General features: G+C 38.1%; 1 protein-coding gene and 1 pseudogene across 2 annotated transcripts; one reads left to right on the forward strand and one right to left on the reverse strand.

Annotated features, from left to right (window-relative positions):
- The first annotated feature begins 14,646 nt into the window (after positions 1–14,646).
- On the forward strand, positions 14,647–16,462 carry LOC148818522 (UDP-glucuronosyltransferase 2A2 pseudogene; annotated as a pseudogene).
- A 388-nt stretch (positions 16,463–16,850) lies between these two features.
- On the reverse strand, positions 16,851–60,641 carry smurf1 (SMAD specific E3 ubiquitin protein ligase 1). 2 transcript variants are annotated; one of them, XM_088936586.1, is made up of 18 exons: positions 60,394–60,641; positions 37,903–37,941; positions 35,436–35,544; positions 34,523–34,656; positions 34,005–34,070; positions 32,056–32,131; positions 30,501–30,739; positions 29,524–29,608; positions 29,134–29,280; positions 28,681–28,882; positions 27,672–27,775; positions 27,334–27,448; positions 26,924–27,102; positions 26,555–26,692; positions 25,394–25,514; positions 20,985–21,186; positions 19,787–19,862; positions 16,851–19,286 (listed from the first exon to the last, which is right to left on the reverse strand). In XM_088936586.1, the coding sequence occupies exons 1-18, from the start codon at positions 60,446–60,448 to the stop codon at positions 19,187–19,189; spliced, it is 2,187 nt and encodes a 728-aa protein (XP_088792712.1). In that variant the 5' UTR covers positions 60,449–60,641; the 3' UTR covers positions 16,851–19,186. The 2 variants fall into 2 exon arrangements, with proteins under 2 accessions (XP_088792712.1, XP_088792711.1); XM_088936585.1 differs by having other exon boundaries at positions 19,787–19,871.
- Positions 60,642–60,948: the final 307 nt, after the last annotated feature.

Genomic DNA, 60,948 nt, shown 5'->3' on the forward strand with positions numbered 1-60,948 from the left:
GTGTGGTGAGCATACAGGCGCACTAGGGCTGCCGTCGCATCAGCCAGGTGGGGCTACACACTGGTGGTGGTAGTGCTGTGAGTGGTGTGTCCAGAAAAGCGCTATATAAGTGTAAGATATTATTAATTAATTATTATTATATTGATTAATAGAATGATCCACCAGTAAATATCCTTGTTCAGCGTGTCACATTGAATTTTATTAATTTTGGCCTATTCTTCCTTACAGTCTTTTGAGGATTTGCTTGCATTAACAGCTCACTTCAGATCCTGGAATAATATTTAAATGGGTTTAGGTCCAGCCAATTCAAAATATGAAATTTCTTCCTCAGCCATTCTATTGCAGATTTGCTTGTTTATTTAGGACCAATCTTGCTACAGTACATTACCAACTTGTAACTCATTTTCAGCTCACGAATGATTGGCCCATCATTCTCCTTCAGAATTTGCCGATATTAATTCTAATACAAATGGTTTTGAGTTGTTTTGGGGATCAGCTCCGATCAATGTAAAATCCACAAATTAACACACTTAACTATTATTAAATAGTAAGAAAAGAGCCAGTTTTAACCAGTAAAGAATACATTTGCTATTGTACATTACCTTATTTAAATATTTATCATCTACAATATGTAATCTTTGTTTTGACTATTTAACTGTTTTCTTTTTTACAAGGATAACAGCATCTTATTTGCCAAATATTCACAGTGCTAATATTCTCACATACTGCAAGAACTTAAACTGTTTGGCATGTGAACAATAGAATAAAATGCCTCTATCAACAAAACGTGTATCATGTGATACAAAAGAGGTTTATCAACAAATACAATAATCTCAATCAAAAAGAGTGCAGTTGTACATGTTAAAAGCTAACTCTTTTGAACTCTGTTATATTCTTACTAATAAAACCAACCTACTATGCAAGCGATTGTAACTGCTGTTGAGAGTTTGAATTGCGAAACATCTAAAATAAATTTACCAACAAAACCTAAAATAAAAAGCTTAGACGTTTAACCAATGTTTCAACAATAGCCTTCTCTAAATAAAATTAATCTCTCATCATGTTATCAAATCATATTTCTGTTACTGCACTGAAGTTATTATAGTTGAAGAGTGTTCCTCTAGCTAATGAAAGCTGATCTCCTCTCGCCTAACACTTCCCTTCATTTTAAATGTGTGATCATAGACACTAAGTGATACTAATTAATCTCCTTCAGATCTGGTGCCTTTAGATGTTAATGTTCTTTGCCAGGAATTCAGAAGAAAATTTTAATAATCAAATATACAGTATGTTCTTGAGCATCACCAAAGGAATATTTTTTTTAATTAACTGAATACAGTAAATACATACTGTACAGTATATATATATATTTCCCAAGCTGTACTTAGAAAACAAATCTTACTAAAAAGGAAAAAAAACGCTAATTTCTGTACATGTTGAAAAGATAGAACATGTCACTGGAAGAAATCTGGGATAATGCACATAATCTCTTAACCTACTTTCAAACTTCAAATATTTGGACAAAAACATTAGATTTTCTTTGAATTGCCTGTGTTTCTTTGAACTGTGTTTTTTTATGAATTTGTTTATTTAAGCATAAAAGTTATTTCAGGCAGCAAACTTAAATTTTTAATTTGTTTATGATTCATACAGTATATAAGCATTTTAATATTTCATTTATCTACTCCCTGTAGTGATGGCAACCCAACATTTCTGACTGTATTTAACGTACCTGTTTTTACATTGTAATAAACACTGTAAAAGGGTATTTTTTCAAAGGCAAAAGTCATTACAAATTATGACTGTTTTGTTTCATGGAAAATTCCATCCATTACAGGGAGCCTGTGAATCTGTGATATAGTGCATAATGAATTGCAATGCACATAATGCGGCATGTTCATTAAACATAATGAATTACAAGTACATTGACTGGACTGCTTCCAAAATCTAAAATAGTTTACGCGGGCCTTTGTTTCTGAATACATTTGGCTTTAAAACATTTCCGAGTCAAAGTTATTTGATTAGCTTATCAAATGCCTGAATAGTCATATTCTGGATGACTAGATTACTATACATCAGCAATATTTCTATAGAGGTGATAATCTAGATTAATTCTTACCATTGTTTCCTTTAATATTATAACCTTACATATAATAAAGTCAGGTAATTGATCATCAAACTGAAAAATTGACACACATACAGTAGAGCCAAAAACATAAGATAGCACAAAATCCTGGGCAAAATACGTTTTCTCATAAGCGTTGTTCAATGGTCTGCGACGTTTGGACCATTCTGCTTTGTTGCAGAAGTTTTGTTCATTTTGGTGCTTCATTTTTGTATTTTTAACTATATGTTAAAACATAGTTGATAGACAGTTGTAATGAAATTGTGTTTGCTCATTCATAATGTATCTATTTTGATTCCACTACATTTCTCCATTGTTTGATATTTGTGGAAACAATACCAAAGTTTGGGAAGGGAATTCATGACTCTTCCCAAACAAGATCAATATGGAAAGAACAATACTTAATTTACAAGATAACCTTCAGTTGTCTTGGTAACCAATTGATTTCAGGTTAATGTTGATTAAAATCTCATTTATCTTTCAACAACAAAACTATTTTTTCTTCATTCATACTGTAGCATAGAAACAAAGGACATCAAGAGCACACAAAACAACCTCAATATACTGTATACTACCATGGGACATTTATCAGCAACAACAACAACAACAATATATATATATATTTAAAGCCTATACTTTAATTATATTGATCCTATTATTATAATAGGAACTTTATTAGGCACATTAATAAGGGCAGTTTTCCTGGGATACATTTCTTAGGTTTCTCAGAGTCTTCTGGCTGCATATCTTATTAAAAAAGTTAATTTAGAAAAAAGAAACAATGAGTTGTGAAGGAAAACTAATGAGGAAACTGGTGACACTATGTTCTAACCTTGCATCCTGTGTAGAACCTAGTAATGGAAAGAGGAAGGAGTTGCTTTTGAAAACTAGCAACATTTTACAAAATGACACCCAAGCTTTTATTAGCCTCAGTGAAGCAATAGTAGTTTCAGTGTTTTTGAAATATAGTAGTTTGAGGTATTAGCAGTCCTAACTGTGACTCTGCAACGTTTTGAGACAGTGCTAGATTTTATACTGAAAGAAATTAATGTGTGAATTAAGCAGCAAATTTTCAAAGTATTGCTTAGACACAATTCGGTACTTAAAGACCAGGTGCAAGAAACTGCTAATAATGATCAAGGAGTACAGTAGTTAGCTGTTCACTATTCCCCCCATTAATCAGACCTAGAGAACAGCTGATCAATTTTACCATTTTGTTCATGGAAATCATTGTGAATGAAGTCGCAGTTATTCCAACACAATTATTAGCAAAAGCTAAATACTGTAGTCACTGTAGTGACCATATTGTAACTACAAACAGCAACAACATAAAAAATAAACAAATATTTACCATTAGAATATTGTGGTTAAATGAGCAGTTTAAGTGGGGTCTCAAGAAGTTGTGGGGAAACTAAAACAGCCCTCTAAGATTTAGATACAGTGTGTGAAAATAAAGAACCTAATGACACAAATGAGAGTTTTAAGAAAAGATCACTTTTTGACTACAACTAGAAGCCTGTACAGGGGAGCCCTATTTTACAGGTTTCCTAAAGAGGAAGCGAAAGACTAGATAAAGGATGTCTTGTGAGGAAAAAAGGATGCCAAAGCTTCTGCCACTTGAGACCGACCCACTATTTCTAGACAGCAGCACCCCCTCACACTGTCTTGTACATGCTGGTACCCACATAACCTGCCTGCACACATCTTGGTCTTGATGAATACAAAATCATTAAACTGTCCTCACCGAGTGTCCCCGTCGGGCAGCCCTGCTCCCTTCACACAACTCCAGCCAGGATCATTGAGAGAAGCACAGATGCAACCACAAGCCTCCATTATACACAAACATCAGCTACATCTTCCAGAGCTGATCCTAAGGGATACGGGACACTTCAATGCTTTGTGCTCTGCAGCTCATTATGCAGGTGTTCTTGTTTTGGCATGTATTTCCATAAATCAGCACCTGTACTATCTTGTACATGTTAGCCCCAGCACAAATCCTAGATTTGCTACATGACTGTTCTGATTATTTTTACTGTTGTTTCTTTGTAAGGTACGTAGGCAGCAGTATGCAAATTGCAAACAGAATGCAATTGCAAAATACAAAAATGCAATATTTAATTTCAAAGTTAAGATAATTCCATTCCTAGACAACTGTAAAATTCTATGCTGTCTAGAATAGTGCACTGCTTATAAGTGTTGGCCAGGATTCCACAAAAGAACAGACCTCTGGACGCCTTTAATACTCTTTAATAAAAACAGCTGGGCTTAGGCAATCAGTTATTTACAGCCTCTTAACTGCAATACCTCTAAAGCTAAAGTGGCAACTAAATTACCTCATCTTCTTTGGAAAGATAAAATTCAGCATAATTGTGATAATTGAGACTTTTGAATTAATAAATTCAAATTTTGAAAAACAAATTCAAGGAGCTAGTGAAAATGGCTGAAGACATTATAAAGAGGCACAGTGGAAAGAAAGTGGTGATTTCATACATTGCTGATTGAAAAAATAAGGCATTCAATGAACTACTGTAGATGTTTTTATATTGCAAATTAAAAATATGAATGGCTCCTATTGCCCAACACTGCCCCCCACAGGAAACAGCAAAAATTTGAAATAAACTACACTCATACACACTATCTATACAGTAAGTACAGTTTCCATGATCAATTTTCATTTTCTACAGCATCTACATTTTGTATTTCAGACTGCCTTAGAATGATTACCACGACAGTCACTGTACAGAGGAGTCAAAGGACTGAGAGATCTGCTGATTTTTTAATAGAACTAGTAAGAACTTTAGCAGTGGCAGGGAATGTCTTGTCAAAAACAAGGATGGGGGCATCTTGAACTCTAACACCAGAAACCTCTCATTTGTTATTCCTAGCAAATTTGACAATGCCCAGGATCAAAGCGTGATGAACTATTATGGAGCGGATATTGGCTTAACCTGCTTGGCTGAGGGCTGACCTCCTGGCCATAGGACAAGGAGGCCAGGACCCCCAAAAAGAACCAAGCAGGACCCCAAACCACCAATGCAGAATTTGGAAGTGCCTGAAGAAGGCGAGAAGGTGTGATCTGTGACGCATGGGTTGTTGCAGCAGTAGGGCAGTCCAAGTGCTTGTTCTCATTCTGTATAGGTTTACTGTAGGGAAGTCGGCTTCCGTTGGCCTAGGCAAGTTGCTTATTATAGGTATGCATTGAGGTGTTGATGGAATGGAATTCAAAGGAACACGGGGTCTAAATGATGAGAAACCAGATTAGGACGTAGGCTCTTCGGAGACGGGAAAGAAAATCACTGCTTTATTGAATTGGGTTAGTGGTGGTGATGTTACCTGAATGGATACAGGGCTAGGTTCGCGATTGTGTCCCCCCCCCAAAGCAGCAATGGAAATTGGAGACTCCTGCATTTGATAGGGGATAGGGAAAATGAGACACAGGACGACTACTGACTGGGCCGGAGGTAGGATACCAGACAGACCGGGGGCCAAGAGATGGCCACAGTAGCAACGGAGACAAGATGAAGGAACCCAGGGCTGAATTGAACACCGGGGATAAGGATTTTTTTTAACTAAACACCAGGGGATCAAGACACAAGGAGACGAGGACATGAGACATACTGTAAGAGCTGAATTTGACAGAAACGCAAATAAGACAGGGACACAAAACACGGGACAATTGCTGCCTGGGCCAGAGGTAGGACGCCGGACAGACCTGGGGCCAAGGAAGTGGCCGCAGTAGCAGTAGAGACGGGAACCCGGGGTTACACTGAACGCCGGGTACGGGCACATGAGACGGAACAACTGGTGTCTGGGCCGGAAGTAGGACGCCGGATAGACCCATGGCCCAAGGAGATGGCCGCAGTAGCAGGGGAAATGGGAGGAATGAGCCCGGGGCTAAGTTGAACGCCAGGTATGGAGACACGAGACAACTGCTGGCTAGGCCGGAGGCAGGATGCCGGACAGACTTCGGGCCGGGGAGATGGCTGCAGTAGCAGCGGAGACGGGAGGAATGAGCCCGGGGCTAAGTTGAACGTCAGGGATAGGGACGTGAGACGGCTGCTGGCTGGGCTGGAGGTAGGACGGCAGACAGATCTGGGGCGGAGGAGATGGCTGCAGTAGCGGCAGAAAAAGGAACCTGGGGCTGAATTGAATGCCGGGGATTTGCAAACGTGGCGGCGAATGTGCATTTGCCGAGAGCAGCCCATTTTGTTTTAACAGGAGAAGCAACTGGATAGGAGTTTCGGATGGATAGGTTGGGATGGCAGGTCCTGGTCTTGGGAAGGGCGTGACATGCAGATGAAGAGTCAGATCGGTGTCTAGCTGGTACTATCTGCAGTTTCTGGCAGGGATCGACTGTGCAAAGGAGCAGCAAACGGGAATATTGATTGAATGGTGTAGGCAGCGTCTTAGTACCATCTATGTAGGGCGCGCGAGGCAATAGGGATACAAGACACACGACTGTTGACTGGAGGAAGAGCAGAGGGGGCTACCGAGTTGTCTTAGATGCCAGGAGGCGAGGAAGGGTGCAGGCTGGCTGGCTGTGCTGGAGGTAGTTTGCTGGCTGGACTGGGGGCTGTAGGGAGGGCAGCAGGAGCAGTGAGGGCCAAAAGAGGAAACCGGGGCCGAACGCCCCAAGCAAGTGGAACTTGGGCCACATAGGACGCCGGAGGGAGACGGAGGAGAGCGCAGAAATGAAAATAGAGAGGGAGGGGGTGGGGTTGTGGGCTTTGGCCTTAGACTCAATGGCACAGGGTTTAGAGAAGGAGGCTGGGTATAGAGCAGCATGCAGTTGCCCGGTGAAAGCGAGTTGGATGAAGATGTAGCAGGACAAGACAACGGAAGACGAAGGGCAAAGGCATGGGCAGCCTGGCTTCTTTTTCTCTTTCTGTTCTTGCGTATTCACGTTTCAGTCTTTTTTCCCCCCATATTTTCCTCTTTTTCTTTTTTGTATGCCCAAACGATGCTTCTCCTTCGTTGTGCGGGCATGTGACGACGTGAGGGGGCACCGCAGTCGGCAGGATTCGGAGCTGAGCGGGGGGGACCCGAGGTCCACTACTGCAACGCGAGAGTCCTTGCATAGGCTGGTGAACAGCGGCACGGGTGACGTCACCAGAGGGCGCCGGAAAATGCTGAAGGACTGAAGTTGCTTTTGTAGACAGCGAATAGATGGAGTGAAGACAGGACTTTTTGGAAGCGTTTCTTTAAACCGGATGCCGTGATCTGAAGGCTTGCCACAGTCCAGGCTAGAATCGTGGGAGACGATCCAGGGAAAGGAGGAGCGGATATACGAAACTGCGGTGGGAAGGCTTACGTATGAGGCAGGGGCTGCTTGGAGAATTCGCCGCGGAGGAAGGAGAGCTGGGTTTGTAATGAGGCAGGGACGATAATTGCAGAATGTAAACTTCGGCGAGGAGCTGAATCCTGTGAGAGCTGGCCGGAGATGAGCGCTGCTGGTAGGGAGGCAGGGGATAGAGGCGACAAGACACTGGAATGAAAAGCAGGAGGAACGGGCTGGTCGAGGAGTGTAGGGGAATCCTGTGCTGCCAGAGGTTCTTCGTCGGAGCAGGAAATTTACAGATCCGTAGGCAATCGAAACGCGAGAGTAAATCGCACGGGCTTGTGCAATACAAAAACGCACCCGAACGTGCAAATGTCGCACGCGAGGGACAGTAGGAAATCACATTGGTATTTATAGCGTTTGGTGGACGAAGAATGACGGGAGCGATTGCTAATTACTGACATCTGAGTACGATTGAGCGTGGTTGTCATCCCTCCCGATCTTTCATTATAAACTCCATTTAATAGGCCTTCAGAATGTTTCCAGTTCTTCTGTCCTTGAGGGCTCTGTGCTTTTTTCTTCAGAAGTGTAGTAAAAACACGTACTGTAGGAGTTCTTGGCATTGAGAGTGTAATAAAACATACACTGCTTCAAGCAGCACGGTCAGTAAGAAATTGGGTAACTTCTTCACCCTCTTGAATTCCACCTTTGAAATGAGCAAGTCTTTTCTTCCTTTGCGGTATTTATTTTAATAAAACTAAACTACACAGAGAAAAATACCACTGCACATATTCAAGATGACATGATCTTAGGTTCATATTGTACATTATTCCAAAAGTATTCACCCCCTTCCAATGTAAATATTTAAAATGAAATATTTTAATAAAAACTTGAATGCTCAAACTGGACACCTCCATGACTGAAAGACATTAATTGGCAGCAAAGGGTTTAAGAAACAATCTCAAACTGAAATATGTGGGTTAAAAAACAATAAATATTCAGTGCCTTTGCAGTAGTAGCCTCTTACACATTTCTACAGAGATGTTCCGAGGCCAGAAGAGGGTTGTTAGTGATAGGGTTAGTTGCACAACTAATATTGTGACAGGATATGAAGAAAAACGGTACATAGCCTTTTCAATAGAACTTACCAGTCACTTAGCCAGTTAATAAAATGTTATTCTCAGATTTAGTCTTATATGAAGCTTGTTTTCCTAATATGGCCCGACAAATTGTTTTCCTAAGCAAAGCTCTACTCCATATTGGGATCCTAACTACACTTTTTGACATTTTCCCTTACTATAAATAAGGCTGGATGAATTAAAAACAACTTTTTAACATTTTATTTTATTTATAATTTTTTAAAAACTTTTTAACACATCTCTCTTTCCTTTCCCCTAAGGCAAACTTGCTTTTGTTCTTTCTTCTGGTTTATATCAGCTGATTTCAGTTAACTTTGCCTGCACTTGTAATTCATTGAGGGCTGCCAATCTCCACTTCACTGAGTGACTACTTACCATTCCCTACGAAAGCCAGATTGACTCCTCCCTAAATGAGCTCTTTGCTGGCTTACTTGGACTTAATTTAAATTGAACAATTTCACTTCTCTTCAGGTGTCAGTACTTTTTAAGGATACTAAGAAAAGCTGCAGACACATCAGACACTCAGGACCAGGACGGGAAACACATGGCTGAGATTAATAATGAGACCCCTGTTCTTAACCTAGGAATCTGAATTGCAAGACTTATCTCCATGTTATTTTGCTTTCTATTATTAATCTGATATATTAGTTTTTAATATGATAGTTTCTTGATATTCTCAGTATCAGTATAAGTGAATACTCTTTGTCCTATATACAGTAATCAGCCTCTCAGAACCCATGATTATACTGATCGTGTGTGAAAGCAGTACTCAAAACTGTATTTTCCATCTAAATAGCACAAAATCTCAGAAACATTTACAGAAAAAATACTGTTTACTTCCTTACAAATCTACAACACAGAAAAAAGGTAGCTTCTTCAAAATACAGACATTATTGGTCCCTGATAATTAAGCTTTGGAAAAAGTATTATTTTTGTATTTCCTTAGCTGTAAAACATTAAGCCATTTACTTAATTACCTTTGCCAAATGCATGAAAAAGCTGAAAACCAAAAGTCCTTGACAGCAAAACACTGCACCATCTCAGGTGCTCAGAACAAATATACTGAAGATAAAAAGACATTCACTTTTGAAACAAATTCACCAAATTCTAATTAGGAAAATGACAATATCTTTTTTTGTAGTAGGTGCACTGAGGTTTTAATAAAGAGACCTGTAAGGTAAATTCTTTTAGCTGATTAACATTTTTCATCAATAGGGTTGATCAAGAATGAATGTTACAGGCTAGAATAATGTGGGGCTATTGGAAAAAAAATGTAAGCTGTGACATCTGTGAAGCATACATTGCACCAGGTAATAAATGCTGTCTTTGGATGTTCTGTCCATTCTCCTCATAGAGCCTGGATAGCCCTGTGCCTGTTCACTTGTCTCTGATCTTTAGATATTACATGTGTATATGATTGTTCCAAAAATGTGCATATATAACTAGTGTGATATGTTTATGCTCAGTACACATTGTGTCTGAAGAAATGTTAGTTAAATGCTGAGCACAACCTTGGAGTAGACACATCATGCTGAAAAATTTAAACTTAAGCCTGCATGATTCATTCACTTTTAAATGTAAATGTCATACTCTTTAAGATCATAAAATGCATGTCAGCTTCTTTTTCCACACTGCACTGGGATGGCAAGACTGCCAAAAATCATTCAATTCAGATACACACAGCAGGAATCTTTGTTTTTGTGGATCAGCTTACAGCCTGGCTTCACTGGGTAATTTACCCCAAGAACCTCAGGTCCCATGCAACTTGCCTTAATAAAGTCAATCCAGGCATCTGCAACAAGCCCAGATACTGCCTGGCTACAGTACACTGACAGTGTCCCCATGATCATAATTTCTCAGTAATTGAGATGTAACATTTGTCTGTGGCAGAATAAATATGCCAGCTGTTTCCTCTTGTCTTTCTAAAAACATGAAAGGTGGCAATAATATGAAATGTGTTCACCCATATGTTCTGTATATTATGAGAAATTAGTGTTGCAGTTTAATTTGAAATTATGAACTTGTAGAGGGAGACAGCATCTTTTCTGCCTTTCTGGGGAGATACTGACCTTGTTTTTTTTTAAACGAAGTGTGTGGTGGCCAACTCTTATGATGAATACAAAAGGAAAGCAATGAATACAGATTTTGTGTGGGCTGAAAATAAGTATGAGAGCAACTGAATCATCAACCAGATCTGATCACAGTCTTGTTCATGTTATTCCTTTTGCTTCCCAAGGTCTGTCATAACATTCTAGTGGTGAAAGACCGCTGTAATCACATTGGACAGAGAATACAATGTATGACCCTTGATACAAAACACCCAAACACACATTTCTCCATCACCATTGAAATAACGTTCAAAAAACAATTGTTTCAATGCTTAAATGCTTTTAAGACAGAGTGACGTCTGAATGATAGATTTCAGCTCAGGAGTTTTGTATTTTCAACTTACTGTATGTAGAAAAACATAAGAGAAACAAAAGCTGCTGATGTACATGCAAGCTTCCTGCCTGGTCCCGTTTTTGTTCTTATTTCAAAGTTCAAAATAAATGTGAATATTTGGGAGGAACAAAGTATTGGATAAAGTGCAGTACTGGAGAAATATTATTGAAATTCATGACAACCCATCATTCACATACAAATGGAAAAGGCATATTGTACAATTCTAGGACTGATTGCATATTTCTTCTTTCAGTGGAATCCTCCCAAAACAGAAATCACTTTATGCTCTAAATATTTAGTAAGAAACTGAAACACTTCACTCAGATTCAGACTTTTTCAGTCTTTTTAATCTCTATATTAATATATATTACGACAAAAATAGCTAGGTTTCTGTAATAGGCCTGGTTTTCATGTTTATTGTGAACAATTTTATTTTCATCCATTAGTTTTGTAAATAGAAGTCTGTGTCTTTTACGTTGTTGCCCGTTCTTTTACTAAGCAATTACACTATGCCAGCAACAAAGAAGTCGCATGACCAAACTAGACATGACCTATTCTCCAATTAATAATAATAATCATTGCTTACACTTATATAGCGCTTTTCTGGACACTCCACTCAAAGCGCTTTACAGGTAATGGGGACTCCCCTCCACCTCCAGCAGTGTGCAGCCCCACCTGGATGATGCGACGGCAGCCATAGTGCGCCAGAACGCTCCCCACACACCAGCTATCAGTGGGGAGGAGAGCAGAGTAATGAAGCCAATTCAGAGATGGGGATTATTAGGAGGCCATGATTGGTAAGGGCCAATGGGAAATTTGGCCAGGACGCCGGGGTTACACCCCTACTCTTTTCAAGAAACGCCCTGGGATTTTTAATGACCACAGAGAGTCAGGACCTCTGAAGGACGGCGCCTGTTTACAGTATAGTGTCCCCGTCACTATACTGGGCCATTAGGACCCACATAGACCACAGGGTGAGCGCCCCCTGCTGGCCCCACTAACACCTCTTCCAGCGGCAACCTTAGTTTTTCCCAGGAGGTCTCCCATCCAGGTACTGACCAGGCTCACACCTGGTCTAGGGGTGTTTTATTATTTGACCTTGATGTCACAGTGTCAATTTATATCTTCTATCAATGACAACTGGTATTAGAGCTCAATTGAATTCCACGCGAGTGCCCCCCCCCCCTTCCAGTTTGTGATAATATCTTAATTATTTGCACCATCATTTTTACTTCATGACTTTCCCTAACTTTACTCCATTCATGTGTGACACTTACAAATACAGCCTGGATCCCTAAGTGCTGTGACACATGGACACTGGAGAGAGAAAACTCTCTGAAAGCAGACATCAGGATTCTACTCGTCTCCGATGGCCTCCTTTGTCTTTGTTTACAATGAGACTGTAAACATGGCTGTCCCCTCTGGGGCTGTTGTCAGCATTCCAGCTTTCCAACAACTCCCAGACAGCCGATTCTCAACGTAAGAGGCCTGATCTATTCTACTTGGCTCTCTGCCCTGTCTGCCTTTCAGCAGCTCGACATTGCTGAATTGACAAAACTTGTACCGTGGGGTCGTCCTTTTCTTGTGCCAAAGGCTCCCGGAAGCTGCAAAGCTGTTCCTCTCGGATCTGTGCCATTTTCCTCGGGATTTTCAACGCTTGTGTTAGAGACGACCAACAGGCTTTGCAGCACGCTGACAGCTGCAAAGTAGATACAGACTCAGTAGTGCTGCCAAAAAAATTAGCCTTAAATATTTAACTTCTGGCAGTTACTACAACCTCAAGCATTCCTTCAAAACGCCATGCTATTATTATGTTTAGTTGAAACGTATTCATTTTGTAATGCTAAGTTGTTTACAAAAGGCTCCAATTTTGTGTGATTTTGGGAAGTGTTCGACCGGGATGTCCAGTTTCTGTGTAATCCTAATCTCTATTTAACACACGACTGTGTGATATGTTCCGAGCAATGTAAGGAAGCATTCCTATGTTAATAAGCTTCACCCAACAGGGTGGGGTGATGGAGTGGAAATTTAATAAATCATATCTTTACACTCATTTTTATACAGAAAACCCCTGTAGAAATACTCCATGGAAAGCCTGTGTGTTGAATTGTTTCCTCTCCTGCATTGCTTTCACAGAAATTCTGGATTTTTCAACTCTGGTGCTGTCAACAGCACTCAGTGCCACTTCCACACGGTTACAGATTTCCAAGTAAATATGCGAGCAGCCTGCTTATTCAAGAGGCTTCACCAGAAGAACGTGGTCTGTTTTTCTAACCTTGAAAGTTTTGATGGCTTGGGAGTTGGTAGCAGAAACACGTGTCGATGCAGGAGCAAGGGAGGGGGTTAAGGATTCCAGTTCGGTTTGTTGTAATTGTTTTTCCCACCTCTGTCACTCTGCTGCATCCTTTGAAATTAGCCTTAGAATCGTGTTCCCCTGAAGTTTTAATGATTTAAAATGATTAAGACAATTTTAGTTTATTCTGTTTTATTTGACATATAAGTTCTAATGATCTGAATTTGTACCTGTTTTTTTTTTTCTTGGTTGAGATATCACTGCAATTCAATATTTTTTAAAGGGAGTATATATTTGAACATAGTTCCCTTTCCAGGGAATATGGTTTTGAGGTTTCAATTGGAAACAAGAGTCTTTGCTCAAAGTGAGGATTAAAAAATAACATCAGAAAACAGTTATGTAAGGAATTACTTTCCTCTTTCTTGCAGCTGTTCATCAATTTTAATTGGTAATGACCACGATCTTCTGAATAATACTGTCTTGGAGCTCTGCAGTAATTACTATGAGATTTCAACCTGTGAAACTTTCTTCCTCGTGTTCAAAAGGTACGTGCATTTCATTGTCACTTTCGACGTCAGGTTTAGCTGTTCACGATGCTTTGATACATTTATTTTTAACAAACTTTGTCTAGATACTGTAAAAATACATACTTCTGAAAAGGGGAGATAAGGGAATGTTGTCAGCATTGTGAGAGGACACTTAATCTAAGATAAAAAAAGGAAGGAGTGATCTTAAACTATAATGCAGCCCCTTCCAAGTACATTTCCTGTTTGCAGGACAGATTAGCTGCTTTTGGTGAATAGTTTTTAGCTTGACTAACAACAAGCTGAACAGAGAGTAGTACTCTCTGTAAACATCCAAGGAGAAAAGAAGAAAGAAATGAGACAGGAAAAATGCATTAACAGACTTTAGTATGCTAGCAGACTTCATCAAAACCAAACCAAAATTAAGTTAACAAATGATTGTAGCTCAATGTGGAGCTTCTACCTGTAATCAGCTACATAGACTTGCAGAGAAAACTCATTTAAAGTTTATTAAACTCCATTTACATGCTTTTTTTCTTTTTCATAATGTACAGTTTTATCCTGTAATCAATGGAAGACAAGGACACATATTGACTGCTGAAAAAAAACCTCAAATGCAGTACTCTCTATACTAGGTGTGGTTTTGGAAACAACACATCTTTGACTCAGAATTTATAAATCAATTGTCAAGACAGATTGCTGAAAAACTGAAACCATGTGCAACTGAACATGATAATTCTGTTTACACACTAGCCACGTGAGCGATAAGCGAACAGAAAAAAAAGGACTTCCTGGACTGAAAAGCAGACACGCAAAGAAAACATGATGCATTAGGACTGCAGGACTTGTACGAGGCAGTGCTGTTCCGTGCTCAAGCAAGAAAATCCAAACTTGGGACTTAGGTCATACCTAACAAAAGGAATGGCACAAAACGCTTTCTCATTGCTCATCTGCTGTTGCTTTTGCACTGTTTTTATTTTAAATAATAGACCTGTGGATGCAGGTAAAATATTGGTAGTGCCTGTGGATGGGAGTCACTGGAATGCCGTTAAAGTTCTGATAATGGAGCTCGTGGGGAGACGCCATGAAGTAACAGTGTTAAGATCCTCCAACGCGATGTACGCAGAAGACAAGTCCCCAGATTTTCGAATCATCACAGTTGAGCTCCCAGGACAGAAAGCTAGGACCACAGAAGAAAGGGAAAAAACAGCTCTCTCCTGGATACTTCACAATGCTTTCAACAAAGAAAGCCAGTCTCTTTCAGCATTTTGGGATCTTTTCATCTCAATCAGGAGAGTTAGTCAGGACTACAAGATTGCCATTGAAACTGTTTTTGAGAACCACACACTCCTAAAGCAACTTAAAGATGCTAGTTTTGACCTTGTCCTAGCAGACCCATTTTACCCAGGGGGGCTGATGATAGCACGCCATCTAAAATTACCGATGGTACTTTTTGGGCGGTGGATGCCAACTGAAGACATACACTTTGCCATTGCTCCATCACCTCTCTCCTACATCCCCGTGCTGCACTCCAGGTTAACGGACAGAATGACATTTTTTGAAAGACTTAAAAATGTTCTCATGTACAGTTTTGGAAACCTTCTAAACCATATCTTTATATATTCAACTTACGATGCACTGTGTCGGCGCTATCTAGAAACAGATGAAAGCATATACGAACTTTATAAAAAAGCTGACATCTATCTGATGAAAGTGGACTTTGCTTTTGAATTTATGAAGCCAATCATGCCCAACTCTATTTATATAGGGGGATTTCAGTGTAGATCTCCAAAACCCCTGCCTCCAGACCTTCAAGCCTTCATGGATAATGCTGGCAAAGATGGCATTGTTGTTTTCTCTCTAGGAACCATAATCAAAACCTTGCCCGAACATGTGGCCACAGAAATAGCATCTGGCTTAGCACAAGTCCCACAGAAAGTTATCTGGAGATACACTGGACCTCCAATTTCTACTTTAGGAAACAACACCAAGGTTCTGAGCTGGCTGCCCCAAAATGATCTCCTAAGCCACCCTAACACCAAGGCCTTCATAGGACATGGAGGAGAAAACGGAATTTATGAAGCAATCTATCATGGAATTCCAGTAATTGGATTCCCACTTTTTGCCGACAACTACGAAAATCTTCTGCGACTTAAAGTTAAAGGGGCAGCCATTATACTAGAAAATCTTAACCAGCTGACAAGGCATGACATCTACAAAGCTGTTCGGACTATTACAGAAGACCCATCTTATTGGACAAATATGAAAAAGCTGTCTCAGGTCCACAGGGACACACCAGTGCCCCCCAAAGAACTCGCTGTGTTTTGGATCGAGTATGTAATGCGTTACAAAGGTGCTAGCCACCTTAGAGCAGCCGGACATGATCTGCCTTTCTACCAGTACTACCTGCTGGATGTCATAACATTCCTGTTAATTGGGTCAGTATTATTTTCTTTTGTATTTTGGACTTTATTACAACTTCTTTGTAGGAAATGTTCAGGCATTACAAAGACAAAGCAAGAGTAACACAAAAGCTTTTCTTCACAGTGAAAACAAGTTAGGGTCGATCAGCTCAAGACATTTTAAATCTTTTGTGGATAAACACTTAGAACAATTCCACATTCTTCAACCGTGCCTCTTCTTTTTTTGATTGACTTTTTTACCCCCTCTACTTGTAGAAAATGTTTAAGAAATGAAGATTATAAATCTAACAGTCCATGCTGAGATGTACAGATTTACTTAAAAACAAATTAATGAATGTGAATCAAAAACACTTTTTAATAAATTTGAAATGACAAAATGTACATTTTTAATTTTATTTTATTTAACTCAATTGGTTTGTCATAAGTGCATGTTCATGTTATATGTATTTATTTAGCTTTGTTGACTAGTTTTTGTGCGTGCTCTTTGAGTGAGCTGGCAGCTGATCTTGTGATACATTCTGTATTAGTGCTAGCATTTTGTAAACGGAATAAAAAATGCTACCTGATCAACTCCAAGCATATTAATGTAAAATAAATGACATGATGACCCAAAAACAAGTATATAAAGTTGTCAGTTTTTATTGCATATATCACAAACATGAACGTGACCTCCGGGGTCTAGCCTCAATCACTGCTAACTCCATTTGTCTGTCTTCTACTGTTTTATCTAAATTCATAATAGCAGCAGTTTTAAATACTTTGATTTGTACATAAAATAAAGAGATTAGTGTACAGCTTTCACAAACAATCAGCTTTTTTTAAAAAAGGGAATAATAATGATAGCAGCAATACTTAAAAAAGGACATTACATAGTAATAAATAATTAGTAAAAAAAATCAAGTGGTTGCAGAACACTTAAAACAATGAAGTTGGCTCATTTATTTTCAATATAAAAAGGAAAGCATGGTGTCATGCACTTCAAGCACTGCACATTGAAATCTTAGACCTCCTTTAGTCTGTCTTTCTGGTTTTACCAGTTTCAGTCATGTATGTTCCAGAGAATCCAGGCTCTTTGCTCCAGTTTACAATGTCATTATCATAAACAATGAGGGAGTAAACTCCTCTCTCCTTTTGTTTACCACACACACAAAAAAACTGAAGATGTCTTTTAAGACTCCAAAACCTAAGATTTATTTTTGGTTTTAAATTTGTTAAAACAGACTGCCAAAAATTAAAAGAGTTGGGTGAATATGTACTAACGAACTAGTCAAAAGTGAAAAGGGGCTTAGTAAGTTCACTGTATCCAACTCACTGTGCTGCCACCATTTAATTTCTTAACACTGTCTCACTGAACAACTCTAAAATCGAAGCTCGAAGAATACACATCCTGATAGTTGATTCTGATCTGGAAGCGGTAATGTTAAAACTGAACACACAGTATTACAATGTTCAGAAGACTTATAAAATATCTACAAAACCTTAATTAAATTTGAGAATATAGAAAACGATCTTTCTAGGCTGCCCTCATGAGCCTGCTGTGGTGGAGTGAGTACATCTAGCAAACCACTTACACAGCTCACTTTTACCAGTTGCTGTGTATGCGGTTACATTAACGGACACTTTTTACTTAATTGCATCTGAGGTTACTAATCACTTTACTACTGCGCTTCTCAATATAACTAACATTAGTTTTAGAAAATATTTCACTGTCAAGTCAGTTCAGAAGAGGTATTGGTCTCTTCAGTAGTTTTGTTCCATTGGTATCTTCATTCTTCCTTTTACAAAATCAGATGTTGTGTGGAAAGTATTGTTCATATTTCTTGCCACCCAGTCCAACTTTGCAATTATTGTAACACACTGGGGAAAACATTAAAACATAATTCCCAGTAGACCTGTTTAATATGACTATTCCTATGTGCAAATCATCATATAAAGTTCCAAGCTTAAACCTTGAAAAGGAGAGTAAAGGAGTATGAAAAAGCTGCCCCTTCTAATCTACATTTTCACCTACTGTATCTGATACCTGCAAAGACCTGCATTGTTCCTCGTTCAAGTGCCACTATAGTAATAGGATCTGGATTTTCCAACTTCCAACCAAACTGCTGGGAGAAATTAGGGGCTGCCTAGGCATTTGTGTCCATAGGTCACTAAGGAGGTCTAAAACTGACCTATATTAGCCTCAATCATGACATAATTAGTTCTCTTAGTAATTAAAAATATACCTTTTTCTTTTATACATTTCACGCAACACGCAATTAAGTGTGAAAATAACAGTGATTTTTAAAAAAAACAAACATGAGTAACGAAAGAAATGGATACCTGGTCTTAAGCCTAAAATGTACAAAGCCATCTTCCAGTACTTAAACTAGATATATAAAAATATCATGAATTAGACACAAAGAAAAACATACACAAGTAGACATGTCATACACGATGAAATTCCCAATTCATATGTTAAGTATTTAGACTATGTACTTTAGCAAGTATTTGCTTTAGGTAGATTGGCTTTGTTATCAGATAGGTCTACAAGTAAGTATGTTTGTCCTTACAGATAATCTCAGTTCTCATGTGGACAAAAAATGTGGGGTTCTGTTTACTGCAGGTGTGCAGCCCAAATTTGCTAAAGCAAAGCTTTGGGACTAGAAACCCCAAGATTCCAATTACTTAGTCGGCACAAATCTGTAAATTCGGAAAAGGGATGTTGTTAGTGAAACCTTTCATGTTAAATCTGCCCCCCAAACACACAAAGAATATATACCTGTAAAATTCTTAGTGTTAATGTTCGTAACCCTTGGCATTGCCTCTCTTGCTCACACTGTTGCCCTTAAGGGCCATGCTTCTAGGCCTAACGGTCCTTGTCGTCTTACTCCACACTGCTCAGCAGGAAGCCCACAGGGAAGTCCTCTCCTGGCTGATTTGGCAACTGCTCATCACTAAGCAGCCCATACTGAAGAGGAGCTCCTCACTCCACTGCAAAGCCACAGGTCTCCTCCACCGCAGTCAGGAGCTTCTCAAACAGCTTCTCGTACGATTCATAAGGTGGAATGTCAATCCGGTTAAAGCTGGGGAAACAAAACCTGGGTATTTAGGTCTCAGCACTCAACACAAGTAACCTCACAGCAAGAATGCGCCAAAGGAAATGCATCCTTAAATCTAAAAACAAGCAGCAATTACTCATATTTTAAACAATTCCAAAACCACCAAAAAGAAAAACGGACCTGCTATGTTCCTCGCACAAAGTGAAAAAGTTCACAAATTCTGGATTGAGGTACAGTATGCATGCAGATGCGTGGTAAACAATTTATTCCATTTAAAGCACACTCGATGACAAGTTTTTGAAAAGATAAAACTCGAAAACCTCTTTAAAATTAACTCCAGCTTGTATGTGTCAACAACAAGAAAATGAAAAAAAAAACGTACTGATACCTAGTCTCCTAAACTGACTCCCTTGCAAGAACATCCTCCCTCGCATAGTTTAAATATTTGAAGCTCCATGTTCTTGAAGTATTTCCTTCACTCAATAAAGAATGCATCATTACAGATGAGGAAGAGTTTATCTTACCATGTGTGGGCTTTAGGCAGATTGTCTGTGTTGGCATCTATCAAGTGGATAGTGAACAGTCTTGGTCCTGCAGAACCTGTAGAACCTTACCAACACACATTCTAGTTAACACTGATCCAGGACTACTTGCACTTAAAATACAGCAGCAAAAAAATTCTGGAAAGTCTTTTGCTCATAATTATGCACAAACATAATGTACAATATGTCTGGACTTATTTTAGAACAAGTTCAAACAATGAATGGCATGGTATATTACAATAAATGTGCTTTCAATACAAATAAAAATAAAGGTTTAGTTTAAACAATCCTTCTAAAAAAGTGTGAAGAACCACTCCTGGAATTGAATGCAGGCTATTATAGCCATGTTACAAAACAGACAAGTTATCACAGCACTCCAACCCACTCCCTCATGATGGAAACACTGATGTCTTCTACAATTGTTGTCCCCTACAGAGGGACCACAATAAGACGTTTTTTATTTACGGTCATCAAAACCAACATTTTCAATTTGACCTCACTGAGTTTTCAAAAGATTTGAGGCAAATTCAAATGAAGTGTCAACAGTGCTAAAAAACCTAAAACACATGAAAAATTTTGGATTTTAGACCTTTCAGGAAGATCATCATCACATGTGTATATAATCTGTCACAAAGTTGAGAGCTAAGTTACAATGTGTTTGCCCACTTTTCAACCCTGTAGAGTAAAGCAAGAATGATGACTGAGATATATGAAATTATATACGATACAATGACCTCCCACACCTGCTTCCTGGGCCAGTCAAAGGCTTCACTGGCACATTTCAGACAACGCTGGATTTCTCCATCACACTATCTTATGTGAAAGATAACTCCTTAAGCAGGGGGAATGCTCTCCATTCTTCAGACACTCATTGTAAATCCCAATCAATGGCGTCTGCCATTATTTGTCAATCAAATCAGCGAATGGACTTACTATCAGGTGCTGCTCATCATTTACATTCCCCTACACATTCATGAAGTTCAAAGACTGCTTTTTTGTATTCCAGAACACAGGTCTGTCAGGATTAACTGTTATCTTAAAAATGGCTAAACGGCTACATTTTCAGTAGAAGATGAAGCATGACGAAGGCAAAACATTGAGTGAAAAGAGTAGAAGGATGAAAAATACATAATCAGACTATATATATACACAAATGGAGCTCAGCTTATGCGATAACCACCTTGCAGTGCCTTAAACCCTTGCAGAGGCACGCGGGTAGAGCCCGTAACAAACTGGAGAAGCCTCCCTCTCCTCTCTTCATCAAACGACTCCACTGCCTGCCAAAACCACTTGACGATGTTGCTGTCTGCCACGCAGTGTTTCAGTCGTGTGTTGGCCTTCCAGTCATTGAGGTCAATCTTCCCCAGGCCTCCAATTATCAGCTGCAATTCCAAGAAAATTACACCGTGAACAAGCTACAGTGTTTAAATACGACACTCTTTAACACAGTCAACGTGTAACTATAGTCAAATACAATCATTTACCCTAGAAGAAAGTGAAGCTCTGGTACTGAAGATTACAGATGTAATTTATATTTCCTTCAGAGAGCACACTGACATTGTTTCGCCTTAGTTGCTCGTGGTTTTGCTAAAGTGAATTTGAAACTGAGACCCTGCAGCAGGGGCGTCTGGGAGTCTTAGCTGGTGTGTCTGCAGGTGTTCCAGATCCTTTTAAATCAGCAGCATCTGAAGAGCTGGTAGAAGCTGTTAAATTGGTCCAGTTAAGCCAGTAACCAGTTTAAGGTTAAGGGAGGTTAAGAGCCAAGCTGGAATGAAAATATGCAGACGTACAGATGCAGGCAGTCAAAACGAGCAGGATACGCTGCGATACAACGTGGTGGGTGTGTTGCAATATACCGCAATATACCGTATGCAAATCAGATTATGTTAATAGTATCCGGAATCACCTTGTAAAACAGGCAGGTGTAGCTAATAAAGCTTAACCTCTCCTGTACAGCATTTGAGCTGTCACCAGAAAACACCCAATTTCGAATCCCGATCACTGCTGAGGGACAATCTTTATTCAATTAAGAATTTAAGTTGTATACTCTTTAGACTTTTAAATTTAAACTGTGTACTACAGCATGTTAATCATTATACATTAAAAAGTTGGTATATCTTATGAAAGCAAGATTGCTCAGTTGGACAAAAGTACACAACCTACCACCTTTATCCTAAATATTTTAAGTATGCAGAAGTATTTTATGCATCAAAGTCTTTACCGAAGATATTACTAATAGTATTAATAATGAATGACCTTGGACAAGCTGTAAACTCAAAGTATTACCCTGGTCCACAATTTTTGTAACCGTCTTTGTAAACGAAAATACTTTATTTTTTCATTGACAAAAAGTAACACCACAGCATTTCGTTGATCCGATCACGCATTCGTTTCCAATCATACAAAGTATGCCTTTCACATGCTCATAAAATATATTTAATTTAGGAACATAAACATATTACTGTATGTTAACTGTACTGTATATGGCTGGTCTTGGTAGTTTAAAGAAAAAATACACACCAGTATTCCATTTCTCCCTAAGCATTTTAAGCATCAAAGTCTTACATGTGGTTATTTCGGAAACGTTTTTACGTGCTCCTTCTGACCATATTACTGTACGTTTATATACTTTGTGAAAATTGATCGTTTTAACCTTTTCTGCGAATACGCTCGTTATCGGAGTAGACAAAAGCATACTTTTAGAATTTGATTAATAGGGAATATAATATGGAATCGCGTATCTGAAGAAATTAATAACGATATAATTATATTCAGGTACTGTAGCACAAACAGTAGTATAAAACGTTCCATTGATATGTGTATTGCTATTTCAGTGCATATCACATGACTGGATCGGTAGCGTGACAGCTTAAGTGACTGACTTATTAGCGTGAGGTCGGGTGAACAGATCCAGTAATCGCTATGAGTTTTCTTTTAACAAATAAACATTTCTTTGAAAAACTAAAATAGCAAATATTATAGACACTACAGTATACTGACATTTTTTTATATTTCTAAATATCACAACATGTTCGTACTGTATGTACACAGCGGTACCGCAGGGTGTAAGGCGCAAACCCGCAAGCCCTACATTAATGTTGCGCATTCTCCTGGCGCTGCGGCCGAAGAGCACCCGGCTGGGGTACGCGGCGAGGGGCAGGACAGGAGTGGTAGTGATCAGGGCGAGGATTAGGAAAGCCGCTGACCAGTGCAGCTGACCCACTTTGAAACGGGGGTACAGTCTGGGGAGATCGCCCGGTTTTTGCACCCCTGTGTCTGGTCTGGTCTGGTCTACTCTGCTCTCTCTCTTGGGGGTGCTGGCTGTGCCGAATTTCACTCCACAAAGTCTGAGTCTCTGTGTTACATTGTTTGTAAACAAACCGGTTTCACAAGTGTTTCCTCAGCTTCTTCATTTTCAAATAGAATAGGCAAGTCTTCCAATGAAAGACAGTCCAACTTCCCCCCACAGGCAGACTGACACGTTTTCTTAGAAAAACAGATTCACACCGCGAACCTGCGTCAGTCTTCTGTGTAAAAAAAATCGGCTTGAACACCGTGGGTGCTGTTTTTAATAAGCTGCTGAGTAAAGAATAGGAATTTTCAGCAGTATTGTGCAAACAGTTTTATGTACAGGCTGTGAAAAGTTTCATAAGTAGAGGTCTTAAAAATTAGGCTGGGCAAACAATTTTTTTAATTCTTAAAAAATAAATAAAAAACGAGATATAATGATGTGTTCCTTCTTAGACATTTCACGACTTTAAAAGCTATAAAAACAGGCTTCGATAGTTAATAACCACAACAGCATCCAAATCATATCAGCTACTGTATATAAAATAAAGTAATATATTTCCAGTAATGTAAAGTATATATTTAAAGTAATAATTGAACAATATATGTAAATGTTTTATGATATGTCTTTGTTGTAAATGTCTGTAATATGTCTGTAGATTGTATCTTATTTTTCATTTTTGTTTTGTTTCATGTTAATTTTATAAGGGAGAGTGTCATAGAGAGACCCCCTTACCCCCATCTTGATTAAAATCGCAAATGTGTGTTCCATAAAATACTTTTTATTTTTCACAATCTGACAATGCAAGACAGAATTCACATTCACTGCGCCCAACTTTTTAATGGAAAATCACGCTCAGCTTTGGGCTTGCTTGACGTCACTGTCTTTCATCTGAAATCCTGATTGAATCCTGCTAAACTAAAAATTAGACACAAGAAGAGAAGAGGATCTAGTGAAATTTCTCTGTGAACTGAAGAGTTAAAGTGTAAAGTGTCTTCTCCTTTTAAACTTGTTAATGTGACATGGAAGATTTTACTGTATTAATGATGTAGCGTTTTCGGCTCACGTGGGTTTGCGCCCTACACCCTGCGGTACTGCTGTGTACATACAATACGAACATGTGATATTTAGAAATATAAAAAATGTCAATATACTGTAGTGTCCATAATATTTGCTATTTTAGTTTTTCAAAGAAATGTTTATTTGCGATTGCTGGATTTGAACACCCAACCTCACGCTTATAAGTCAGTCACTTAAGCTATCATGGTACCGATCCAGTCATGTGACATGCACTGAAACAGCAATACACATATCAATGGAAAGTTTTATACTACTGTATATGCTACAGTACCTGAATATAATTATATTGTTATTAATTTCTTTTCCATATTATATTCCCTATTAATCAAATTCTAAACATATGCTTTTGTTTACTGCGATAACGAGCGTATTCGCAGATAAGGTTAAAACGATCAATTTTCACAAAGTCAATCAACAGCTCAGAAAGACACAATATAAGACCAGATCAGGAAAAGGAAAAGAGAGAGAGGAGTCAGGAGGACGTGGAACTTAAAACTTGCGTCAGTAGAGAGCCTCTACTTTATGATCATCCAGACAAAACCCGTTTGGAACTAAGTATATGAACCTTGGTAGAGACAGTTTGCTATTCTGTGTTTTTAGTCAATAATATGTCAGTTAAAAAGGTCTTTCCTGCTTCAGGATGTATTGCATTCTGTTTTATTTAGAAGGCAGCTTTTCTCTTCTTTGGCCTCCAAGTCAAATACTTGGTAGCAGTCTGGGTTTTTCTGGGTGATTAGAACATTAGGCCCCTATAAATTTATAAATGCAGAAACATGTGTGTTGTTTTTGTTGTGTGTAGTGTTTCTGTTGTCATATTTAATACATATTTATTTAACCAAGTGTGCCTGGATTATTACTCTTTTCACCAAAGCTATGCAAGGGAACAAAGCATTCATTAGCCTCTAATTATACCAACCGCTCAGGTGTGTTCTGGAGAAATCACTTACAAGTTGGGGGTCATGAATAATTATTTTACTTATTGACTAAACTGCTCGGTCAATTCTTGATATTCACCAATTTTGTAAACCCCCCATTTGTAACATTACATAACTTATTTGAATACTTGAAATAAGAGAATAATTATTAACATAATAAAAATCTTCTTAAAACAATTTTAAAACCCTTTTTAACTAATGTAAATGTAAATGTAGTATTTACATCATCTCCACATTAAACAGACTGTCACAAAATGTGTCTTGTTTTCTGTAAAATGGTATTACCTCTAACTCCTTGTTATCAAAAGGCTTTAACAGATGCTGAGGAATCAACTCATTAAAGCCCTTCTGCAAGGCAAGAAACTGAGCTTCAATCCCTCTCATAAACCTCCAGTTCACATAGAGCCTGAAAAAAAAGCACATTGTTTCATAAATCAAAATTCAAATTAAGTACTAGAAACCATATGTAACCATGTCTTGATTTCTACACTCAGTGCATCCGGATAGTTTGCAAAATCCAGACTAGGCTTCCGACCCACCATATTTCAAAACCCTCAGGGACTTGTTTTGAAAAGCAATTTTTGTGCAACTTCACCAGAAGAACATTCAGTGGGGCAAGTATGTAGTCATTTATGGCAAAACAAGGAAGTTCTTAAACATCATTGAGGGCAAAGATAGTAATGCATTCCAGTTATCTAGCTCAGGTTTACTTACAGGTAATGTAACATTTTCCCTTACAGATTAAAGACACCCAGTCGGTACACAGAGTGACAGAATCAAACAGTAAGAAAAAAGTATAATTTAAAATGAGGATCACCCAGAAAGCAACACCCCATTTTTGTTTCTGTAACAAAAATGGGGAAAGGGAAATCTCATAGACCAAATGTTCCATCACTTTCATCAAGTGAATTTAGGCAACACTTATAAATTGTGGGACAGTACTTCCTGGGTGACGCTCATCCAGTTGAGGTTGCACTAGAGGGGCTCATGCGTGGCCTTCCCAGTGAACATGCGCTTGGTGGGGGGGCTATATTGCCATTGGGGCAAGCCTTGTCATGTCATTAGCCAGGATTCTGGCGGATGGCTAGATCAGTGAAACCACAGTCATCTGGGCTTTAGCCAGCCAGGGCTGCCTCAGCTGCAACAGCGATTTCTGGGATCAGCCAGCACTTGCAAACTTGCACTGATACCAATAAGAGACATCACTTCTCCAGACAGTGCTAGTTCTCCTAATAAAGCAGTGAGGAGTTCACAAAGTGTCAAACAGTGAACAGTTCTGACACGCCTTTTGGCACGCTGGAGGAGTGCATGCACAGGATCTTATATTCTGTTACCTGGCATTTCCCATCGAGATGGTAGAAAACAAAGCAGTGGGAATTATACATTTAAAAGAAGAAGTCGCACTAGACAACAATCTATTAAAATTCACTGCACTTACATACTCACCTTACATACTCCTTTTTGTTCTCCTCCGTTACTGGAATGTTTCTACCATTTGGTTTGAGCTCGTGCTGGAGAAATTTGCCAAATGCGTTATGCTCTACACAAAATGTATGATCCAGAACAGGGGTGATGTCATTCTCACTATAAAAAAAAACAATTTTATTAGATTGTATTTATAAGTCTAAATAGGTCAAGACTGAGAAATGAATCCCATTTTCATGCTGTTTAACCCCAAGCTATTGAGGACTTTTTCGGGTCATCATTCACAGTAGTGTTTTACTGATGTTTTCTACCTCATACAAAACTCACCAAACCTCAAGCGCTTAAGACTTATTAACTCACAAAATATGAAAAAAGTGTGTCCTGACTTACAGAATCCATACTAGGCTCTTGTGCAGCTCAGGATCCACGGTTTCCAGGTCTGACAGCTGAATGGGCTTTCCCAACAGTTGCTTATAGAAAGGCAGTGTAAATCCACCATTAATGTAATGTCCATGGAAAACTGCCAAGCCCATTATTCGGCCAACAAAGTGGAAATAAGACAAATGGTCCTGCAACACACCAAGAGTTTTTGTTATTAGGGCTGGAATAGCTATATAGCAAGAAAGAACACACCACACAGGGAAATACTGAGAGATCTCACATGGTTAGCAGTACCCTTATTTTGTTCAGTACTGAACTATGTTTTCCAAAAAATACAGTAAGGAAGTTTATGCTGTTGATGACTCCAAATGATAAACTAAGTCAAATGTCTATCCCACGAGAGCAAACATTTCACTCACAGGATTGATTGAAGAGTCAGGATTTATCTGCAGAGTGTAGATATTATCTGTAGAGTACTGGAAGAGCCCATAGTATGGATTTAACATCTCATGGCACAGGAGATACAACCACTCCCTAAACAGAGAAAAGAATGATGGAATTGCATAGGATCACTGCAGCTGGTGACATTAGTATAGGTCCTGTCAGCTGATGAATAATAGGAAACATGAAGAAAACTAAATTTACTGTACAAATTATTTCATTAATTACAATTTTAAATGTATTACTTCACTATAAAACAACTCCAAATAGGGAAGACATTTGACATCCCCAGTCATAGTCTCATTGACACACTCACCGAGCCACACCACCATAGTCCAACCCTTCTTCACCACGAAATTTCACCATCAGCCGTTTCTTCAGGTCTTTAGGCCTCATTTTCATGATCTGCCTGTAAGACTCCTAGAAGAACAATAGGCTAATAAAATATTACGGACAAAATATTGCAGATTAAATCTGCAACACACATAGAAACAGACAGTACACTGAGTAAAAAAAAAACACAATTTAATTTATTTTGACCTCAATTATTTATATTCTCATGACACAAAACAATATTAATAAGAGGAAGAGCTGTTGTGCTGAACTGAGAGTGCCTCAGGTTTGTCATTCACCCACAGCACAGAATATCCTTAAATTTAGAATCTCGGAATCCTGACCTGTTCCTCAGCAGACGTGTGTAACCATGTCTGCAAAGATACACTGACATCTGCTGGTGGCACTCACACAAAATACAAAGATATCATCAGGAATATGAAACTTCAGTTTTAAAAAAAATTACATTGCAGTTTGAGTAGGCTTTCTAGGTCAATTCATAACAACCGCCCTTAAGAGCTGGAGAAGCTCATTGGACCAGTGAGGCCAGAAATGAGCTGATATAGGTTATTCTGAACTGAGCTGGAACTAATTTAAACAATCTCCAATCCTAGTCCTGGAGAGTCCAATCCAGTCTTTTAGGTCATCCAAAAGGTTAGGAAATACCTGTGGTTTATTAATCAATTAGAGTAACAAGTATTCTGGTCAGTTAGAACTGTAGTATCTATAAATTATCTATACATTTATTATCTATAAATTTATCTAAAAATTATAACCCAAATTATCTATAAATTACTTCGATTAACCAATCACCAACTTAAACCTAGAAATAGGCTACTCAATGGTGATTTATAACACCTGTTATATGGTGGCTCTCTAGGAGAAAAGTAAAATTTCCAGCTGATGTTCTCCTCAAGAGCCAAAAACAACGTATCACTCCCGGACGTTAAGCAAGCCAAGCCTACACACGCAGCGCAGTTCTGAGACCTCACCTCAAATATCTCCTCCCGGGAAACTTCGATCCGACAGTGCCCGGCCTGGGGCTGCTGCAGGGATAGCTCGTGCCGGAGCACTTTGAGTTTCTGCACCAGGTCCCTCTCGTAGCGCACGGGCACCTCGCCCTCCCCCTCCTCCACCGACACCTCGGTCTGCGTGGGCAGAGTCTGGCTGGACTCCTTCACCTGAGACTGCTGGCTGTGGCACCACAACAAACACGCTCTTCAGACACAGATTCACGGACTTATACCGTACTGATCAGACCTCCTAATACCGGCAGGGCCACAAGCACAGAAATAGATGGGAATAACTAACAGTTCAACTGAAACACAGTCAAAAAAATATATTAGAATTAGAGTGCATATGCAAACCTGTGAATATGAATTGTAATTTAAATAACATTTTAGATACATAATGCAAATGTTTTTATGAAACACTAAAGTGTTTACCTCATTATATGGTGTAACCTAGGGTCAGTGAATTGTGTTGTTCTGTTGTTGTGGTCAACAAAATATATTCTTCCTGACACTGTACTTCTGACTTCCCACCCAGGGGGCAGAGGCCCTAGATCTTCACAGCTCACACTGTTGAGGTCTCTGCAGGAGGAATGACATAGAGACGTGCTTTAATATTTCACTCACATAAACTGTGGACACACAAAGATGTAGGGCGTGCACACCAGAGGAAATGTCCAACTATCCCATGTTACTGCTAATGGAATTGACTATTTAAAAGTTTTTAAAAAAACATTTTTACATTTTTTCCTCGTCAGGTAAAAACAACTTGGTAAAGCCACTCAGAAACTTTAATTATATGACACTAATCGGTTCTTAACCTACCTTGGTATTCGTGGGTCATGCCAAGTACTTACACCAGTCTGTGTATGCAGAAAATAAACCTGGCCTTGTACTGTTGTCCTTTGCTCTGTGGGAAAATAATTTCTGATCAATTTACCAGCTTAATAATTCTAAAATGTGGAGTTAAAATCACATGTGAATAATTTAATAGTGAAATGTTTATTTGAAACCGTTCACCCTTTAAATCCAAAAAGTTAAAGTACAGAGTTTGTTAGTGCTGTGCAATGTAATTCTTGTTCCATAAAGAACTCACTGGAAGGGTATATAACCACTTTAAAAATTAATTGCCATCCATTCAGACAACTAAACAGAGCTTATCTCTTTCTACAAATGTAAGCTCTTAAAGCCAAAAACAAATAAAAACTATGCATTGTAGTTTAGCAAAAAAGGAACCCTTCTGTGAAACAAAACTGAAAGGAGTAGGATATCCAGTAAATCCTTCATAATTTCTTCTAACAATACACAATTGGTTTTTCAAACTGAATAATTCAGAATCACTGTTTTTCACAACTTCCGAATTTGGAGTCACCACAGGATGAGTGAGAATATGTACTCTTTCTCCCCAACAAGTGGGCTGGCAGACTCCTTCTGCATGTTTCATGCCGGCAGGCCTACGGTGACATTCCCCACAAAGGAGTGAGCTGTCAGCGTGGTGACGTGACACCTTGCTCACTGACAACACTGTAAATGTATAGATGTCTTTTAGTACAGGTATCGTAAATGTTCAAAGACGAATTAAAGCCCAGTCACAAGATAAGGGTGCCCTTCAAATCCCAGCCTCAAAAGGCTAATGGCATAGGACGGATATGAACAGATCACAGCCTGCTCTTATAACAGGTGACTTTCCTGGTTTAGCCACTTGAGAGCTGCCTTCTTGTCCATCATATAATACGTATAGCCCCTCCCAGAGATAAAGAGTGCTACCAGCTTCCTTTGAGAATAACGCAGAAATGGCTCACCGTAACCCTCAGGGAGCTCAGGTGACTGATGCCCATGTGGTCGGTTTTGAGGAGTGTGTGCGTGACCTCTGGGCTCCTGATTTCTGATCCGTTGTGCCTGAAGCCTTTGTTCTTGACTGGGCGATTCCAGAAAGCGGCAGCTGCCCCCTCCTGCAGCTCCTGTGCTGTCGGTGTATGGCAGAGGCTCCTCCATGAAGCAGCTTAGTGGCCTTCCTGGTCCCGAATCTTCATACACTGGTCTAGGAAAATCCAAAGCACATCTCCATCAGATGGCACGCACTACGTTCCGTAATTTAAACCGCTCCTTTTTTAATTAATGTGCTCCAAGTGATGTTTCAAAACTTCCCACGTGTGATTAAATGGCAAGATGTGTGATTTCAAACTTTACCCGTTAAGCTTGAAGACCCTGCTCACAAATATGGGATCTTCACATATACATTTTTATACAACTCATATTCATGTGGACCTGCTGGTGACTTATGCTAATCCTTGAATGTATATATCCTGTAATATATATATATAATTTTAAACTTATTTAGCAATGAAAAGATTTACAAACAGACCAAGTCCAAAACGGCAAAATAAACGTTTGCTTTCATCTTTCATTTTTGTTACATTATGTTCATACATACTTATAAAATAAACTATTTACATTATGCCAGCAGATATGGGGGGTTATACAAGAAAATACAATTGTTTCATGAGAAAAAGAACAAACAACAAAATAGTCCACACAGAAATATTACTGTATATTCTCTCATAAACTGAAATCAGGTCTCAGTGGGGAGATAAAATGAATCCATTAAAATGGTATGTTCAAATTTACTACATTGTTAAGGGTTGCACGTATAGATTTCTAGTATTGTTGTATTTTTGGGCATGACCAGAATATGTGTGAATGAGTCACAACTTGCTCTCCACACAACCTCCAACACTGTGAACTGCTGCCTTTTTGTTTGGCTTGAATTTTAGGGCTGATCAAAAAACGGATCTTCCAACAGAAGTTTCTCCAGGTCTGTGATCGAGAAGAGCCTTGTTGAATCTGTAATTCCACTGATCTACAGAAATTATTGTATCGATTTCTTTTTCCCATTTTATTTTAATATATTCTGTTGAGTCTTTTTTCATATATTCGATACTATTGTACATCTCTGATATTATTTTTCTCAAGTTACCCTGCTGATAAGCAGCTATAAAATTATCAAGCAGTTTATTGCCTTCCTTTATATATAGTTGCTTTTTCCAGCTGTTTATATAATGCCTGATTTGTAGATATCTGTAAAAATCTTTTTTCCAGATTGTATTGTTGTGATAGATCTTCAAAGTTTTTCAAATGATCCCGTTTCATCATAGAAGGGAAATCTGAATCGAAAACTATCCACTATATTTTTTTCATAACTGAATATTATTTCAATAAATCACCAACCAGAACAATCACCGAATACAAACCTATGAACATGTTACATATTTGACCAGTAGGTGGCAGTACTCAATCAAAGAAGCTTAATATTCCACTGGAAAAAATAAAACATTCCTTTTTTTTTACATTATTTACCCTTCATTTTCTAAAAGTCCTCTGCAATCCACCACTGGCCCTCCACTACCTATCCGGTCCCGGGTCTGTAGACTTACTGAAAAAAAAGGTAAATTTGGTTCATTGTAGAAAACAATATATTATTATTATTAAAACATTTATCATTTTTTACAAATGCTATCATTTAACATAAAAGCAACAAGATAATCTGACAAAAGTTAAATTTCCTACAAAATACACCATATTTCCACCCCCTATTTCACTTTTGAACGTTTTTTGGACATACAGTGCAGTCTATAAGTATTTGGACAGTGACACAATTTTTTACTGTTTTGGCTCTGTACTCCAGCACACTGGATTTGAAATAAAACAATGACTATGAGGTGCAGAATGTCAGCTTTAATTCAAGGGTATTTACGTCTATATTGGGTGAACCATATAGGAATCACAGCCCTTTTTATACATATCCCCCCCATTTCATGGGACCAAAAGTAATTGGACATATTAACATAATCTTAAATAAAATTTGGCATGTTTGCAAATTCTTTGTAATTGATGACTGCCTGAAGTCTGTGACCCAGAGACATCACCAGACGTTGGATATCTTTCCTGGTGATGCTCTGCCAGGCCTGTAATTCAGCTGTCTTCAGTTCCTGCTTGTTTCGGGGGCTTTTGCTTTCAGTCTTGTCTTCAGTAAGTGAAATGCATGTTCAACGGGACTCAGGTCGGGTGATTTACTTGGCCACTCAAAAACAGTCCACTTTTTGGCCCTGAAAATCTCCATGGTTGCTTTAGCAGTATGTTTGGGGTCATTGTCCTGCTGCAAGGTGAAACGCCATCCAATGAGTTTTGAGGCATTTGGTTGGACCTTAGCAGATAAGATGCTTCTGTGCACTTCAGAATTCATCCTGCTGCCGCTGTCTGCAGTCACATCATCAATAAGGACAAGTAAGCCAGTTCCACTGGCAGCCATGCATGCCCAGGCCATGACACTACCTTCACCATGTTTCACAGATGAGGTGGTATGCTTTGGATCATGAGCAGTTCCATTTTTTCTCCATACTTTTCTCTTTCCATCACTCTGATTCAGGTTAATCTTCTTCTCATCTGTCCATAAGGCTTTGTCCTAGAACTCTAGAGGCTTTTTATGTAACCTGGCCTTTCTTACCAGTGGTTTGCATCTTGTGATGAACCCTCTGAGATTATGCTGGTGTATTCTTCTCTTTATGGTAGTCTTTGAAACATCTATGCCTACATCCTGGAGAGTGTTCCTGATCTGTACAACAGTCGAAAAGGGTTTTTTCTTCACGATTGAAAGTATTCTTCGGTCATCCACTACTGTGGTCTTCCGTGGTCTACCAGGTCGTTTGCTATTGCTAAGCTCATCAGTGCGTTCTGGCTTCTTAACAATGTACCAAACAGTTGATTTTGACACATCTAATGTTTTGGCTTTGTCTCCGATTGATTTAGTCTAATTTTTCAGCCTCATGATGGCCCGCTTTAATGGCATTAACACTTCTTTGGTCCTCATGTTGAGAGACAACAGCAACAGACTCCAGATGCAAATGACACATCTAGAATCAACTCTAGACCTTTTGTTAGCTCTCTTGTGCATGAACTAATGATGCAACAACACACAGCTGGCCAAGAAACAATTGAGCAGCCAATTGTCCAATTACTCTTGGTCCCCTAAAATGGGAGGACTATGTATAAAAAGGGGTGCGATTCCTATATGGTTCACCCAATATAGATGTAAATACCGTCGAATTAAAGCTGACATTCTGCACTTTGACCTCATAGTCATTGTTTCATTTCATATCCAATGTGCTACAGTACAGAGCCAAAACAACAAAAATTGTGTCACTGTCCAAAAACTTGTGGACTGCATTGTGTTTTCTTCTTTACAGAGTACTCTGATATTGCTTTATTGGCATAATAAAAATAACGCGTTTTTTTTTACAGGTCCTTACCTACAATTTGGCCCCGAACTGTGTCGCTGTCAGTGGGGTTTAATTTGCATAGATCCAAACGCTGATCTGTGGGCAAAAAAAAATTAAGTGAAGTGAAAAATATCAGGTTTAAAGCTGCACTTCAGTTAATACAATAACAATACAATACCTTACAACAGCTTAATAAAGCCTTTCAGCAAAATATCTTACTATTCATTACAACATGTTAAAACACAGAAAATGCTAAAAAAGGGGGTCAAAGTTGACCATATTATATTTATCTGACTTGCTTAGATAATCAGTTTAGCAATGGCCTTTCATTTCTCGCTACATACTGATGTATGAAATGTCATAAAGTTAAAGAATTATGACTGTGTTCATACAGAAAACTATGAGTAAGACAACTGTCTTTTGTTGAATTAGAGCTTTTGTTAGATTGTTTTTACACTTGAACGATTAATCTATCTATTCATTGACTAAGAGTAATAAAAGGTTAAATGTAGGTTTACTGCAGCTCCTTGTCTGAGATGTTAACGTACAGCCAGTATCCTTTAGCCTGCTGATGGCGTTGGACAGCAGTCTCACACAGCCCAGGAAGCCAGCTCCCTGTTTCTTATGGATTTTCTTGTGGTTCCATACACTGATGGTTATGGAATCGGTTTTCCCAATATATCTAGACAAGGAGGGAAAGAGCACAGTTTTGTGTCAATACAAAGGACATTAGTTTCAAATACAACAGGACATTAATATCCACCTTTAAGTCAAGAAAAACTGTGGCAGGTATTTTTTCCATTAAACAAACAATATTCTTTTCTTTGTTAAAGACAATAGCATGTTGTCAAGTGTACTGCCTGGAACACAATAATCAAATAAGATATTTAATGAGATGGATCATACAAATACTGTGGTATATAAAGAGTTGTTCAGTATGCAGAAGACATGATTGATCAATTCTTTCCACAAAATATTATGAGGCGCCAGAGGTAGTCTGCACTCATTGATACCTTACAGCACCACTTTGAGATGGGGAATTTCTAGGAGAAAAAAAATGCTAGCATTATCTTGTCTTTGCCAAATGTAATATACTGGTAGAACTGTTTTCATTGCAGGTTTTTCTTCTAGTTAAACCAAATCATTGCATGTTTTAGCTCTTTTGAGTATGTAATTATTTTGCAAACTAACTAAAATTCGTCCATCAGGTATGTTTTGCTACCTTGTAACTCCTCAATGAAATAATGTGTGGTTCAACAATTCTTGCACAATGCTGAAACTGGTTCATCATAGAAAATGAACCACAAACTGCCACTGCGAAGTGATGCCATCTCTTTTGCCGTTGCACAATTATGCAGCTGATTACTTCTCATTGTGACTCCTGACCTGTCGCAGTAGCAAATCACAGGCTTCTCTTGGCTTATACTCAAAGTCCACTCTAGAAATAGTTAAATCACTCACAGGTCATAATGCTGGTTCCACTTGGGGTCCAATGTGCTCTTGACTGTGTCTGTGGAATGGCACTGTCCGGATCCATCTACTACTACTTTAGCGAAAGGGTCAGGTAACCCTGTGACAAAACACATGAGGAGCCTGAATCATCTTACAAAAAGAAGGCAGTGTATGCAACAAGACAAAATGTGAAAGGAGTGTGTACAAAACCCAAAACGTATTAGTCAGTTATCACTTATAATTAAATTATAAGGCCCTGATTAGATATATAACACAAACACGTCTCCGGAAAAAATATTACAGCTCTTAGATATTCACTGACAAAACACTAACTGAAATGTTCTTGGTGAAATAAAATCACTGAGAAGTAACACTAAGACAATGAGGACAATTAAGAGAGATCGTCTAAGCAGTGAATTCCTTGGTCATTAACAAACTTGTTTTGATAGCTGCAGGTCTTTCAAAGCAGGCAGTGCGTGACATTCTGCTTTTGTCAAATGAGAACGCAATTCTAAGATCATAAAAGCCTTTTTTTGTTCTTTTTGTAATACTTGCATCGACCGCTGTGTGTAATATGCTTATTGGCTCTTGAAATGGGAGTGTACAGCACAGCATGGGAACCATGTAATTCAATATTCCCGGAAGATACAGTTTCACGTCATCATGAACCTCAGCTTCAGCTACAGTGATGCCTCCACCCACCTCCTCCTCCATTCCCCCCACTCTGAAATACTGTCAGGCCCTACAATGTTAATTCTGTTCAATTAATTTTTTTTTTAAACTGTTGACCGCAGTCAACAGAGCATTATTTTAAACTACTTCTTTCCACGCAAATATATTTCCAGCAAGTTTTAGTTCCAATGGGAACCATTAATTTCTATTTAACTTCTCACACAATCTTTAGAGCAAAAATTCATTTCAATGTAAAATGTAACAATGCTATATTTGGAAATGTAACCAATTCTAAATGTTATATCTCGGTGAAATCTGTCGACAATAACTATTTAACAAAGATGATATGATTTGTCACTTCATAGCCTTAAGACTTCATAAGACTTCATAAGTCTTAAGGGCCCTGTATAACAGGTGGGGATACCTTTCCATGCTTCTCAGAAAAGTCTTATATATGTAATTGCTACAAGTACAAGTGGAATTGTTAAACCATTCAAGTTGCTCTTGAAATACAAACAAGTTGATGCTTAGACCAAGTTGTCATGCTACTTGTCCCCAAAAGTCATGAAAAAAATTCAGGCCTGTGATGCATTACAGTCACGTGTAACAGATTCACACTTGAACTTTAGCTGTGACTAATTAAATCCAGTTTCATAAATTCAATAGCCATCAACCATTTTCTTCACAAAACACTAATGACACCATATCAAATGAAAGCCACCTCTTTTCAAAAAATTCTCTTACGACTTAAAAGTGGATGGAAATGACATATTGTTGCAGTAAGGGGAGCAGCTGGGTTAGCTCGTTTGCATTTCTCAGCTTAATTACCTTGTTCTGACGGTTTAAACACAACAAGAAATGTCTTGGTGCATTTACACAGCTGCCTTGGCCAAAGTTACAGATGACAATAGGAATGGCACCATTAGTTAGCTCAGGAGAAACTTACAGTTAAACCATTAAGTCAGGCATACTAGAACATCAATATTTATGAGTGACCAGCTGGTATTCCAGTGAGGTCATTATGCCAGCCTCCACGATATGTATCATGAGGACAAAACAGGTGTCAGGAAAGGATATACATAAAAAGGAAGCAGAACAGACAGGAACAACATACATCATCATCCTGATCACAAGAAGAATGAGAGTTTTCCTTTTCTTTTGGGTGGAAACCAGATTCAGTCCAGGTATTCTGAACACAAAGGACTTCTGAGCCTTACAATTATGATACGTTGTTATCTGGAAATTCTGATTTCCTTTGCTGTGTAATCTACAGGTTAAAATCAGCTCTCCTGTTAGAGTGACACCTTGTTTAGAGTAGGAAGAATTGTAACCATGCTTTTTTTAGCATCTGTTCAGACAGGGAGATTTAATCCTGGTTAGGCTCGGTTTTTAATTATTCTCTGTAGAAGGCAGAATAATGTCAGTACAAGGCAGACCTCTGCTACTCACTGAATTGTACATATATTCAGTAGTGAAATATGTTATTTATTGCTAATAAGTACTTGTGCTGTCCATCTATGGGCCTGGTTATTGCACTGTGCTGAAGAAAAAACGACACTTGCCACCTAAAACTCAGTAGTCCTTGACTTTAGGGGGTGGAATTATTAACTTTATGATTTGCTTGCACAGCAATATGGTATCTTGACCCCTTTCTCATCCAATTCTTATTTTTAGACAGATTTAATAATCTTTTATTTTGAGTATATTATATATCCTGTAACTCTTTACAATATAAAGGAAATAGCCATTTGTGTAACAATTAAAAAAAAACATGAAAAGAACAGGTTGGATTGATTTTACTTACTGAAGAAATCCTTCTTTGCCAGATTCTTGGCACATAATACTAAAAAGAGAAGAGAAAAAATAGTTAGCACCATTTTATTAAGCTGATTTCAAATTTAAATTTAAAAATGAATTATTTTTATCCCTTTTAAATATGTTATTTGAAAAACAAAAAATGGCGATTGCAGCAGCACACAATCGTTCTCAAAAATACATTCCAATTATTTGTATACAACATCGCAAAATCCTAATTTTACATTTATGAACCACCTTTCCAAGGTATTTCTTTGAACATAAAATAAGTTGCCTTTCCTGCAGTCTCAGAAAATCTTGCTAGAAGAAAATGACTACTCATTGGACAACAAATCTATTCATTCTTCCAATTTATTCTCCCAAAGGACCAACAAAGCAACAGAGCACATCATTTAAACTCAGTCCAGACAGACCCCTGAGGAGGGAAGAAAGCAGAATAAAAAGCAGCTTGCATCTCTTCTTTATGAAAAACACTTATAACCTCATGTGTGCTGCTGAGTGGTTGTGACATTTTTACCCAGTCTTAACTCGCCATCTACCTGACCAGCCAGGCATTCAAGCACATTTCACAGAAGACTACAATTACTTTTTTGATGTTTAAGAAACATTTTTAGCATGAATTTCTCTGGAGTGTCTGCAAATTAAATTGTATTTATTGGCTTCACATACTACTTCAGTGGGTGACAGATCATGGATTAAGCCCTACAGTATATTCATTTAACTGTCTTAGTAATGCAGTGCAAGTGCACTTATTAAATACAATTTGACATTTACCTAACAGATAATTAAAAGAGAAAATAGTCATGCTGTATTAATATATAATTTCTTTCCCAATATGTATATTGAGCAAAGGCTTAAAATGGCTATGGCACCTACATTTAAAAAGTGGTCAGGAGCCCTAAGGACTTAACATCTACTAATCTATTTAGTTTGCCTTTCTGGCAAAACATCTGGAACAACTGGTGGCCAGTTAAGAAAAGATAAACTTTAATTATAATATCGTCTTGTATCTAATATAATCTGTGCCTTTAAGGCATTTGATGATGGTTCCTGTCTCTGAGTCACTTTACATCTTTCTGGAGCCGTCCATACTGTCAATCACAGCATGAAACTGAATCACATGAAAAACGTATAGGAATCATACATTTCCAAGAAATCCCTTTATTAGTTTGACTCTTATTTGACATCTAGAAGCCAATTTTTTTTTTACTTTTAAATCTGACCTTATTTCACTTTAGAGTGTTCCACAGGGATCTGTGCTGGGTCCTTTACTTTTTAGTATGTACATTTTGTCTTGTGTTAAGATTATTCACCATCATGACTTGGGTTTCACTGCAATTCTAATGACTCTCAAAACTATTTGACAGGACATCACAGATAAGACTTATCTCTTAGATGGGCTGGGTGATATGGCCTAAAATATATATCACGGTATAATTTTTATTTTGGACGGTAATGATATACATCACAATATAGAATTTTTTCTCATAATTTCAATAGAACATACTTTAAAAGTACAAGACTTGGATAGTACATTTTTAATGCCTGGAGTTAACTATTAGGTTGTTATTAACTGCTGGTTAGCACTGTGTTGTTCCTTTAGTATTTTTGAAATTTCACATTAAACTGAAGTAGAAGTAAAACATTTTAAGAACATTTTTATTTTGCAGAACTGAAACAATACAATAAACTCATGAACATGAATGAAATAGATACGCAATACTTCAAATAAAACTCTTATCAACTTTAAATATGTAATAATTAAAACAAAATAAAATTACAAAACTAAATTAAAAAAATATTCAAGCATTAAAGTAATAATAACACCTCATGTTTTCAAATGGCTGCTTAGTGTAAAAATCTTAAACTTGAAATCTGTACTTCAGGTTACAGATTACGTGCCAGAAAGACAATTTCCAAACACAAACCATTTTCCAAAGAACCGATGAAGCACTCTTCTTTTCAACAATTTTGTCGCTTTTTCTCCATTTCTCCGCGTATTTGTGTTTGCAGACGGGCACACCGAACACGTGCGTTTGTGTTCATGGAAAAGGGAAGAGGACGCCCGCCTGTTTTTATTGGCCGCAACGACCTCAGATGCGTCATAAACCGGACGTCTGAACCAACGATGATCAACAATTCTGAATACTTCCAAATTTCCAAATATCAGCAAGATGAATATTTTCAGAATGACATAATTGGAGCTAAAATACAGCCTAATTTTAAACTATGACGGGTCAATAGTAAAAATTTCCAAACCCTGTTCTGCGACTATGCTGGGGGCGCAATATATGTAAACATCAAAATCCATTCTCTGTATAAGTTTTATAGCCAAATCCATACCGTGGCACATATTTCTACCGGTATACCGTCTATACCGCCCACCCCTAGATATAGTATAGATATAGATATAGTATATGGACGCAACAGATCTTGAGCTAAACTAAAACAAGATCCCACCATCAGCTTCTTAAAGACTTCAATTTGTTGCACAGCATTAATGGAAGCTAGAGATCTTGGTATTTCTTTTTACCCCGTATTACAACTTGAAGCGCAACTTACATCCACCTGTATTAAGAACTTTGCTTTTTAAGACCCTTGTTCTGCCTGTTTGATACTGAAATATTGACATGTGCTTTTAATTAAGATTACACTACTGTGCCTTACTTTATGCCTTTTTTACTGGGTTCTCCGAGATACTAAATAGGCTTCATTATATCAGTATTTAGCTGCCTGTGTATATACTTAAAGTACTCCACATTTACACATAACTCTTCCTCTATAAATTGTGCTAGCACAATGTTAGACAGATCTCTGGTAATTTGTATATTGATTAACATGGTAATATTTATTGGTAATTTTTTCATTTAAGCGCAGTAAATTATGTAAATTCAAATATGCTTGAGTCATGGCATATTGTTTATCTACTAAATGGTGACACCCCCACAACAAACTCTTCATTATATCATTACATTGTGTGTGAGACATCCAACACCTGTAAACTGGGACTGAAACACAAATGCATTATATGGGTCGGATTACAATTCCAAAATCAGGTGTCCCTTATACATGCTTGAAGTATTTATTAAATCTGCTAAATCACAACTGTCATGAAGAGTTAGTTCAATGTCCTTTAAAAAGCTTATATACAGGTATGCACATATTCAAAACAAAATCAGACCAGTAACCTAGAAAACTTGTTTGTAATTAAGTGAAAAATCTTTTGTAGCACACGTAATATTGAACTGTACTTAATTTCACATTATAATTTTTAAATAGATGAAGACTTACATTTAAGTCCATGCTGACTAACACTGATGTTTTCAGTTTTGATCACGTTAAATCCCATTTTTTAGATTTAAGGAGAAGATCAACAGTTAGCCAAGTGTAATTATTTGCCCTGTTTATTTAATTTGAAAAATTATAAACATTTGTAGCATAGAGTACATTAGGGTATAATAGTTCTTTAATCATCTTTCCTATAAAATTTAGGCAGTAGTGTGGTATAACACTGTAACATTTCACAGACTATGTGAAATGTACCAAGTCACGTCATATAAAAGTCATAAGAAAAAACTCATATCATGAGTGAAAACCAAGAAGATTAACAAGTGCTTTTTGTTGATTTATCGCTATTCCTATCCTTATCATACATACTGTACCATGAATACAGACCTCTAGGCAGAATCATCAAACCCATTATTCAAGTGCCATTTCCTCCCCAGTTATAGGTTTTTAACTAAAATAAAATTTCCACACTGCAAAAAGCATGAATATCAATCTGACTGGATAATTACTTTCACACGCAATTTAAATATACAAGAGAGTGTATACTCATCAAACTTGGATTTATTCCACTAACTCCAATTCAATCCCCTACTCAGATCATTCCAATTCCTTTAATCACAATTCTTCAAGTTCAATGAAATCAATTAGAATTTCATCCATTATTAAATCCAATCATTATAAAATGGCAATCATGCAATTCAGAATCTAAACCTGAAAGAAAATTCCTAGAAACAAATATTTGAAGAAAATTCATTAATGAATTAAGATTACAGGCACTCACATAACATTGTTTTGTTTTTATTTCCACTTAAAAGAACAACAACAACAACAACAACAATAATAATAATAATAATCTGCCTACAGTCATAAATATCATTTAGCAATTCTGTTACACTTGAACCTTTCCAGAGACTTTCAATTTCATTCCGTGTTTCAGTATTTTTAATATTTGTATCGTTTATTGCAGTATGGGAATAACAGATATTCAGATTTGTCAAATCTGACCTCAAGCCTTCCATTTTCCACATGATTACACATTCTTCTCTTCTAGCCTGTTATGTTCCTAGAAAAAAATATTTGCCATTGAACTTAGAGATGTATTGAAAAAAACGATCCTTCTATCAAAATCCTAACCCCACATTTTCTATTGCAGCAGCAATTTTCATTATTACATAAAGATTAAATGGGAAACCATTAGGAGAAATAACTGGAGATACAATACGCAAGGTTGTAGAAAACCATAATCATGGATACTATATTGCATTTTAGCTAGTAGTTTGGTATTTACTGCAACTAAAGCAATCATTTGACTTTCAGCTCTCACTGGTTTCTAATTACAGTTATTTACTATTGAGAGGATTAGAACAAGCTTGTTCAGACTAAACTGGAGAGCTTCACTGAAAAGATCAAATTTGTTCTGAAACATCTGGTACAATAGATGCTTGCCATTCATGGGTTTCCCTTTGCTTAACAGTACATTTATTGAGACAAACCTTTGTCAAATTATGACCCCTGCGCTAGACTAACTGCAGGTCAGCATGCCCACATACGGTAGGATGATGTAGATAAACCGCAGAGTCAGTCTGCTCTTGTCACACAAAGTTATTCCACTCGGCTCACCTTTTGGACCTGCTTATATTTCTGTTACAGGTGCCCTTATCTGGGCCAATGTAAACCAAAAGAAAAACAATTGGTAGAATGTTTAGCGAAAACAGGAACATTTTGTCTTGCCAATAAAATGAATTTATTGCATATATTCAGCAAGGACAGAGCTGGGATTAACAAGTTGGCTGCTGAAAGAAACGTGAAGACGAAATACAAACGTGTTTCTAGAAGTGCTCTATATGTGTGTCCTATCCACGATTCTATCATTAAAAAGATGGAGAAATCCATCAATATTTGAATCAATGTCAGGGAAATGTGGGCCTGCATAACAAGTGAAGGCTGTGCAACTTAATGGAACATTTATCAGAGACCACAGGTGCAAGCCAAGATATACCTCCAACAAGACAAGATGGCTTGATACACATTTAGTCTTTATAATGTAAAGTTGTTTGAGAATTGCCATCAGACAACCACAAGGCCGAAAATGATTTTTCTAATAAACGTGTCCAAGACTATACTATAAACTAGAACTATCAGCAGAGAACTGTATCTGGCTTTAAAGTTGCAAAAGAATGGCTGAGTTAGCCTTACTTTTTACAATGCAATTGGAGACTACATGGTAAGAACAATTCTGATTAACCACTGCTTTAACAGTATTTCTTAAGTATTAGTAATAGTTTCCAATATCACTCAGATGATGTTTGTTGCAAAACCCCATGCAGAATTTTCTCCTTTTTGAAGTGATGGGAAGGATATTGTTGAGCCACGGACATTTTCTCTCATCTCAGCCACTGAACTCCGTAACTTTTCTAAAGTTGCTGTTGCCCTCACAGCAACATCACTGACTGGTTTCCTCCTTGCCCAACTACTCTGTTTGGAGGGACAGCCTTATCGTGGCAGTGTCAGGATGCCTTTCCTTTCTTACTGATCAAGTCTACCACAGTGAAAGAGATATTAAGGCCTTCCAAATGTTTCTCATTTTAACCCTGATTGCACTGAAAGTTCCTGAGTTTTCATGACTGAATATTTCATTCCACAATTCATTAATTGAGAAAACTCTGAAATCATGTGAACCACTATTACGGCCACTATTATAAGACAGGGGCCACTCAACTAATTACATGACTTGTCATGGTAATTTTATGCCACCTAAATTAATTTAGGCTTGCCACAGCACAGACACCGAATTCTTGAAATGTTGAATTTTCCATTTCTCTTTCGTATTACCTACTTTCAGTTTTTTTGCTAAACATTGCCGCCTTGCAGCTCTGGGGTGCTATCTGCTTGGAGTCTGTACATTCTACTCATGTTTGCCTGGGTTTCCTCTGGGTACTCTTGTTTCCTCCCAGAGTCCAAAGACATACCGCTAGGCAAAATGCTTTCTGTAAACTTGGCCCTGGTGTGAGTGTGTCTGTGTCTGTGCATGCCCTGCAATGGACTCACGTCCTGTCCAGGATGTATCCTGCCTTGTGCTTGTTGCTTGCCTGGATAGACTCCTGCTTCCCTGAGACCCTGTACTGAATAAAGCAGTTTAGAAAAGGGATGGATGGATTTGTAGTTCATCTGGATTTTCAGGGATATAATCCCTGCAAATGGCAAGGGTGTACTGTACACAGTAATTAACAAATGTATCTTCTGTCAAGAGTGCATGATTACCGTACCTTCCACAGGAGTGCAAGAAACACTGCAGTACTCTACCTACAGGCAACATTTTAAAAATATTACTTGAATATTCTGTTTTAAAAAAATACTCAAATTATTCTAGCATAATTCTAATGATTTTACTCAAATTTATTACACTAACATCTCTTAAAAATACAAAGAAATGTCACTGGGCAGCCGACTTCTATCACCACAGAATTAATTTTCTGTCATTAAATAACAGAGCAGAAAAGTCACACTATGAAATACACCGGGAACATCCAGGTGGATGCTGCACATTGGTGGTGGTGGAGGGGAGTCCCCATTACCTGTAAAGCACTTTGAGTGGAGTGTCCAGAAAAGCGCTATATAAGTGTAAGCAATTATTATTATTATTATTATTGGGAAGACTGCATATAGCACAGTATATCAACCTGCTTGACAGAATCTGCCCATATTGAATGCATCTTAAATTTAAAATATAGGTCATAATGAAGTTTATTCCTCTGCTTAAAAAATGTTTTTCCTTGAAACCATGGACTGAAAAAGATTTCAAGTGAAGAGTGGGAAATGAGATCTCTGGCTCTGTTGTTTTCTATTAGGGTGTTTAACCTAAATGGGTGAAAGGCAGAACAAACACTAAAACAATGACATAGGACCCACATAAAAGCATCAGTTTAGGATTATTTGTTCACAGCTCTCTCCTAGGGGGCTTTCAAGCTTTGCAAACAATCCTGCCGATGCACTTTGACTAAATGCCAAACCGTCTGGCATGGTCCTGGCATGGTCCGATAGTCAGTTATCATTGGCAATGCCAGGAATAGGAGAAGAAAGTTTTCAAAGTTCAGTCTTTCCCCTTTATTTATGGTTATGATATCTAGTTTTATGGGCTTTTTTTTCACAAATCCTGTTTTTCCCCATTATGAGTTGCAGAGGTGAGAATCCAACAAACACATGTAAATGCACTGGGCTGAAATACATGCTATAGAAATGCCCTACCACTATGTATATGTCATCTCTCTGGCTATGCTGCTATAGCCCATATCCTCTCATAGACGATTTTACTGTTGGTGCTCCATAGAGTTCTATAATCAGCTAGCTTTCGTCTGAGGCTAGCAAGCCAATGGGGCATGTCATTCACCTTCAGGGGCTATGTGGCCACTGCAGCCAAGAGTCTGAGTGACAGGCTGCCTTGATACCCTGGGTCATGGCCTACACCCCCTCCTCACCACCAAACTCCATGAGGAAGTGGAAGCATGCCTTTCAACATCACTATAGTTTGTCAGTCCCTTATTAAGATTCTGCATTAGAATGCTCTGTTTTTTTTTCCTTTATTAGCAGTAATGCTCACCCTTATATTGTGCCGATAACCTCTGTTTAGAAATGTCACTTTACATTGTACTTCCTGGTCCTAATTTCCTGAACTTTCTGGTACGTTCAGACTCTGTTACCTACAAGGCAACGTGCAAAAAAATATAATTTGAAATTCTGTTCTCCAAACATTATGGTACATTCAGATGTATTATCTTTTATTCCAAATACACCATACCAAGTTTATTTTGAAACTTTGACAGTAGTTTCAAAAGCGCTGCAAGGCACGCAATTACAGATCAATAAACATCTTCCATATGTAGTAAGTCTTTGAGCACCTTAGCTTGGGCTAATTTATTTATGGTAGCTAAATCTAGTAAGCTAAAAAGCACCTAAAAGGAGATCAGGACCAGGAATACAAGGTTTATCAGTACAGTATAAAGATAAGTGTGACTGCCAATAAAAGGAAAAAAACAGATTTGAAAAATACAGGAATGCATTTCCCATTGGACAGACCAAACTACTTGATAAAGAGGCTAAATAAAAACCTAGAGATTGTGCATCTGTGGGGCTATGTTTTTTGATAAGAGACAACTTAAAAGGTAGCAATAGGTTACAGAACAACTGCAGGGCTGACCCTTGACAATTGGCACATAACAGTTCAGATAAGGAAACATTTCCTCCACTACTCTGAAAGGTTGAATTACAGCAGCAAAAATGAACTATCAGTGAATGGCAACCTTATTCCTGTTACCGTTACTGCTTTAGTTCAATAGACTCCAATGAAACTGATGAAACAGGAATTAAACTATGCGTGAAATATTCATGAACCATCTCTAGGCACTGCCAAATTCCAGTGATGTGGATTCACCAACTGTTGGGCAAATTCAAGCCATAAGAGAGCAAGTTCAGAATTACACAGTCCCATTTAGGGTTTTAAAAGTTTTCTAAAAAATCACTAATGTAAAAGTTGGGCCAGCTCTCTGTGGAAGCTAAGAAAACTGGGTAACTTAGTGTGAACAAGCAGATGTGACATTTCCTAAGGCACATACTCACTGGGTCAATAAGCATCCATCCTCCTACTGAATCCGCTCAATTCCCAGAGGAAGGAAATTTACCCTTTTAGTCAGGGACAACAAACTGACTACGGAGACAGAGGGAGAGGAAGAGACATGCATAAGACTTTCCAGCCAATGAGTCACTTAAACCTCCATTCCGCTGACAAATTATGGAGTAGCAATGAGAAAACATACCTCAGAGGCACAATACTATGTTCAAACACAATAGACAACAATTCTGTCCACTTATAAAGCTGTGACAAAATGCCATTGTAATGCATTAGTCAAATTTGTGCCTCTTCCTGCAAGTATATTTGCAATTAATCATAGGAACTGACAGAAATTTTAAAGCATAGTCCAAACTCAAGCTAACACAAAGCAGATTATAAAAAGATATAGAAAGTGTTTTGAAAATATACATTTTAAACATCCCATATCAGAAATGCTTTGTCTGTGACCGAGAATACAGTTACTATTCAAGTTTCCGTTTGCATGAACTGGTAGTGGTCTTTAGTCATCTTATTTTCATCCTGTAAAATAAAGACATAAGAGTGGCGCACATTTCCACATGCATTATCTTGGTTGATCTCAAGCTTAGGCCGACCCTTTCAAAATGCTTACAAATTCATGCATAAACAGTAATGGAAAAAACAAAACTTAGGCATGACTCCGCTCTTAAATATTTCTCCTTCTGTGGTTACAGAGATTTCTTTTGCATTGTTCACCTTGCCTATGACTCAGAAATGTGGATAATTTATTACACTTTTTCACATCTGACCCTCACCAGCCCCCTTAAAAATGTTGCATAGTCAAGCTGCATGTAGCCTGCTTTTCCTCAACTCACAAGTTCAAACCAGGACAGCTGCTGTACAAAAGAACAGCCTTCATATCAAAAATAAAAACTGTGACACATGGAGAGTGCCCCAGAAGAAGCCTGAATCCAATCTGGGTTTGTTAAAATGAGTGCACAATCATTAATGATACACTACTTTTTAAGGGTCGACAAAAGAATGCAATGGGAACTGATAAGATCTCACACAGCAGTCTGACTACTGTTTTTCTCACTGTGCCAGCCTTTTCATGTGCATAAACTGAACAAAAAAATATTCCTAGTTCTACAAAATGACTTCTACTGCCTCTAGTTTAATGAAATTTCACACAGTAGTCCTGGCATCAACAACATGTATGAACGACACAGGTAAAAGGCAAGTGAAGAACATGAATCCACAGCACAAGCTCTGATTCCCTCCTGGAGTCATTTAATGCTCATACCCTCACCCTCACAAAATGGCCTGGCTAACATTCTTGCAGTAATAATCAATTTAATTCTCAAGATCTTTGGTTAATGTCCTCACCTAACCATAAAACAGCAGAAAAGGGTGGCAGTACTATAGACTACAAAAGCCCACAAAAGGATATTTTGGAGTTTATGTGAAAGACAATGTAAAGAAAGTTTCTATTAACTGTTGTCTCTGCCTTGAGCTGCAAGACCATGCCTTCCTCTGCATACTAAGCAATTTGAAAGAAGAGCTGCATTCTGCAAAATGTTAATATTTTCACATTGAGTTCAAAGTTTTCTTTCTGGGATTGTGAAAGCAAGCGTGCCATCTGAACACTGAAAATATTCAATAGGAGCACTGCTTCATTTAAGAAGCTTCCTTTAATCCATTTGCATAGATACTTTGCAAACAGCCATTGCCTGTATTTTTTACATCTAGTGTTTACCAGCAACACTGTAAATCCATCAAAGATTAAGATCAAACAAAAAGGTGTCTTCTTAAGTGGGGGCAATAAAATTGAATGCTTTTAAGTTGCAAAAATTGTTTCTCTTTTAAACTATTAATAACTCTGTTTGCATCACTAAAGTAAAATCGAACATAATCTTGCATTCTTTGAGTAAAAATGTTGATTAGAAAAGGTATGAGCTACAGTAATCAAATGCATGTGCAAGTTTAAGCATCCCACATTATACAGTCATATTATGCTTTCATTTGACAGCTTTTCACCATATGGTTTACAGGTTCGTAACTATAGAGAGAAGGCTGCAATAACTGCATTTCTAAAAGCACAACAAATACTATTGGTCCCAACAATCATTTGTAACATTTTAATGCCTCTCGGTATATTATTGAGCTAATTACTAAAACCTTCTTTTTCGAGGCTATACTGCATTAATCTGTCTGCATTTTCCCTTCATGATTTCTGAGAATAATCGAGTCACTGCACTGCTGCCCTATAGAGTTTCCACACAAAGCAAAAAATCCTTAGGATGCTGGTCTGTATTTGATGTCCAAGGAGGTCTGCAAATCTTGTATGGATCTGTCTACTACAGCACATTTCACTGCAGTGAAATCAATCTTGCACTCTAGAAGATTGTAAAGAGGGCACTGAAGAAAATTAGATTTTCATTGAAAGGTTTCAGTACAGTATGGTTCCAAAATTTCAAATAATTCAAGCAATTCTGAACTGGTTGTTTGCAAGGTTCTGCGCCATTTAATTTCAGTTTTCAAAACTAAAGCTACCTGACAGCTGAAGACAATATCACCCACATCTTTTTGCAAAAGAGGTTTCACAGTGTGAAATGCTTACCACACATACTGTAACAAGACACTGGGACATGGAACAAAACTAAAATAAGTCCCTGACAATATTTCACTCTTCTTGGAAATTTGAGGTTCATTACATTTGACTTTTTAACTTACAATTCATCAAAAACTCAAAGTTCTCTCTATTATTTCTAAAACTTTGGCTTAATATTTTAAACGAACAAAATGAACAAAAGTATTTTAGTGTACCCTTGGTCAGATATAGATCAATTTGTTCAAAGCATTCACAAGAGTTACTTGGTAAATGTATACCCTTCATCACCTCATGCACATTAATATGTCCTTCACTGTATACTATTAAATACTGCATGGAGCCAACAGAGGAATATATAATTAGAGATCACTAGTATATCTACATATATGCTCTCTACATGACTTAATAAGTTGTGTGTGACAGGCTATGTAATGCTTGGCACACTGAGTTAAAAGTTTTCTTTCTGGGATTGCAAAAGCAAGTGTGCCATCTGAACACTGAAGATATTCAATAGGAACACTGCTTAATTTAAGAATTTCTTCCTTTAAACCATTTGCATAGATACTTTGCAAACAGCCATTACTTGTATTTTTTACATCTAGTGTTTACCAGCAACACTGTAAATCCAAGAAGATATGCCATCAAAGATTAAGATTAAACACAAAGGTGTCTTCTTAAATGGGGGCAATTGAATTAAATGTTTTTAAGTGGCAAAAAATATTTCTCTTTTAAACTATTAATACCTCTGTTTGCATCACTAAAGTAAAATCTAATATTTCTTGCATTCTTTGAGTAAGAATGTTGATTAGAAAAGGTACAAGCTACAGTAATTGAATGCATGTGCAAGTTTAAGCATCCCACATTATACAGTCATATTATGCTTTCATTTGACAGCTTTTCACCATATGGTTTACAGGTTTGTTACTATAGACAGAAGGTTGCAATAATTGCATTTCACTTCTTGTCTGGCAACACAAAAGGTCAATGAACTCAAACACATCACAACTGGTCTTAACCGTATCCAGTTACAATGACCTTTCACTGATGCCATCCACTGCTATAAGATGTCTCAGCTGCTGACTGTTTATTGGGCTTACTGTGAAATTATTATTATATCTGAAAGATGAGTCAACTGCTCAGGCTTAGCTGTCAATGTACCTGTTGCAACCACTTTAATTCCAGAGTTGCAGCAGGCTGAGGTACCATAACCTTTTTAAATAAACTACAGTGGACAATTCTGTCAGTTAAAAGCTCTATCTGTGCTTGACGCTCTCTAAACTGCACTGTGTGCTGATGTGTTCTCACACTACACAAGTGCTGAATCAGAGGTGATTCACTTTGCACCACATGCAGCTCACATGTGCAGCGGGCAGCCACAACACTTCCCCTTTACGAAATCACTAGTCGACACCAAACGTTCTACAAAGCTACGAGTAAACTGTACAGTTCCACTTTTTGACATTTTGTTCTACAAACACTACGATTAAGGTATATTTTATGTGTTATCCCCCCTCCCTCTGTGAAACAGCTTCTATTGACCCAGTGGAGTTAATGATTTCAGTCTAATCAATAGTGTCAGTTTACCAAGGGTAGGGCAGCAGACAGTCACTGGAGACTGCATAACTAACCACATCCCCTCTCTTTCTGCCAGCTGAGTTGCACAACATGCGCTGGAATGTCAGAGGAGTCACATACTTGACATGCCTGCACTGTACCACCCATAGCCTCTAACATGACCGTGTACTACAATGGCTTTTCTGAAAGTTAGCAGGGAAAAAAAAAGTCATGGGAAAGGAAAGCGCAGGTGATACTAAATGCTGTAAGACTGCACTAACCTGATGGCTCAGCACCTCACTGGCAAAGACTGAGAGCAGACTTTGTCCCCTTCAAGAGCTATAGTATCAACATGATTACGAACAAGAAATATACAGTAGGAGCAACTGTTGAGATAAATACAGTAACTGCACTGAGAAGTTGTATATACCGTAAATCACAAAGTTACAAATAACTTGTACTAAACCAGATGGTTTTTCCTTTCTTCACTGCTCACTACAGTCAGTGTGTTATAAAGGTGTATATTGGATATATATGCTGCCCAACAGGAGCCAATGGCTGCTAAAAGGTTGGGCAGTTCTGCATGATAAGGGGCAGTCTGTTGACTTAACCTGCCAATCACAGTTGGTGATGCCACTGAATGGGATGTTGATCACTGATGAGATGTGTATTCCAGGCTTTTTCAACATTCTCTGGCTGGTGGATCCCTTTTCATAAACACCAATGAGATTCCTTTAATGGAATGGAAGAAAGGAACCCCTCAAGAAAATATCTGCAACGTGGTTCAAAGCATGCATCATACACTAGATGCACAGCTTGCATTACTTCCAGGAGTGGCCATGTACGCTTGATAGCCTTGCATTTTTGCCAGTAATTCCCCTGATCATCAACCATCATCACTGTGGTCAAGTAACGGTGATGACAAATGAAGAACAGCATCACGAATTCAACTATGTCATATCCGTTCAATAAAATGTCAGTGCACCTGCTACAAAAGACCTTTTCTTATATTAACTATACCATATTTTTGGAGTTATAGGTAATGTGTCTTTTGATGCTTAAAATTTAAATGCAGAATTGTAGATTAATCTAACAAGCTGCCAGGACAGATCCCAAGTGTTAAGTGTGTTGATTGTACACACTAAGACACTGAGGGTAAAATGCGTTTGTTATTTTCTGGAAAATTCCTTGTAAAATCTCTCCAGACGCCACGTTGAAATGCCATGATTTAAAACAAAAACAAAAGAGAAAAAAATGTTTAATGAATCTGCAGTTCAAGACTGTTATTAATGACAAGAAACAAGGATTCTATTAATCTGCACAAAAATATTTTATTCTGGAAACAAAAAGTACATATTAGTATTACAGTGTATTAATATGGCACTATTGTGAAGAAGACTTAATCGAAATATCGTTCCTTCTTTTAAGTTTTCAGAGTGGAATTAACCTTTGAAGTGTTGAAACAAAGATCTAATACAAGAGAAAATAAAACTTCAAGACAGAAGAAAATTTGAAGTATTCATAAAATCTAAAATACTACATCACCTAATGAAAATTAAATTCTAGAAAACAGTAACTCGTACGTACACGACAAACTGCAATTCAAAATGAAGTCAATTTTAGGCATACGGAAATTCAGCTTCTTTGAGATTTCTCGAAAGCAATGTGCTCGTCAACGAGGAAATATTTAGGTTACTTTTGGGGAAAAAAACATGCCGATTACAATCGACAAATCTTTCCACCGCAACACCATACAGGTAAGCACAAAAAGTACCTTGAGACATAGTGCACAAGAGAAAGTGAAATACGTTATGGAAATGTTACTCAGTTACTTTAAAACTGAGGGTTTCCAGAAATAAGGTGCTTGTCTCCACATTAATTCACTGGCCCTTCTCTGTGCAATCTTTCTTGTTTTAACATGCCTCCAGTCTGTTTTGTCTACATATTAGGCTACACCTTGTGCTAACTGTACAAAGCCTCCTAACAGCATTTGCCTACTTTCATGACTTCTGCAGTCACCTGATACCAAACCTACTTATAGAGCATAAAACAGCACCCCTGTACAGCCAAGCACTGCACATTTACAGGCTGTTAAAAGCAAACAACTATAATGGCAAAGCACTGGGGATCAAGCCTCTTTTAATACTTCAAATAGGAATTCCACAGTAGCTTAGATTCGATAAACCTGACCTATTACAACACAAAATCCCAAGAGAAATAAAGTTCCTCAAAAACTACACTTAGAATTCTAAAGCCAAATGGTTCAGACAAGCACTTATCTTGTGAGCAGACAAGAAAAAAAAAACAGACAAATGCTAACAACCCTATATTTCATAAAAAAGGCAGTCGCCCTCCATTTTAATCCACTAAACCAAAGTTGAAAGCTTGGCCTAATCTATGAAATCCATTCTAAAAAGAGGATTATCAAAATTGTTCAACAAAACAGTGAGCTATAATTTGTGAACTAGAAAAGCCTTTATATTAGCATATACATCAAGAATATTTTTTACATTATAATGTGTTGTGAAAGACAAGATGCAGCCTAAACTTGTTAAACACTGGCGATAACAACCCATTCACTCAGAAAGGCAGCACATCCAGCACAGCAACCCACTATTTCTCTATACTCAGTAACTTCTGTGTAAAGTCTTCCTTTATACAGATAAATAATTGGCATAAAAAGCTCAAATGAATGCTTTGAACAACTGACAACAAATATACCTAATGAGATACAAGAGACTACTAACATTGAGTTGTAAACTATATAATTTAATGATAAGTGGTTTTAAACTAATGCTAAATTAATGCTATTATTTCTTTACTGATTTATTTTTTATCATAACTTTTTAGGAACAAGTAATAGGTTTATTCCATGCTGAAAAAAAGAAGAAAGGAAACAACGTTTCGGCAGTGGAGCCTTCTTCAGGTGAGTTTAACCATTTAGACTTCTTTATTTCAAATGTTAATGTATAATGGTGTGTCAGTCAGCACTGCAGTCTCACAGTTCTGAGGTTTTGGTTCACATCCAGGGCCTGCATTTCTCACAAATGTTTTATAAGTGTTTTCTGTGGGTATTCCATCTTCCAACTCTCAGACACATACAGACAGTTTGGTTAGCAATGATAAACTGTCATCCCATGACAAGCAAGAGTGGAGTCTCTTCTTTATTAATCTGCCCTGTCTAGAGTGGTCTGCCACAATGCCAACCCCTGTATAACTGGACTTGGATATAAGAGGACTGCTTGACAAATGATACACATAAAGCCAATGAAGAACTACATTTATCCTACTGTCTGCAATGCAGCAAAAATGCCAGCATTTTATATCGAGAAAAATATTCCTTAATAGTGATCACACGGGAAATCAGCCAGGGAGTTTCATGTAATGTTCTTGTGGAACAAGCCTCTTTGATGAGGCCTCAATTCATTTCTAACATATGATCCACAAATTTTACTCTTCCCTTTTTCTTTCATACCAACCAAAATCATCAAATCTCATGATAAAGTGCAATGTTGCACTTTATCTTACTGGTAATATTTTTTTGCTGACTGACTGCTGCATCACACACATGATCAGGTGTATTTTCCATCATTACATACATCATATAAAAGTGGTTGCTCACAACCTAAGGAGAGACATTGTTCTTGTTCCTTCGTGCCATAACTTACATCTTAAAACACAAAGGTTGAAAAATGTAATGTCACACAGATATATTAAAATTAGCATTATTTCAAATCACTGTAAATTGATCTACTTTACCCTAAAATAATTCAATATCAACAATTATCTAAATTGTTGTTTTTTTTTAAATGCAAACCAAGAAAGGGAAAGGCTGACTGAATTTAAATACACAAACAAGGAAGTGTGCATTTCTTGATATGGACCTTTTTCACAGAACACATCCCATAATTAATTTTAATTTCAACAAAATTCCTTCTTATACCTATTCTGTCCTTTTATTTCACTCTGTGTAACACATCACATCTGAGCATGCTCAAATCACATATAAACAGGGACTGCGGTGCAGCAAACATCCTGCAGTCTTTTCACCTGTAGGACGAACACTTGTTGCATTGTTTTTGCAATGGAAAATCTATACCATCGGTGTTATCTGTTGGACTGCCATTAATCAGTTGCAAGAAGTTATAAAGCACATGGATGCCTACTGTCTATAAACATATTTTTCTAGGAAATATTTTAAAATAAGTTATCAAATTATTACACATAGTAGGTATGTGAATCTTACCATACCTAATTACCAAATATGGCCATACAGAATGGACATGACTGAAAAAGTTGTTTTCTACAGATGAAAAGCACATAGTAATTCTGCATAACAGTCCGCAAATTTGTAGACAGAGAACAGCAGCATCTTTGAGGTACAAACAGGAATTTCACCCAAAACATTTAAGTGTTAAATGGGGCAGCAGAGTGTCAAGAGACATCAGTGTCCTTTACGCCCTGCAGGCCATTGCCTACAGTAGAAATTCGAGCCCGGTACCAAATCTTAACAATACCACAATGAAGCACAACTTAAACAACCCCAGTATGTTTACCACAAATTGTGGGTCAGTTATAAGGTCAAGGACCTTTATTGACTGTAATAACATCAGAAAATTAAAGAAGGCAATGCAATAAGATCCAATACAAGGAACACAGATTGCTCTAAGGAACCTGAACATTTTTTTTCTGCCAGCATCCAAATAAAAGGGGAAGTGTCTTTTCTCTTTTCTTTTTAACACAGTGATCCAAAAATGTGCTTTAGTGTTTTCTCTTGCCGCAGTCAGCAACTATAAAATTGAAATTCCATACAGTATCAGAAAGAAACAGCCACTTTTTTTTTGTCTAAAAGGAGCAGGAATTCTAAAAACACTATAATTCAATCTCTCCTGGCATCTGTGTCTTTCTAAAGAATTCAGCCTGTGCAGTGCATGAACTGTCAGGACCTATCCAGCATCACAAAAGGGGTCCTTGCTGAAAAAGGCTGCAGACATTGTTTTTGTTTCCATTAACAATACACTATGAGCACTGGCTCAATGGAAATTGTGTTAAATGCCAACCTAACAGCACATCATAAAGCAATAAGAAGTGAGAAACAACAACTGAGACTGAGCACTCTTGACTGAAGACAACTGTCTTTGCACAAGCTAATCAAGTTAATACTGTTCTAGTGCTATGGATTAAAATGTCACATGGCAAGAAATCAGATGTAAAAAGCAAAACTTACGTTTTTTTCATCATATAAACATTTGGACAGTTGTTTGTTATGCAAAATTCCAGCAAAGAACATCAGAAGATCGCTTGATTGGCCATATACAATTTCTCGTAGGCTCTCATTTTCCACCAGATTTGTAACCGCATATAAAACAATACAGATTACAGAAAAAAAATTCAAGTGGTGCATTAAAAAAAAAATCACACCACACACTGTGTGACCCTTGTGTATCCCCTCACATAAATCAGGATATATTTTATAACCATCTCCCTGCAACTTAAATTTTGTATCCCTCCTGTGTGCATTATTCCTAGTTCTTAAAAAAGGGATTTCAGCACTTAAAAAACTCCCTTTCGCAGTTTCAGCAAGACTGTAATTGAAGTCATTTGCACAGGCTTTTACAATGTTAACTGCAACATTACTTGCAGGCCATGCAATGTATAAATTTAAATTCCTAATAAGCCTGCCTTCGGATTTTATGTTATGCAGATGTATATAATTAAAAAGCACAGAAATAAAGTTGGACTATATTAAGCAAATTCATGCTTGGATATTTGCATTCCCCCCCAAAATAACTCCTTAACAGTGATGAACAAAAGCTGTCCGCAGAAATGTTAAGCTGAAAAATGACTAGGCTACAAAAAAATTCAGTGTACGGTAAATGTTCAGTTCGGAATCTAGGGGTTTAACAAGGGGTATTGTAACATTTAGTCTAACAGACTAAACCGACCCTCCTGGGCAACATTTCCCAGAACAAGGTCTGGACTGATGAGGCAAAATAACTGGGAGACTAAACACTGCAGCAGCCAGTGTAATGGCTTCATGCTCATTGTTACATGACACTCCAGACATTCCACATCCAATTAGAATTCCTTTCATCTGCTCAGGGGGGGTTGAACACAGCTGGAACTGATGGATTAGTCTAGATCCCTACAACACTTATGAAGTGTGATGTTTGCATTGCTAGGAACAGGAATTCTGCATATTTCAACACAATAAAATAGCATTGCTCAAAACAGCCCCAGAAAATCTGTGTTAAGAATCACTAAGAATTTATTTCAGAAGAAAAAATATTTCAAGAGTGGCCTAACTAAAGTAAAGCAGAACAAAAATCGATAATGCATTGAGATCTTACAGTTCTTCCATGGGTTAAACTTAAATACATTTAATAGACGTTAATTATAGTTTGATTATTGTACATTTCACATGTTACAACTGCCTTGAGATGTTAAACCTGTTTTACCAAAGAGTCATAGCCAAGTCACCTAATCTTGCCTCACCACATTCAAACCCTGGCTCTTATACTCTAGCTTTTAAATGCTGTTGAATGTACCTTTTTAATACTCTCTGTTGATTGTTGTCTTGGTTGCTATTTTACATTACATCAAGACGGTTGAAAGTTGCAACATAAAGATTATTAAATCGTGTAAAATCAAAACGAGCAAAAATTATTTAAAACTGGCACACAAGGTCCATACCATTAACACACTTCTGAAATAAAAACCGCTCTATTAAAAAGCCGAGATTACTTTTATCCAGTAATTTTCATTAAAGCGTTTAATTTCCATTTTCAAATCGTCGTGAAGACTGAAGAATGGAAATGGCTGTAACTGTAAATAGCGTGGATCTTTCAAGCACTTGTAATTTCACAATCTGCCTCCTATTGACCGGCACACATTCTGCTCCTCAAAAACAACAACAACAAAATCACAGCCATTTCAGGAACTATTCACCCATGAACTCTTGTAAGGTCAGCTGAAGAAACAAGAGCCATGGTCTGTTGAACGAACAATATTTTTATCAAACAGCTCGGGCACTTAATACTTAACCAATTACTTATTACTAAACTCAAATGACATTACTGCAAGATTTAAAAACAAATACTTAAACATCCCCATGAAAGGTTGCCCCCGTGTAACACTGGTAAACTATGACAAAGAATCATTTAATCTAATTTAGATTGTAAAATCAAAATGTAACTGTAGCTAGACATAAAAGCCTCTTCCTATTAGACTAAGTCAAAGATACTTAAAACAAATTAAATAACACTATCTTCTCTCCATACAGGGGTATGGGAACAATGGAATTCAGTATTTATTCGAAGTTGTCACTCTCCAAAGGTGTTTTTGTCTCCACTTTTAAATCAGCAATTAAAAAATCCATTTACAGACAACGCTTTTTGAAGCTCTTTACACAAATAGCTTCAGTAACGTACTTACGACTAGAAACTTGAATGCTCTGCTGAAAGTTTGATTGAGGTTATAGTAGAAGCTGCAGTACAACATAATCCAGAAACAACCCATGCCTTTCATAGGTACTGTGTGACTGAAAGCTCTAGGCCTATACAGCAACCAGTGGTCTTCTGTGTAAATGTATAATGATGAATGGTGAATGTGACTGTTAAAATACACACACTTCTTAACTTGGATATCTTTGATCGAGTACAGCATTTTTGTTTTTCATCTTTCATATGACAAAGCAATGGCGACATTAGGAGGCTACAATACAGCTTATACTTTGCTTCAAGAAACAACTTCATGATTCTTACTGTAAAGCCAGTTTAACGCATCATTGTCAATCACAAACCGGCCATCAAAACAGTTCAAGCTAAAGTGCAAGATGGGCTGACAGTTCTATATCTGTGACCAAAAAATTAAAATAACGACAAACAAAATGAATGCTCCATCAGCCCCAATACCCGTGAACTTTTAAGTTATCAGCTGGACAGTTACATTCTCCGCCCCTGTCGCTGGATCTAGACAGAAAACAAAGAGTCAATCCGACAAGCAAAGCTAAATCATAAAACGCTTTGGGTTTTACGATTAACATTTTTTTTTGCCCCTAATACGCTCCAGTTTGCAGGCCAAGTCTGCCCGGGTTAAGAATGCAGTACATGAACCTATGGGATTTTTCATACCTCAAATTCACACTCCACGCAGACCGTAACAAAATTCTAACGCACTTTGTCAGATTCTAACAAACAAACAATTAAAATAATAATGAGAATCTGAATGACGGGTTCATGGCCGCAAGCTTCGCAGTTTGCATAGCAATGGTAGCAGCTACCCATGTAGAGGAAAACGCCAGTGTAGTCTGTAAGAGGCAGTCTTTCACATGTACTGTAGCTGAAGGGCCCATAAAACAGCGATTAGACCCTATTCAGATTCCAGTACTAGCAGACAGTGCTGACACCCTCCGGACCCACAGGAACAGACGACTGGTGCATTGACCATGGCTTCTCTACAGCACCTCAGCCCTAGTAATCCGTTCGGGGAAAAATGCGCCGACAATCGGGAACATATCTTATTTGGAGAACAATAAGAACGATTTACTTGGCCACAGATTTCTGTTAAGTGAAACTGAATGGGTATGGTCTCTGTTTTAGTCAGGCTGCAAAGCTGACAGGCCTAGATCATACACATGTATGTACAGTGCAGACACACACTTCACACAAAAGCAGGCTGCCAGGTCTGAGCGTCAGCTTGTTGCCTTCGTCTCGGCAGTTCCGAGTTTGAACTAGTCCTGCAAATCATTCACCGCTCTGCACAGCAGGGCTGATCCGGTTCCGATCCCGGCTCTGCCAGAGCAGCTTCCTCCCCGGAGCGAAATCAGTCAAGCACTTCGAAAATTAAAAGGACAGACGGGTTAGCAGGCGCTCTAATCAGGCAGGAAGGAAGCGACATCACCGCCCGAGTGCGCCTGTGCACAGTGTGTCCCTTCCATTTATTTACAGACAGCAGAATACATTGCAAAGGCAAATGACAACATTAAAGCGGAAACGATCATAAATGCAAGGTGTTCACAATATGCAACTGATGCTGATGTCCAGCAAAAATGCATAAAAGTTACAAAAAAGGGCTGGTAAGAGGCCGATGTAAATGTGATCCTGGGCCGTGTGCACCTATATCCCATGCACAGATCGTTTGCTTGGAAGTCCTTATTGTACAAATGAATTCTGCCAAATCGCAGGAAACAAAAAAGGGGGCCAAGCTCGTCAACAGCAGATCCCAGCAAGCCTGGTTCATCGCCAATGGTACAGAAATTACCAGGTCTACGGCTATTTCCCCTCGGTTGGTGCAGCAAGGGGTCTGCCCACAAAAGGCTTCCAATGAAAAACACCCGGCTTCTTCACCCGCAACTAGGGTGTACGGCATTAAAAGTGGAGGTGCCGGACTTAAAAGGCAAAACTGCAACACAAGCCCCTAACAACAATGGTGTTTTTGCTTACCTGTCAGTCGGATTTTGATGCTAGACCCGTTCCTCCGAGTCCCAGGATTCGACATCACTCCGGAAAAGAAATAGCTAACTTTCCCTTAGGTCTGACCTAAGATTAAAACTTCACCACGAAGCTAGACTGTCGGGGGAAACAAAATACACCAAGGCGGTGTTTCTAGAATGGCTTATCAAGGGTATATTTTTATTATTTCCTTCTCGGAAAATCCCCCAAAGCTCTCAGCTCGCATAACGCTCCTAAACATTTTCGAGCTCAAAGGCGTTTTGACGTCAGCGCAGCACGGCGGGACGTGCACGCACACGACTGTGGCGTCGAGGTGTCAGAGCAGTCCCGACCGCTCGGGACAGAGGGAGGCAGGGGCTGGATGACAAAGGGGAAGCGAGGAAGGGGTCGTGTCCACCTATGTCTTTAGAGAGAGGCGGCGCCCCCCCGAGCTTTGTGTGTTTGCATTGTAAAAATCTCAATGTCAGTGCCATGCCTAACAGTTAAGTAGGCGTACGCACACGAACGCAGCTAGCTTTATGCAAATATGGGATGCGTGCCTCAATA

The sequence above is a fragment of the Atractosteus spatula genome, chromosome 18 (genome assembly GCF_055471065.1).
Source record: "Atractosteus spatula isolate fAtrSpa1 chromosome 18, fAtrSpa1.hap1, whole genome shotgun sequence".
Classification (NCBI taxonomy): Eukaryota; Metazoa; Chordata; class Actinopteri; order Semionotiformes; family Lepisosteidae; genus Atractosteus; species Atractosteus spatula.

Bases quoted from the DNA above. Each gene is read 5' to 3' on its own strand.
- smurf1 (XM_088936585.1), bottom strand. From the start codon at position 60,448: ATGTCGAATCCTGGGACTCGGAGGAACGGGTCTAGCATCAAAATCCGA. The intron at 32,132-34,004 runs GTAAGGACCTGT...CTTTTTTTTCAG, and splicing joins AGTTCGGGGCCAAATTGTAG to TAAGTCTACAGACCCGGGAC. The intron at 19,872-20,984 runs GTGGTTATCGCA...TGTGTTGGTAAG, and splicing joins AGGGTTTAAGGCACTGCAAG to GTTCTACAGGTTCTGCAGGA.